Raw genomic sequence first — 72,089 nt, forward strand, 5'->3', positions numbered from 1 at the left:
AAATAACCTCCCCCACCAACCTCCCAAAACCCACTCTCTGAAGGGTGGGGCCACTAATAAAGCCTTAAGATACTCACTCCTTCATATCCACAGGGAACACACCTTGACCTCTTGTTCGGACTTCACACTGAAATAGCTTGGCTACCGCCAAGCATTTTGTGCCAATATGAATTTAACCCGAGTCACAGTCAGCATCCCCTCAGAAACACACAGGCAGCTGTGGTGGGAAGAAATAACTGAACCCTAAATTAAAGACAGTAGCAGCAGAGTCAAGGTCCTAAAATGGCTTCCTGGAATGAGCACACGAAACTCTAACTAGATAGTAGCATCAGTTTTGTTTAGAACAAGTTAGAGAGCACCACCAAGGGGGTTCCCCCAGATATGTCCTGGCAGTGGGGGACAGGGGGAGTGCTAATGGTGAACTGGACCCAGACCACAACAGTCACAATGGGAAATCAGCACAGAAGCCCACCAGGCTTAGGGAGTGAAAGTAACCCTGAAGGCTCAAAAGTACTAACCAGGCAAGGCCCAGGTATGCGGGGGGGTCCAGGACTACAATCTCCAAGCTGCATGGTGGCAGAGGCACTGGGCTGTCCCTCCCCAACTCCCCCGGGCTCCATAGCCTGGCTGTCACCCCGACAAGCTCCTGTCGGGTGCCATCTTAGCGCACCAACAACCCTGGTCCAGAGACTCCCAACTGAATTCCCAAATGGATTAGTACCCTATAGCGATGTCTCTGGAACCCAATCATTTACAATGTAGGAGTCCAAGCAGGGTAAGGACTGGGATGTGGGGATACTGGGGACATTGGTAGTGGAAAATGTGCACTGGTGGAGGATGGGTATTCGAACATTATACAGCTGAATCTCAAACATGAAAGCTTTGTAACTATTTCACGGTGATTCAATAAAATTTTTTTTAAAAAGTATTAACCAGCTATACAACCTCTCAGATAAGAATTTTAGAAAAGAAATGTTAGGAATGTTTAGTAAGCTCAAAGAATAATACAGGTGTTGGCACGGTGGCCGCCACCTCAGAGCCTATTGGATAGCTAGTTATGAGCTGGTGGTGACAGGGCAACTGCGGCCTCATGGGATGGGGGGCAGTACCGGCACGTCCTTCCCGCCCTGCCGAGACCATGAGTTGCCCTCCACGAGCGGCTCTCCAGCAAGGGCATGGCCCCAGAGGCACACAAACCAATCTTGGAACTATGCAGCTTTGGCAGAAATCTCTCCAGACTCAATTAGTAAAATATCAGAAATCCAAAATCGCGCGGCCTATGCTCTTCATAACCAGCAATAGAAAACAAATTATTTCTTGATGCCTTTTCAGCAGGTCTAATTGTTAGGGGAAAATTCCAAATAATAATGGTGCAAATGACTAAAATCAAAGTAGAGAGAAAGTTCAGTAGAAATCATCTGCCTCACAGGCAGGGAGAGAGGTGGGATGGGTGGTTCACTGGGATTCTTGGATATGCACTGGTAAAGAGAAGGGTGCTTCATCATTGTATGACTGAGACTTAAACCTGAAGCTTTGTAACTGTTCTTATGGTGATTCAATAAATAAATGAAAAAAAAAAGAATAATACAGGTGTCAATAAAGGACAAGAGAATATGAGAGCAAAACGAGAAAATTAATCAGAAGTGGTAGAATTTGATAGGGAGAAAGAATTTGTGTGAAATGAAAAATTCAATGCAAGACTTTGGCAACAGAGTAACAGCAGCCAAGGATAAAAATCAATGAGCTCCATCCAATATGAGATGCAGGATAACTTCTTAAAAACAACAATAGAAAGAAGTCTCAAGATAAATAAATAATAGATGAGAGAACTTTGGGATAAATTCAAGAAGAACAAAATAAAAATCACTGGAATCCCCATGAAATAATAAGGCAAGCTCAATGAAAAATCATTAGTCAAGTTAAGTTTCCAGAATTAAGGAACTTGCACCTACATTCAAGATGCCTAAAGGGCACCAGGCAAAAGAAACCCAAATAAAAATATTCCAAGATACATAATAATCAGAATAATGAAAGCGAAAGAATGATGAAGGGTATAGAATGTTGAAAGCAGCAAGATCAAAGAAGGAAATTAAACAGAAAGGAGTATCCCTAAGGTTCACAGCAGATTAAACAAGTGACACCCTATAGGTGTGAAGAAAATGATGGGATTGTTCGGGAGGGAAACTGGACACTGGTGAAGGGAATCAGGCACTGGTGATGGGATTGGTGTCAGAACACTGTATGCCTGAAAATCAATCACAAATAATTTTTTATATCAAAGTGCCTTAAAAATTAGTTTAAAAAAACAAACTACATACATACATGTATGTTCCTTGACATAATAACCAAATTTATGAGAATTTACTCTGAGAGTGTACTTTAAATAATGGAAACACGTGTTTATTCATTATGGCATTTGTAACGGGAAAATACCATAACAAACTAAACCCAAGCAGGGCAAACTATGTACCTATACAAGGAATGAAAGGTAACAATTGAGAGAAAGGAGAGAGAAGTGAGAAAAGAAGAGAGAGTGCACTGTGAAGTTATTCTGGACCCCCCAAGTGGAAAACTTGTATGTCGAACCACCAAAAGTCACATGAAAATATACTCAAATTCACTACTGTCAAATTCAAATGTAAATCATGAGACAATGCTTCGACTAACACCAAAGAATAGCCAAGATAAATACCAGGAGGTTTACTCCATGGCTTGGAGGCCAGCCGCACAATCTAGGGGTAAAGGCAGCTCAGATAGAGAAGGGAGCACCAAAAAAGGGTGCTGGGAGGATCCTCCCAGGATGGGAGATGCATGCTGAAAGTAGACTATAGACCGAACATGATTCCCACTCAATGCCTCTTTTGCAAACCACAGCACCCAAAAGGAGAGAACAAAAGGGAGTGCCCTGCCACAGAGGCAGGGTGGGATGGGGGGATGGGGGGTGGGAGGGATACTGGGATCAGTGGTGGTGGAGGATGGGCACTGGTGGAGGGATGGGTACTTGATCATTGTATAACTGAAACCCAAGCACAAAAATTTGTAAGTCTACAACTGTACCTCATGGTGTTTCACTAATAAAAATTCAAAAACAAAATAGGCATCAACAAATGTCAGTGAAGATGCTGAGGGACTCTCCTTCCTTTTTGGTGGGAATGCCGATTGGTCCAGCCTTTTTTGAAAACAATATTTTATTTCCATTTTTAAAGGAGATGTGTGTAGATTTTAGTGTATAAATCATGTATTGATAAAATTGTTCTTTTTAAAAAACCATGTAGAGTAGTGACCAGCTTTCCCAGTTTGCTGATTCCTTTGTCCAGTTTTACTAGTTCCATTCCAAGAAACTTAGCCCTTAAACAAAGTGGGACACTTGATATACATGCTACTTCTTGTATAAGAAAATTTGTATAATAAAATATATTTTATTACTTAGAAAGAAGACACAAAGGGGACAACTTATCAAAATCCTATGAAGGTGGAAACCCACAGTGTTGGGACAGGGAGCAGGGCAGAAAGAGTAAGTTAGTGACACCTCCAAGTATACTTTTTGGTATAGTTCTTTCAGCAGCATTTTAAATCAAAAGAATGGGAAATGTCTGGCACGGAGAGGGAAGACAAGTCTGAAAAATAAGTAAAACAAGTGACATAATTTATTTCAAATAATTTCAGTGGAAAAAACAAGAATCAAGTAATTAACACAAAATCTAATTATATATCTTCCATTTGGGGTGGAGTATAGATAAGAAGCAGGACTTGACAGACTGTATACAATTTTGTAGTCTTTTGGGTGTATTCTTTACATTGGTGAGGAGGAAGCAATTCCAGAACTACTTTTAAGATGTAAAAGAGAAAGAAACAAAGAAACAAAAGAGAGAAAGAGGTGGGGAGAGGAGAAAGAGACAGAGACAGAGACAGAAAGTGAGACAAAGAGAGAAGTGCCTTTTACAGAGGAAGGTAGGGGTGGGTGGATCGGAAGAAAAACTGGAGACACTGGTGGTGGGAAAGGTACAGTGATGAAGGGATGAGTATTGGAACAATTTATGACTAAACCCAATCATGGACAGCCTTGTAACTGCATATCTCACTGGCTCAATTAAGAAAAAACAAAAGATATCGCATAGGGTTAACAAGTAAATAAAATCAATTTTCTTTTAGGGAGCCAGAATTCTAAGCACAGGATATACAAACATGGGATAGGGAAAACAAAGAGCCTCTGAGGATGGACTGAAATTCAAATTGGTGCGAACTCAATTTCTGAAATCAAACATGAGCCTATATAAAATCTGTATGTTGGTGTGCACAACATAAACTTATGTACATATGTATACGCACATTTCTTGGTGATGTGTGAATAAGCATAGAGATTTCAGGTCCTAGGACAGCTCTTAAGATAATTAATAAACAAAATAATGGCAGAGGGGGATAATACAGGCAAAGGAGTCAAACTGAAGGAGCTCTTGCTACCAAATAGAAAACAATCTAATTGAAGCATCAAATGAATGAATTAGAAACCACTGAAACATATAAAACCAGAAGTCCAAAATAATAGTAGAGGACCGGAGAGTTAGGGCAATGACCACACACTTGCCTTACACAGGGCTGACCTAGGTTCAGTCCCCAGCAGCCCATTAGTTCCCGGGCACTGCTAGGAGTGATAGCTGAGTAAGTCCTGAGCACTGCCAGATGTGCCCCACCATACTTCCCAAAATAAAAAGGTGTCTGAGATTACATATGAATGAATAGGGAAGTATAGATGCCAATGGATTGGCGGAATACAATTACAAATACAAATATAGACAGTCCCTACATTAGTAGAATGTTGATGCATGAAGAATAGATACATGAAGAAATGCTAAAGCTGGAAAAGAGTATCAAAGAATAAATTACAACATCAATGGACACTAAATTCTGGGAGCAAATGGTAATTTTTCATGAGTATATAATCTCCCACAGATTGCATATTCAGTGCAAAAAAAAAAAACCACCATTACTCTAGGGACTTGGGACTGGGTCCAGCAGTTATGGAGCAAGCCTAGCACGCAGCTGGCCTGGGTTCTATCATCCCCAGAGCACTTCCTGCTACGGCCCTTGAGGGGGTCCTGAACACCACTAAGTGTGGTCATGGAGACCTGCAGCCCTGACTGGGTGACTGGGTAATCCCTGGCCTGTGAGCCTGTGCACATTATAGCCTCTGGCCCTTATCCTAAACTAGACTGAGAATCACATGTGGGCCTGGGCCCTATACATTTGACAAAATTAACATCACCAGTGAGGAACAGCAATGAAAATGCATACCTTTGAGAACCTGATGACACAGAACCATCAATATTGTATTTTTCTAAGACTGTGTAACCTGGCTTAATATATTAAACCCCAATGACGAACACCCTATTTAAAAGGGAGACTCAAGACTTATTTCTCAGAAACATCATTTAAATACTACCAAAGATAAAAGGAAGTCATGTAAATGATGTAAAGACTTGAGAGGGCAAATCAGGTCTGAAGAGATAGGAACTACAGTGGGTAGGGCCTTGAGAGGGCTGACCCAGGTTCAATCCCTAGAACCCCAGAGATCCAAAGACCCCCCAGGAGTGATCCCTGAGTGCAGTGCCTGGAATAAGCCCCGAGAACCACCAGGCATGGCATGAAAAAGAGGGCAAATGAAACAAACGAAAATCAGAGCGTAAGATTTTTTTATACTTTGTACTATTCTTTTTTCTTTTAAGCCACCATCTCACCCTTTGTACTATTCTTATTCTTGCAAATATTCTGTAAGTTTGGACTCATTTCCATGGGGTTGCCAACCTCATGTTTTACCTAATAAAGCTTTATTAACATGAAATCACTTAGAACTATTATATCATTTTCAAACCCTTTAATAATGTTTAATTTAATAATGACTATTTTAATTATCTAAATGATAACCTTCAAATAAAAGTCTTTTAAAATTGAAAAAAACAATTGAGGGACAGAGAGAGAGCACAGTGTATTTGGGTACTCGTCTTGTAACCCCATGCCCCATGAGGACTGATACAAATGCAGGGCCAGGAGTAAGCCCTGAGTAACGCCAGGTATGACCCTCCTCTCACCCAAGTATTTGAGCTACTTTTTCTCATTTTCCTGTGCTATTAACAAGGAGACCTCTGTTCACTTGACTAAACAGTACTCTAAACAAGATGTGCTTTCACAGTATCAGAACTGTAGTGAGTGGAATCTGGAGTCAAGTGTTAGAAAAATATATTCAATGAACGCTTTATGTCCACGGTGGTGAACGGATTTTTTTTTAAATGAATTGTTGCTTTATTATCTGATAAACTGAAAATTAGCTCCTCTTAGAAGTTCTTTGGACATTATATCACGTAATTTTGTATACTAATATCACACATACACACTCTCACACACACACACCTATGCATTTTTCAAGTAAAGAAATGTTAAACAGATGTAAACTATTTATTGAATATTTGCCACCAAATATTGTTAAATACATTATCTTGCAGCATATCGCTTTCAAGTTAAAATGTCAGAAACAAACACCAATATTTACAATTCTTTTAAGGAATGTTATATAATGACACATTAAGGCGTAAATTCTTTTGGCTTATAATTCTTAAAAGAATGATAATAGCAAAAGTGATGCAAAATCTTGTGTGAGATTATGATTAAGCTACATTTTACAAAAATATGGTGTAAGATGGCAATAATCCCATTCCACATCCTGGATTAGACCCCTTCAGGAGGGACTGATAATTTATACAGTCAAACTTTAAAATTTACAGATAAAGGCAGTTCAATACTGCCACTGAGAAGTACATCTCTTAACATATACAACTCTCAGGCCACAGTTTTGAAGGTCTGAAGTATCAAGTTGGTTTGATGAATTAGTCGGTTGGCACTTATAAACACATTTATTGCCCTGTTTGGAAAAAAAAAATTAATTTCATTAAAAAATCATCCTTAAAGATATTTATATTTGATGTCATCTACCAATAGTATTGTAAATGAGATCAATTTAAAAAGAAAACACAAGTTAGTACTGACTATAATTTATATTCCATCTTGGAACTGAACAGTCCTGCATCATTTGAAACTATCTAGGAATTACTGCCCCCTAGTGGTTCTGGATGGCAGTAATGTATTGGAGGGAGGCTATGATAGGTGTTGCCTCAATAGTTTCTAGTTAGAATATAATCGTTGGTCAAAGAGGAATCAGAAGTGGTCTCCAGCAGTAATATCCCAGAAGCTTCCAAATAAAATCTGCTAGGGTATAGACTCAAAACCTGTGTATCAATAGGAATGGCACTTAAAACTGTTCTAAAAAGATTACAATTTCTCTTCTTTCTTCAAAGAGAAAGTGAAAACGCCAAATAACGTTTGGAATTGATCTACTTTGAAAAAAATTAATTCCAATCTTTGGGAGCTAACATATAAAAATATGTTCTTTAAAATTATTTTGTGCTGGAGCTGGAGAGACACACAGCTGACCCAGCTTTGATCTCTGGCACCAAGATGGTCTCCCAAGCTCCACCAGGAGTGATCCCTAAGTGCAGAGCCAGGAGTAAGCCCTGAGCAATACAGGGTATGGCCCCCAACAAAACAAAACAAAACAAAACAAAACAAAACAAAACAGAACAAAAAATACTTTGTACTGTACCACATTCTCCTGTTAGCCTATCTTCACTGGGACTGGATAATGCCCTAGTCTCACTGTATAGGCTCATTCAATCTCCTAGTAGCTTAGCTAAAGTTTCTATCTTCACCCTAGACAATTCTCAAAATAGAAGTGCCAGAAAAAATTAATTGAATCGAAGAAAATTCTGCACATATTGTAAAATGGCTTTAATATCAGTCTATTATTTTCAGTCTTGATGAAAAGGTAAAAAAACTCATAGTACCTTATTCATACACATTATTCACTATAAAAATTGTAAAGCTGCTACTGAACGGTAAAGAGTAACAGGAAGTGAAAAATCCACATATGGAACAATTTTAGATTAATAAAAACTAGGTTAGTTCTGACGACTTGTAGTTATGAAGTACTAATTCCACTAATAATATGCAACAAATTAGAATAAAAATGATTCCATTATGTAAGTTATTTTTCTCATGTGTTTTTGGTTATTTGGGCTTAACCAGGAAACCCAGACAAAATACAGATGTAAGTTTATTTTGAGAGCACACCTCCTAACATTTCCCCTAGAAAAATAGCTGTATAAAAACAAGACAAAAACCATTAGTGGAATTTATCTTCATATTTTTAATCAATGACATTTTTACCCACTGTACCTTTGAAAATTAACTGAACAATCTATTAGGTTTATTTCTATAAATCGTCACAGAAAAATTTTAATAATTTGACATGCATTTATGTATGTTACAACTCCAATGGTGCCTGGCAAGCTCCCCATGGCGTATTTGATATGCCAAAACCAGTAACAATGACAGGTGTCACTTCCCTGACCCTGAAAGAGCCTCCAATCACTGGGAAAGGCGAGTAAGGAGAGGCTGCTAAAATCTCAGGGCTGGGACAAATAGAGACATCACTGACGCCTGCTCAAGTAAATCGACAAACAACGGGATGACAGTGATACACAACTCCACTGATAGAGTAGAATCTTAAATAAGTTATTCAATTTACATGAAACAATTACTCAGATAATTTTTCTGACTGCAAGTAAGAAAATATTCCTGTCCACTAATTTTCTCGCTTTCTACCTGAGAAACAAAGAAACTTCTATGTGGTACAATGGCGCAAAAGATACGGCCTCCGTATAATTTTAAATACATTTCACATATGTAAAAAACACAAAGTTCTTGGTTTTCTGGAGAAAACCAGTTTTTAAATCAACTGTATGTAAGATTTAAAAATTCCTAAAGTATTTTAAATACAATTTAAATATTCTGTAAATATTTTAAAATAATGTAATTTACCTTTTCTTATTAGCTCCTGCTTTACAGAACAAAACCATGAAAGCTCCCTCCTTGTAGCACAATAAATCACACCCTTTGCAGCATTTTAAAAGCATCTAGAACATTTTCACAAAACATCTCACAACACAGGGGTGGGACCTTGGATCTGTGAACCTGAGTACTGAGCTGTCTGCCTGGCACAGCAAGGTCAAGTACCGCCTGAGCTCCCGGGGCCCTCTTGAATACTGCATGGGAGGACCCATCCACCAGAAACACCTAAACCCTGACCCAGCTTCAGGTAAACGGTCAGAATTTTGGAAGCCTGTTTCCAATTCTCAATTACATTTTGACAGAAAAACTAGATGTAAATCATGTAAATCAACTAGTGATAAGGCTGCTACTAAACTAACCCTGATAAAAGCTGTTAAGACTTTAACTGACCTCGAGTGATTCAAATGTGAAAAAGGGAGCAGAGATATTAGTACAGGGATACTAAAACTGGCCTTGCACCACCAGTGAGGAGGAGCCCCTGAACACTGACAGGTGTGCTCTCTCCCTAGCCCCTACCCCCCCCCCCCAAAAAAAAACTAATATGCAAACAGGACTGAGATCACTACTTTAATTTTATTGCAGCAGTTCTCAGTAAACCTGCAGTATCACCATCACCCAGAATCTTCTTAGAAATAACCGTCTGTGGGTCCAGACATAAATGATCAAGAACTCTTGGGGAGGCAGCCCCAAAGCAATCTGGACTTTAACAAGCCCTTCAAATAAATTCTGATTCTCCTCAAATTTGAGACCAACTGCACTTCAGGGGTTTGTAAAGTTATCCAGTTATAAATCCAGTCATAAATATCACTCATCAGGTCTCTATATGGCCTTTAAACTAAGAATGCTTTTACATTTTTAAGTGGCAAAACTACAGGGAAAAAAAAGGTAAATATCTCAAAACAGTCTACTCTCTCTGAGACCCGGAAGTTGATCTATAGGTGCATAAACACATTTCCATTCCTTCCCAACACCAGGTGCAGTCCCTATTTAAAACTAAATGACTTTCAAAGATTACCAGAAAAACAACAACAACAAAACCAAAAAAGACCAAAAAACAGTACTTTATGTGACAAGTGAAAGTCATATGAAATTTAAATTTTGGTTGTAAGGCTGCTTTTTCCTTACAAGAGTAGAGGTAAAGTGGGTCATAAAACCAACAAATCTAAAACATTTGTCATCCCTTTTCAGAAAGTCCACCAGCACCTGCTCTAGACTAATGTTACAGCTGGATTCTTAACCATTTGACGTTATTTATTATTTATTTTTTGGGGGGAGGGGTTGTGGATCGCACTTGGACTCACTTCTGGCTCTGTGCTCAGGTCAGCTGTGTGCAAAGCCAAGTGTCAAGCCCTGCACTATTTTTCTGGCCTCTAATTTGCTATTTTTAATAATCAATCTTAATTAGTCTCGAATGTGAATAATAATTTAACTTATACGACTATAGAATTTGAAAGTACATCAATCTTAAAGAGATAAGAAATGAGAGTACTTACTTGCCATCTTTAAAATAGGTTTTCAGCGTATCACTGAAACTTTTGGAGTACTTTACAAATTCTTTCTTTTGGTGTTCAAGTGCCTACAGATATAAAAAAAAAGAAAGAAAAATACTAAATAGCACAAAAACTAAAGTCAGGGACAGCAGATTACATAGCAGATAGAATAAACAGATAATAAGTTTTAGGAATATAGACATTAATTATATAATAGCAAATTCAAGGACAAACTTGTGAATAATGATATAAACATCTAGGGAAGCAGATAGAAGCAGAAGAATGCGTTCAAACTTACCCTGCGGTTCTGGTATTGATATTTCTTAAAGACATTATTCACTGTGTCAAGAAGTTCTTTTATTGCACTAGCTATATCCCTGTTGAAAAAGTAAAATAGGAATCTTCATAAAATGAGTCATATGTGAAATAAGTTTGAACATACATTACTAAGAATTACAAATTACACTATTAAAATTCCATATGAATACTCTATCATGCTGTGTCAGACATTTAACCAGGCGGATGAATTAGCACCTTCTGGAACCTGACTTTTCTTGCACTGCTTAAGCAAACATTCCATTACTAACATCAACTTTTCTATATCAGTAATATTTTTTTCCGAACTGCTTACTCAGATTTATAAGAATATACTTCTGCCTTTCACCTTTTCCAGTTAAAAGTTTTCTTTTCTCTGGCTAATATAGTTGAATTCAAGCTGTCACATTCCTCACTTTTGCTGCCTCACTTAATATTGTAATGATATGCATAAAACTTTGGTTTCCCATGCAACTTATTTTTGTATGTGCCAACATTTCAATTTACAAACCTGATAGGTGTGAAGTTTAAGAAAAATTAATTTTTCCTCAGAGTGGTTCTAATATTTTAAGATACCTTTAGCCTTTATCAAACAATAACATCTGCTCCTCTTCCAAACTCTCACTACTTCCTTGGGGGAAAATATTTAAATTTTTTAGACATCTATCCTAAATTTTTTAGGATATTCTCCTATTTCAACCTTTCTAGCATTTACTCTTTGGCTATATATGCAACACCTCCCTTCCCTGCTAAACAGACAGAAGGAATCAGTAATTCTGGACAGTATAGTGGGTAGGATGCTTGCCTTGCACGTGGCTGACTCAGTTGAATAGCCTGTACCACATATGGTCTTCCAACCCTGCCAGGATTAAGGCCTGAGCACGGCTGGGTGTGGCCCAAAACAAACAACAAAAAAAGATATTTCCTTGATATTTTTATATATCAAACATTGATACCAGGATGAAATATTAAAACATTCAAGTCAAAAAACAGGACAATAAATGTTACACAGATAATACCTGCCTACTAATTTTGAAAGTACTTTTTCAATTTATTTTTTGGCCATCGTTTAAAAAGAGCATCTGAAAGTGACACAACTGTTGCTTTCATTTATGAATCTAACCAAGTCAGCTCTTTCTGCAAACACTGGGCACAAGTATCTACCCTGACTTCATAAAACAGTGATAAAACAGTGTTGTAAGACATTCTATATTGTTATGAGGAAATGGTTCTAACAAATATTCACAATGCATGAAGTACTCACAAAACTCAACAGCAAAAACAATCCTATCAAAAACATTAAGAGCTGAACACACTTCCACAAAGGAGACATAAACGGCAGACAGGCACCATTGACAGAATACCTGAGAACATATATCTCAATAAAGAACTATGCTGCATCTACACAACGGAAACCTACGAAGCTATTAGGGAAAATGAAGTAATGGGATTTGACTAAAAATGGATGGACATGGAAAGGATCATCCTGAGTGACATGAGTCAGAAGGAGGACCAATACAGAAAGACTGCACTCATTTGTGGGATACACACACACACACACACACACACACACACACACACACAATGCTTGCCACAACTGTGTGGGGAGTAAAGGGCAGTTAGGACAGAGAAGGGACCAGTATGATAATTACAGCTAGAAATTATCACTTTGGACAAGAACTGAGCGTGGAAAACAGGTCAGGGGATATATATGATAATCTTTCAGTATCTGTATTGCAAAGTACAATGCCCCAAGATGGGTGAGGCAGGAAGGAAACTGGGGACACTGGTGGTGGGAATCATGCACGGGTGAAAGGATAGGTGCTGGAACATTACATGACAGAAACCCAATCATGAATAACTTGGTAACTGTGTATCTCACTGTGGTTCAGTAAAAGACAAGAAAAGAAATAAACAGTGTACTTGGTATACAGCAAATGTATTAAAAAGAAAAAACAATTCTTAACATATTAAAAAAATATATTTAGTCTCATGCAAGTATAAACTTATTCATCGTGGGCTACAGGCATGCTGATACAATGTTTCAACCCTTCCCTTCAATGTTCACCGACCTCCAGCAATACAGCCCCCTACCCCGGCCCCCTTTGGTTCCCACCCACCAGTCTGCTTCAATCTAGAGATGTTTACTGACTTTTTATTTCAAGTTCTCGCGCTGAGACTGAAGATACTCTGGCTGACAGGGTTTCATACAGAGCTCCTGACCACCTTCTAGCACCACCTCCTTCTCCTGCTGAACGCTTCCCTCCACCAGACTTGTTTTTCCCCTCCTATCCCTTCGCACACTCAAGTGGCATGTTTTCTAGTGAAAATAAGTTTTTACGTTTTTTCCACTGTCTTTGGGTATTCATTATTCCATCATTATGTTTCTTTCTTTCTTTTTTTTACTTAGATTTTTATGAGTGAAACAACATGAGGTACAGTTGTAGATTTACAAATTTTTGTGCTTGGGTTTCAGTTATACAGTGATCAAATACCCATCATTATGTTTCTTTTTATCCTGCATGAGAGATCAGTATATCTCTCCCTCTGAAAAACTTCACTCACTATGATACTCTCCAGGTCCCTCCATGTTAGCAACACATTGCATGACTTTTCTTTTCTTCTGGCTGAGTAGTATTCCACTGTGTTATGTGTATAGTGGTTTCTTTATCCACTCATCTATTTGAATACTTGGGTTATTTCCAGATTTGGGCAATTGTGGACATTGCTGCAAATATAGTGGTGAATATATCTTCTGTTTTGATTCTAGTATATGGTTTTTCTGTACCCCAATATATCACTGGGGTAGATTATAATAAGTAGAATTGCTGGGTCCACATCCATGCCAGTACTGATTATTCTTATTTGCTTCTCCCATTAGTGATGCGGAGCAATTTTTTAAATCTACTTTTGAACATATGTATTTCTTCTTTGAGGAAGTTTTTGTTCATTTCTTCTCCCCATTTTCTGATGGGGCTGGAGGTTTTTTCTTTTGTAAAGTTCTATCAGTGCTCTGATATTAACCCCTTATGAGTACTGAATAAATGATTACTCCTATTTGAAAGGCCGTCTTTTTGTCCTGGTCATCATTTCCTTTGAGGTGCAGAAGCTTCTTAATATGTCCCATTTGTTGATCTTCACTTCCACTTGCTTGGTCAGTGGTGCTTCAACCTTAAAGATGCCTACAGCTTCACTGTCATGGAGAGTTCTGCTGAAGTTTTTCTCTCTGTGCATTATGGATTCAGGTCTGATAGGAAGGTCCTTAAACTACTGAGTTAGCTTTTGTGTATGGCATTAGAAAGAGGTCTGACCTTCTTTTAAAATTTTTTTTCATGCAACTGATCAGTTTTTTCCCAACTACTTGTTGGAGAGGGTTTCCTTGCAGCACTTCATTTCTTTTTTTAATCAAATATCAACTGATCTGATACCTGAGGGTCCATCAGGATATGCAACTCCATTTCATCCAAGAGTCTGTCTTTAATCCAGTATCATGCTGTTTTAATTACTACAGCTTTGTAGTATAGTGTGATGTTGGAGAACATGCTGTCTTCCAATTTATTTTTCCCAAGGATTGCTTAACTCTTTGGGGAGGTACTGTTCCATGTGAATTTCAGGAGTGTTTAATGATCAATTTCTTAACACCATGGGTATCCTTCTAGGGACAGCACTAAATCTCGACAATGCTTTGGGAATGATCTATAATGCTTTTGAATGATCTTATTTAATCCGCCTAATCCATGAGTACAGGATGTTTCCATTTTCTTATGTCTCTTTTATTTCTTGAATGGTGTTTTGTAGTTTACTTTGTACAGGTTTTTCACATCTTTAGTAAAGCATATTTGACTTTCTGAGGCACAACTGTGAACAGGATTGTTTTTAAAATCTCCCTCTCTCTTATTATTTGCCCCAAGAAAAACCATGAACTTTTGCATACTAATTTGTAGTTTGCATATACAAGTCTACTGTTCCATGGAGCTCTCTGTTAGAGCCTTTAGGATTCCCTAAATATAATATGATGTCCTCCCCAAATAGTCAAAGCTAGACTTCTTCCTTTCCTATCTCGACGCACTGGTTATCTTCTTCTCGCCTAGTGCTTCCAGTCTATGCAGAATAGAAGTAGTGAGAGTTGCCAGCCTTGTCCTGTGCCTGATCTTAATGAGAAGGCTTTCAATTCTTTACCACTGAGATTAATTAATGTTTACTGTGGGTTTCTGGTAAATGGCTCTGCCCATATTGAGGTCTGTTGAGATTTTTTATCATGAATAGGTGCTGGATCTTGTCAAATGCTTTCCCTGCATCTATTTATATGACGTTCATAAGGTACACAGGCCTGTAATTCTCCCTTTTTTGGTGCTACCTGCTTTGGCATTCAGGTGATGTTCACTTAATAAAAACAAGTTTTAGTTTTTATGAAGTATTTTCATCATTTCTGATTACCTTCTATTTTCAAAGATCTGAGAAGAGAGCTGGTATGATTTTTATCCTCTTGACTTTGTGGTAATATGTTTTATGTCCCAGCATATGGTCTATCTTGGAGACGGTCCCATGTGCATGGGAGAGAATGTATTTGTTTTTTGTAATATGTAAAAACCCTCTCTTCCATTTTTTCCTTCAATGCTAAGTATCAAGTACTTTCGTACTGAGATTTAATGTAGCTGATCTACAGTTGAAAGAGCAGTGTTGAACTCTCCAACTACTACTGTGTTGCTATTAATGTCTTTTTTTTTTCTTTTTGGGTCACACCCGGCAACGCACAGGGGTTACTCCTGGCTCTGCACTCAAAAATTACTCCTGGCGGTAAACAGAGGACCATATGGGATGCTGGGAATCAAACCCGGGTCAGCCCCGTGCAAGGATAACGTCCACCCTACTGATCACTCCAGCCCCTATTAATGTCTTTTTATTCGCCATTAAGTATGTTGCAGGTCCCTCTTTAGGTCCGTTACTGTTTAGCAGTGTGAGCTGCTCCTGATGCACATATTCCTTCATCATTAAAAAATGACCTTTGCAGTCTCTATAAACCTATTTCAGTCTGAAGTCTATGTTGCCTGAACATAGTCTATGGCCACCTAGTCTATCTGAGGGAATTGTTTACTTGAGGAACTATCTTTCAAGCTTTGACTTTGAGTGTGCATTTGCTTGACTATTCAAATGTGCTTCTTGAAGGCAGAGAATGCTGGATTCTGTTTTCTAAACCACTCTGCCAATCTTTCTCCTAACTGGTACATTTAGCCACTGACAGAGATTATCATCAAGGAATTTTGTGGCACTTTCTGCAGTAGTTTGGTGCATTTGTGGGGATTCATCTTGTTTTAGAGGAGTTCCTTTATTTCTGCTTGTAAAGACAGTTTTGAGTCTATGAAGTTCCTACGTTGTTTTGTATCCATGAAGTTGTGTATTGTTCCTTCAAATGTGAATGAGAATCTGGCTGGATAAAATATTCTTGATGAGGTGTTCATTTCATGGAGTTTTTCTCACTACATCCCACCACTGTCATCAAGCCTAGAGGGTTTCATCTGATAAGTCTGCATAAAGCTTCACTACTTTGTATATAATTACCTTCTTTGATCATATTGCTTTCAGTATTCTAACTCTATCAATGGTTTTTGTCCATAGGGAGATGTGTTTTGGGAGATTCTTATTTAGATCTTGTTTAGCTGGATCTGTTGGGCCTCATGCATGTGTCCTTCTGCTTTGGCATTGCTCATCAATGAAGGCTTTCACTATTGTTTCTTCATCAGGTTGCCTTCCTGGCTCTAGGGAGCCCCAATGATACGTATGTTGTTCCTCTGGAATACATCCCACATTATTCTAGTTAGCTGTTGGTTTGAGCCTGTAGTTTTCTCGTTTCCATTCTCATATACTTGGTTGATTTTTTTTAATTGGCAATCTGTTCTATTATTTCTTTGAACTTATTAAAAATTCTATGCACTTACACTCTAAATTCCCTTTCAGAGAGATTACATATGGGATATTACTGATTGAGTCCTCAGGATTACAATCTTCAGTCTCTATCTGTGGTGGGGAGCTGCGCTATTTCACCGTGCTCCCATTTGCAGTCTAGGAGGTATATCTTTTCCATTTCATTGTCAGTGTCTGGGGCTACTCCACTGAAGGATGGAGATTATTTTGCAGCCAGTGCTGCCTTGCACACAGCTGACCGAGGCTCAAAGCCTGGGACTCCATATGTTTCCTGGCAGGAACTCCAGGGGTATGCACTGAAAACTGCCAGGTGCTGCCCCCAAACAAAAACAATTAAACAAAATGTTTAATAATCTGTATCTTCTGTCACTGTCCTCCCATTGTTCCTCGATTTGCTTAAGCGGGCCCAGTAACATTGTGAGACTTGTTACTGTGTTTGGCATACCGAATAAGTCTCAGGTAGCTTGCCAGGCTTTGCTGTGCGGGTGAGATACTCTTGGTAGCTTGCCGGGCTCTCCGAGAGGGGCAGAGGAATCGAACTCAGGTTGGCCATGTTGGCTGCATGCAAGGCAAACGCCCTACCCACTGTGCTATCGCTCCAGCCTAATCTGTATCATAATATGTCAATATCTCAGTGATAGAATAAATAATACAACAGACTGTTAATAATAATTAACAGATAATTTACAAAAAGCTGAATTTTTTTCTCAGAAATGTGTAACAAAACTGGCAAACTGCCCTATTAAAAAGGTGAAGAAATATATTTAATTGTCATTATTATTATTATATTGTGTGTTTATGTGTGTTATCTGTGTGTGGTTAAAGCCTAACACATTTTTAAGGCAAGAAAGTGCTTTAACACTTACCTAGCCTACAGTTACTCAATTTTGCTATGCTGAGTACACTCCAATTTCAGTTTAACTGACATTTTTCCATTGCCCCATAAATAAAAGCCAGAAAACTGTCCCTGATTATATGGACATGATTCCTCATGATTAAAACTAGGCTGTTAATAAAATGGATGTCCTTAGAGCTACAATAGGTTTAGCAAAGATGCCTAAGACTCCCTTGGAAGTAGAATAGTGATCCAGTAACAGGACATGGGCTCTGGGTTTGACATTTCTAACCCAGCTACAATCACACATTGTTCTCTCCATTATATTCTATCATTTTGAGAGAGATTTTACTTATCACACATCTCCCAAAGAGTGGCAATTTTTCCTTGAATCATCAGATCAATAACTCAATTTGCTTGCCTGTTGTAAGGGTGTTAGTTATTATATGGACAAAAAAGCTTTTAAAATGCTTAAAATGTAAGAACCATTGCTATCACATGACATAATACGAGTATGTACTACATTAACCTAAAAATCTGCCAAAAATACTTTTAATCTTCATAGAAATGGGGTATATATTAACAACAAACATATAATCACCAAAACAAGTCACACCATTTAAAAATTACAGAAACAAAAAGAACAAACTGCTGTGTTTGAGATCACTGGCTATCCTTTTATGGGGCAAACATATTTACTCTATACCAGATTAAAATTAAAATCCAGGGGGTGTGGTGCTGCCAGAAGGTCAACCTGTACCCACGTAGCAACTGTATCAACAGCTATCCGATGCCTTCAGGCTTCGTGATACCCCCAAATTGCTGTTGTGCCTCTGGTCGGACCCCAAGAACTCAGGACTAACTTTTCTGAGAAATTTAAAGGCCAAAAGTTAGATATGTGAGAGCCATGCCCACAAGCCACATCTGGCTCAGTTATAAATTAGCTCGGTAACTGGCCATAAATGACTCTCAAAAGAGATCAAAAGCCACAGTTAATCTTGGACTCGCACAAGGCTGAACAGACCAGGGTAAAACAAAGAGGGGCAGGTTAGCTTGGTGCCCACCCAATAGCCAGCCCCCAGTAGCCAGCCGCCTGCTTCCATAATCCAAAATCGCTGCCATGCCCCCAGCTGGATTCCACCACCTCAAGATGGACCTCACAGAAATAAAATTTGCTGAAAGTTCAGGAATGCAGGTTTTGTGACTGAAATCTCCAGATTTTCTCGGGGTCGGGTTAAGCTACCTCCTCTCATCTCCCTGTACTTCCGGAAGCCTTGGCATCCACACCCCAAAGCTGCCACCCAGTTAAAAAGCCACTCCAGTCTTACCTTCCTGATAAAAATACTGAACGTCCTGAACGAACATGATGACCTCTCAGTACCTGTACTGCAAGCCATAATGCACAAAAGGAAAAGGAGAGAAAGAAGAAAAGTTGCCTGCAATAGAGGCGGCTGGGGGTGAGTTATGGGCTACTGGGAGATGGTGGAAGGGAAACGGGGAACACTAGTGGTGGGAAATGTACACTGGTGGAGGGATGGGTGTTGGATCACTGTATGACTGAAACTCAATCTGAACAGCTTTGTAACGGTCTGCCTCATGGATATTCACTAAAATTTTAAAAAGATAAATTAAAATCCATAAACAGTTCACTGTCTTCCTCACATATTAAAAATAGTTCAAAAAGTTAGGGCTTTGCTATGAAGCTAACATCTTTACTTTTAGGGTTTGTTTCTTATGAGATTCTGTCAATGATGACCTACTTTCTGTTCTGGTTCTCTTTTACTGTCAAGACTTACTTTTTGATACCTTGGATGGATATTCAAAATAAAATAGCATTTTCCAAAAAGGTTTATTCATATTCTTCCTCAAAACCATTTAATAGGACGCAAACCATTTGACACAGTATTTTAAAATATGGGGAATTACCATATTATTCAGGAGAAATGAGTGCCATTACTCTATACTGCATTCCTACAGATTCATTAATGCATTAATTAATGCAGCCAGTTCCAGAGGAAACTAAGCTAAATAGTCCATAACAATTTTTGCCTGAACTTCATTTAAAAGGGTTGCACTGATAGTGTTACTACTACTACTGCTATTATTACCATCTTTCTTTTGTTTTCTGTTATTGGGCCTGGGGGAAATAATCAGACTTTTTATTCATTTACATACATGTCTGAAGCTCCCCTCATTCTTCAACACTCCCATCCCTGGTGGCTCTAGGATGCCACCCTTCTTGCGTACTGCTCACCAGCCAGACTACATGGATATGCTGAGAATTCTTTAACATATCTTCTCAAAACCTGGATGCTGACAACTTGATTAATATTAGAAAATGCAGCTGACACTAAGTGTATGTACATTCTTCACTCTAATGGCTGGTGTCATTTCTGAAATAGACTTTTCACCAGTGTTTAATGTACAAACCTCTATTTACTTTAACCTGACATTTACATGTTTCCATTATTTGTATTTTAATCACATTCCAATTTATTTAGGTTTTATTTCCTATTTCTAAACTATTCTGAAAAAAATGTTTTTATACTCAGAAAATAAGGGTACAGCTTAAAAGTTACTAACAAAACTGCAGCATCTAAAAATTTCAAATGTTAGCTCAAATTACTAATTTATTACTGATATACCAATATAAAAACCATAAAATAAAGGGTTCCTTTGAGGTATGTTTTAGAAACAAAACAGAACAAAATGTTGCTTACTTGATTGTCTGCAGGAATCTCACTCTGTCATTGATTTCATCTGGGATCTTACTGAGAATTTGTTTAAGTGCCCGTGCCTTTTCATTTAGGTCCTGGAATTCTGGCTCTGGTCGTTCAATCATATACTCTGATAAATACATAACAAAAAGTATCATAAAACATCCTATCCCAAATTCAAGGATTCCCAAAATCAACCAAAATGGTGAAGCTGGTAGGAAAAGTCAGGTCAGGAAAGACAAAGTTGCAGAATAGAATTAATTAGAATTCAATTTAATTCAGTAATATCAGGCCTCCCACTAAGAAAAATATCAGAAGATGAAAGAGTATAAATTTTCAACTTGGGATAAATACAGTTTGCCACAAAAATTTAAAAACAAGTGAAAATCAAAAAGGAAGAGTTAATCAAGTTTTTCAAACCATTTTAGATTTTTCAAAAACTTAAATATGAACAGAAGGATCTCTGTATTTGACAGTGGGGAAGAGAAGTTTAATACTTTTTACAGTGAATATGCAATAGTTCACGATATCAAAACCCAATCTATAAAAATCTTTGGCATGTGCTTGAAATATTACTTAAGAATACACAAAATTTGGTAATTATAAAACAAACACTGAGCTCAAAAACCAGCAATCTTGAAAAGGATTTTCACAGGGGCTTTGAAAAGACTGAATGAATTCACTGTAGACTTGGAAACAGTGTAACTTTACAACTGATCAGTATTAACAGACTGCAAATGCTCAAGGTTGGAATAATGATGATTTTCTTATGCCACAGAAACGAATAAAGTATGTATTTGGGGGAGCAGGAGAGATAGCACAGCATGTAGGGCACCTGACTTGCACACTGCTGACCTGGGCTCAATCCCTGGCACCACACATGGTCCTCGGTGCACTATAATGATTCTTGAGCAGAGAGCCAGGAGTAAGCCCCGAGAACCACCAGGGATTGCACAAAACCAAAACACAAACACTAAACTCTACTTTTGTATATTAACATGAAAGACATTATGTGCTTCTTTAAATTAGTGAGACAAAAATTTCTGAATTAAAAAAAAGTTTTTGTTTAAAAGAGCAAACATTAAAAACAGGAGAAACAATAGCTGTTATATTCTTCGGAGAACAGTACTTGGGAATTTAGGCTTAGTCAGGGGAAGCACTTAAGTTTTTTTTTTTTTCACTTTAGCATCATTTCAAAATAGTGGTTTTTTTTCACTCCTTTCAAATTTCTATTTGTAAATCAAGAGAAAATAACCACACTACTAGCTAATTTTCATGTGAAACTAGAACTCATCAAATATATTTATAGGAAAAAATTAAAAGATGAAATTTACTTAAAGCAATTTAAATCTGACAAATATAGAGAAAAGCCAAGAGCTATTTTTTATTTTAGGCAGAGTTTTCCCACAATGACCAAAAAAAAAAAAAAAACCAAAAACCCTAACAATGAAACAATAAGGATATTAAATAAGGAAAGATCCTTTTGTCAATATCTTTCAGTATCAATACTGCAAATCACAATGGCCAAAAGGCAGGAGAGGAGAGAGGAGAAGAGAGAGAGAGAGGAGAGGAGAGGAGAGAGGGAGAGGGAAAGGGAGAGAGAGGAAAAGAAAGAGAGGGAAGAGGAGGAAAAGGGGAAAGGGAGAGAGAGGGGAAGGGGGGGAAGGAAAGAAAGGGAGAGAGGGAAAGAGGGAGAGAGTGGGGAGAAAGGGAGGAAAAGGGAGAGGGAGGGAGGGAGGAGAGAGAGAGAGAGAGAGAGAGAGAGAGAGAGAGAGAGAGAGAGAGAGAGAAGTGAGAGGGGGGGAAAGTGCCTGCCAAGGAGGCAGGAATGGGGTAGGGATGATGATGGGAAGGAACCTGGGGACACTGGTGCTGGGAAATGGACACTGGTGGAGGGAAGGGTGTTGGAACACTGTATGACTGAAATCCAATCATGAACAGCTTTGTAAGGGCATATCTCCCAGTAGTTCAAAAAAAAAAGTTTCAAAAAAAGAAAATATTTTTCAACAACTATAAGAACCCTAAGTGACAGAAAAACAGATTGTTCAGGGATGCAAAATTTACATGCTCAAGGTCCTGAGTTCAATTCTCAGCCCTGCATTCAATCCCCAGTTCGATTTCCTGAGCACTACCAGAGAGGTCCTGTTAGCAAGCAGGACCTTATCTTTTGAATCTAAGCACTGAACCATTTAGGACAACTAAATATCACCGGGGGTGGGCCTCTATATTGCTTAGCCCACATCTTGCCCCAACAAAAAAATAAGAAAACCAAATGTTACTTCTGGTACCTTCCACGTCATCAGCTGCCATTCGAAGAAGGGATTCTGTGAAATTAACTTCTACACATTTTTTCTCTAAAATTTTCATAATAATATCCTGGGTGAGTCCTGGGTTTTCTTTTTCAGCCTAAAAAAAAGAAAAATCTCTTTTCAACTTTCCAAAAGTTAATGGGTTAGCATCTAGTGAGGATTTCTGAGATTGAGAAATTTATAATGGCAGAAATCTTTAAAAGAAGTTAGCATAAGGGCCAGAGATATGGCTCAATAGTAAAGCACATGTCAGAGTTCAATCCCTACAATGGAAAAAAAAAGTAATGGTGATGGCGTGCATCTATGTTTTGATAGTTTCTGTATCAGTAACTTTATAACTGTCATGACCGATTTCTCTTCTGCAATGAATCTAGTAACAAACATGGGAATAATAACTATAGATTTTGGAAACCCATCAATTACTCTTTCTTAGTTTAAATACCGAATGTTTAGCTTTTTTCCAATTAGCTAATATTTCAAATTGAGGATCAAGTAATAAATCACAAGTCATATCAACATTATTTTAGAGATTATTTGAATTTAAATTAACAAATTATCAAAACAAAGAAACACTGTCCTCCCTTTGTTCATCAATTTGATCGAGCGGACCCAGTAACTTCTCCATTTTGAGACTTGTTGTTACGGTGTTTGGCATACTGAATACGTCACGGGTAGCTTGCCAGGCTTTGCCGTGCAGGTGAGATACTCTTGGTAGCTTGCCGGGCTCTCCAAGAGGGGCAGAGGAATCGAACCCGGCTCAGCCAGGCTGGCTGCGTGCAAGGCAAATGCCCTACTGCTGTGCTATGGCTCCAGCCCAACAAATTATCAAGAAAAAAAAAAGTTTTCTTTGGGACACTTTCTTAAAGAATCACTTAATTTTTAGAAAATCCTCTTATTACCTCCTAGAGCTGTTTTCTTAAGGAATTTGCAATGGTTATGCTGCCTACACTCTCTAAGACAGTAAAATCTGATCATTTCCTAAAAGTACTGGTTTTATTGGTTAATTTTCAAATTCTAGCTTTCCCCAATAATTTTTATCCCACTTTACTATGTTTCCTAAAATTGTAATCCATGCTGTTTCTTTTTAAATGTCTACTAGCATTTAATCATCATGAAGATTTCCTTTCTTTTCTTGCCATAAAATTAAAGAACATCTAGAAGCAATTTCTGCCCTTAATCCTAAGAAATTCTGCTTCTTTCTAGTTCTTTCTTTTTCCATTTTTATACCTTGCTTCCCACTAGATTTCAAATATCAAAAACTTTAAGACTGTGGATTAAAAAATATTAAATATATACATTTATTTCACTCTAGGCCTTCCTTTACCTGCTGTCAAACGCTATTCAAAGAAAACATTTTCAGTTATGATTAATAATAAAGTGAATCCTACTGAATTCTGTTTCTTTATATATTTTGATATTTTCTTCCTTGAGTATATTTAAGACAGAACTTATTCCTTTTTTGATTTTTCTTTTTGTTTGGGGGCCACATCCAGCAATATTCAGGGTTTGCTCCTGCCTCAGAGCCCAGGAATAAGTTCTGGTGGGCTCAGGGAACCCTGAGTGGTGCTGGCGATGAAACCTGGGCGGGCCGTGTGCCCTACACACTCTACGATCATTGGGTTCCAAGATCGAAGTTTTTTTTCTAAAAAAAGAGTTATCTTTAAAAGTAATATAAATATGGTTACAACTGCTATCCATATTTACTTTATAAAATGCTGCAAATAACATACCGTACAGTTTAAATCAGTAGTTATTGACTAGTAATGATTTATTTTCCTTCACGAAGTAGCATTCTCTCTCTCTCTCTCCCCCCTCCCTCAACTCTCTGGTCTCTCTCTCTTCTTCTCCCCCACCATGTGTGCACATATACTTGTGTGTGTGTGTGTGTGTGTGTGTGTGTGTGTGTGTGTACACGTGTGCATTCTATAAAGCAAGGCAGCATTCACACTGAACTTTCAGAGAAACCAGTAGAAAAAAAAATGACCTCTGATTAGATTACAATAAGGTGCTGAAAGGAATGAATGATGAAAACCTGAAAACAATGTCCTCAGTATCAAGTTTACCTGAGGCCACAAACTGACAAAAGCTAGAACATCTAAGAAATCTCAAAAGGTCCCTAACTTTTTTCATTCAATGTACTTGTTGTCCCTTTAGAGTCACTAACAATGATGTTTATTAAGTAGTTAGGTTCAAACAATTTAAGTACTTACCTTCTAGCAACTTAGTAGTTCTAAAAATTAAACTAAAAGGAAAATATTTCCTCATTTTTAGATAACCATGATTAGTTATTAATGTCTGCAGCTCCTGAACAAGGCACAGATGTTCAAGTTAGGTTAGACTCTAGAACCTTCATTTCCTATCATACACTAATTATCTGTTACATCTGCTTTTATCACAGTAACAAACTAAAGGTCAACTTCGCAAAAACGTAGTCCAACATAAATAAAATATGTTGAAACGCAAAACTAACTTAGGCTAATAATTCATAAAAATGTAAAAAGATGTTAATTATCACTGCATTTCTTTAAAAAATTAAAATATCTCAAAGTAACCCTCCTTTGAGATACCTGATCTCAGAACATGGTATTGGTCAAGCAATATTTCCAATGAAGTTTTATTTAATGTCTCTATCAGCAATGACAATAAAATGCACTAGTCCTTAAACCAGAGACTCTTTCTGGTTTCCCCACAGAATATAACTAGTCTGTTACTTTCTGATATTTAATTTTCTTAATGTACTGAGCATGAGGAGTGAGGGGCTTTAGGTGAGAAACACACTCAACTGTGCTTAGGGCTTACTCCTGGCCGTGGGGTGAGGGATCACTCCTGGAAGTGCTCCGTATGTTTCCTGGGACCAAACCACAGTCAGATCTATGAAAGACAAGCACCTTAACATCTACCTCTCTCCTGCCCACAAAATCTTATATTATATATATATGTGTGTATATATATATATAATATGTATTATATAGGGCTGGAGCGATAGCACAGCGGTAGGGCATTTGCCTTGCACGCAGCCAACATGGCCGACCCGAGTTCGATTCCTCCGCCCCTCTGGGAGAGCCCGGCAAGCTACCGAGAGTATATCGCCCGCACGGCAGAGCCTGGGAAGCTACCCGTGACATATTTGATATGCCAAACACAGTAACAACAAAGTCTCACGATGGAGACGTTACTGGGCCCGCTCGAGAAAATCGATGAACAACGAGAGGACAGTGATATATTATATAAAGGCCTCTTTTAAATTCATCTGAAACTAACAAACCAAAAAAACTCCTAAGTCAATGCAAGACTAATAAAAATCAAGAAAATTTCATTAAAAAAAAGCTTAAGAAAACTCATTATTCTTTTATGAATGCTACTGAATACTAAGTATTGCCTCAGAAAGGACCTGTTAATGAAAATTTTGGAATTTCAATGGTGCAAGAAACTTGTATTCTTGGTGTCAAAAAAGCTGAAGAACTAAGCTTTGCCTTATTGGTACAATATTGTTGCAATGAGTACATTTTCCTTTTTGTTTGGCCACAAAGATGCTTCAAATTGTCCCTTCCATGTCTTAATAATGCTAAACATACTTATTTCACAATCTCATAAACAGTGAAAGACAAAAAAATATATAATGGCTGCTTAGATTTACCCAATGATTTGGAAGGATGTAATAAAGCTGATCTGAATGTATAAACAAGAAATATATTTCTGAATATTAAGCATACCAGAAATAGCTTTAATCCAACAAAATTTCTTGTGGTTAAGATATCTAATGACAGTATATATGCCACTTATCAGAAATATCAATAAACTAATGTTTATCATGCAAAGAGATTAAACTGGATGGGTTTGTAATTTAATCTTCAATAAAGATTAAATCTACAAGAAAAACTGGAAACCGATATGTAGAGTTCGACTGTTCAAAAGAAACATAATGCAAGCTACAAATAAAAATGAGCTTATGCAATTTCTAACGTTTTAATGACCAACAAAAAAGAGAAAGCTACCTGAAGAGTACATTTAAAATATACTCTTATCAAACAATATGAAACTTTTGAGTTCTTTTTTAGTCACGCCTTTTAACAGTTTATAAAATTGAGACCACTTTGTATATACTTTACAGGTGACAATAACTAACAATAATCTTGCCAGATTACTTACTGTATTTCAGAAACTCATTTTTATATATACTTATTAATATCGCAAGCTCCCCGTGGCGTATTCCATATGGCAAAAAGAGTAACAAGAAGTCTCACAACAGAGACGTTACAGGTGCCTGCTCAAGCAAATGGATGAACAACGGGAGGGCAGTGCTACAGTGCTACTTATTCGTACATTAAAAGGTATAAAAGAATATACAATAAAAGTCTCAATCACCTTAAGGCAGGGATAGGGAATCTTTTTATTACAAAGAGTCATTTGAATACAATAAATATTATTCTTATTGATACAAAATATTCGGGCGCATTACAACATAGCAGACAGAACTTGGGCAGCTATGACAAGACTGTGTATTTTTTCAGTTACATAACAAGTGATCACAAGTTTTCAGAACTTATACTGAGTGACAGCACAGTGGTAGGGCGTTTGCCTTGCGTGAGGCCAGCCTGGCTGAGCCAGGTTCGATTTCTCTGCCCCTCTTGGAGCCCGGCAAGCTACGGAGAGTATCTCATCTGCATGGCAAAGCCTGGCAAGCTCCCTGTGGCATATTCGATATGCCAAAAACAGTAACAAGTCTCACAATGGAGATGTTACTGGGCCCGCTCCAGCAACTCCATGAACAAAGGGAGGACAGTGCTACAATGCTATACTGAGGGCCAAATATTCCCTTATGAGTCTACTAAATCAACTGCCATCACTTTCCTATGATCTTTCCACAAAAATTCTCTAAATAAATGAATATATTTAAAGAAATAGTACCATTTCACAAGTGATTTTATACCTTGTTTCTCTCCCCAGATAACATTACCTGGTTCCTCTTAGTGCCAGGAAATGTTACCCTGCATGGATGCACGGTCCCTTTTGACTACTATTCAACATTTCCCAAACTTGCCAGTTTTCACAAGCACAGCATAAAATGTAGTACTGTAGCACTGTCATCTCACTGTTCTTTGATTTGCTCGAGCAGGCACCAGTAATGTCTCCATTGTGACACTTGTTACTGTTTTTTGGCATATCAAATACGCCACAGGGAGCTTGCCAGGCGCTGCTGTGTGGGCGGGATACTCATGGGAGTTTGTTGGACTCTCCGGGAGGGATGGAGGAATCGAACCCGGATGCAAGGCAAAAGCCCTACCCACTGTGCTATTGCTCCAGTCCATAAAATGTAAATATACTCATCAGTGCATATATCTACTGAAAGTATTTCTCATTTTCTCCAATATCTAATTTTACATTCTTTTCCTTGTACTACGTTTTCAAAGTATAGAAAGTATTTAATACTCTAAGGTACAACTCAATTTGAAACAGCCAACTCATAAGTGCTTAAAACACAAAACATGGGGCAAGTGATTATCAACGGAGCAGCACCATCTCCATACAATGAAAAATTTTATTCTCGGTGACTTAACTATGGGCTGGAGTGGTAACACAGCGGGTAGGGTGTTTGCCTTGCATGCGACCAAGATGGCCAACCCAGGTTCGATTCCTCCGCCCCTCTCGGAGAGCCTGGCAAGCTACCAGGAGTATCCCGTCCAGGCGCCAAAGCCTGACAAGCTCCCCGTGACGTAGTCAATATGCCAAACACAATAACAAGAAGTCTCATGATGGATACGTTACTGGGCCCGCTTGAGCAAATCGATGAACAACGGGAGGACTGTGACAGTGACAGTGACTTAACTATGTTAAAAAATAGCCTTTACTCCTACAGGTATAGATTTTTGTCTTATTTTCTACTTGAAAACATTGGTTATGTTTCATAATAAGATAAAATTTTCCATATTACAATTTCACAAAAGCGCTTTTAACAAATCAGGTAACAGTAAGAATTTGACAACATGCTTTAAAGTTAGAGAACACTCCAACACAGATTCTAAAGTAAATGATTCGAAGTTAAATAAAGCTAAGGAAAGAGTATTTATTCCAGCTTATTTTACAAGTTTTAAGCTTTACAGTGGACAATGAAATAGGCAGAGAATCGGTGAGAAGCTTTCACAGAAAGTAAATTTGTAGTTATCACATAATATATACCTATTTAAAGATAACATTCATTTTAATAATCAGAAGAGTATTTGTGCTTACCTTAATAAAAGCTGCTCTCAGCGTCTGAGCTGCAGACAGATTTACTCGTTCTAGCTGCAATAAAAATTTCAAATCCTTATTAAAATCTCTACTTGGGAAAAAGCACGTTTCTGATATTTTATCCTGTCATAACACCATTAATGTCATCATCACATAACAAAAACACTTCCAATTAGAAATCACAATTCTTAGAGTATCTGAAATTTCCATTAGAAACCAGAGCATTAAGGTATAGTTTTCTTTATTTAAAAAAATAAAAAATACATCCCTAGATTTACTTAAAATCAGATCAAAATGTAAAATCATGTAAGTTCTACAGAAAAAAAAATGAGTATATGAATTACTGAATATATATTCAAGATTAAGCTCCCACTGCATTGCTCTGGTGCAAATACATGGCAAACCAAGTTACATATGTGTGCTGAAAATAAAATTATTAACACATAAAAAAAACTTATTACTCAATTTTCTTTGTATTTATAACTTTAATCCTTTATAACTTCTTTTCAATACCTTAGTCGGGATTAAGCTGAGATTTATTAACTAGCAATAACATTGACAAAAGCTTTGATAGTAAATTGAAGACTGTAAAGCATCTAATCTTAGACATACTTATATGTCTTTTATTTGTATTGAAAAATAGCTAACAACTGAAATCAAATGCTTTTAAAATAAAATGTGTAAAGTCTACAAATCTGTCAGATAAATATCTTTACTAAACACTTCTGTAATTAACTTTTCAGTGAGTCATGAAGACATCAATTTTATAAAATTAACCCCATTCATTGAAGAGTCAACTGATAGGCTAAAAATAAAATGCTTCCTTTAAAATCAGTTCTCTAGTCTTCAAGGACTGCATGAGATTACTCAGTAAACAGCTGCATGCACCTTTAATATAGTATAATATTAAATATTCAAAGACACTGTGATAACTTAATTTTTTTCCAAGAGAGAGAGAGGTGTCTGCCATTGAGGGAGGCTGGGTTGAGGGTTGGCTTGAAGGGGTGGGAGAAAAACTGGGGACACTGACGCTGGGAAATTACACTAGTGGAGGGATGGGTGGTGGAAACACAATCATGAACAATTTTGTAATGCTGATTCAGTTGATTCAGTTTTTAAAAAGTTATACTGATTATTAAAAGAAAAAATTAAGTTATTACAGTGTCTTTTTTATGTATCACACAAATATATTTAGTCATTCTATATCTGTCCCTCTGACTCATTTCACTCTCCAAGTCTATCCATCTATAGGCAAACTTCATGACTTCACTTTTCCTAATAGCTGCGTAATATTCCATCGTGTAGATGTGCCACAGTTTCTTTATCCAGTTGTCTGTTCTCATGCACTCATGTTATTTCCAGATTCTAACTACTGTGAATAATTCTGCAGTGAACATACAGGTGCAGAAAGTGTTTCCTGCTATGTGTTTTTGAGCCCACAGGGTATATTCCCCGGAGTTGTACTGCTGAGTCAAACTGGAGCTCAGTTTCTAGTTTTATGAGCAATGTCCATATTGTTTTCCAAAATGCTGGATCAGTCGGCATTCCCATCAGCAATGAATGAGGGTCCTTTTCTCCCTATAGCCATGCCAGCACTGGTTATTTTTGTTCATTTGGGTGAACGCCAGTCTGTGGCATGAGATATCTCACTGTTGTTTTGACTTGCATCTCCCTAATGATTAGTGATGTAGAGCACTTTATCATGTAATAACAAGATCTTAAGAAATTTTTATACAAGTATTTTGCCAAAATCTTATGAACATATGATTTATCTGTCACATAGATATGTGAGCGTGTGTGTATAAAATCCCTCGAGGAAATAAGTTTTCCTTTTTAAAAAAAGTCACACAGACATGACATAAATATAAAAGAAACTAAATCTACCAGGATAAATGATTTACCTCTAAAAATAAGCAATAAACTATCTAATTTTGAACTATTGTTCTACAAATCTTGTAAGATGTAACATTGCCCTGGTAGGTAAAGATACAAGGGTCCTAGGTGGGGAAATATAGCAAAGCAGCCACTATGTAAGTTTATAAATGAAATACTTTCTTCTCATAGTTATCTCAGTTACAGTTAAGTCTTCTTAAGATTAAAGTTAACAATAATAATACAGATCTTGGGGGGTGGGGGGGTAGGGAGATGGGAAATATATGGTGCTGGGATCGGAAGCAGGTCAGCCATACTCGAACCAAGCATCTTACCCACTGTGCTATCTCGGGACCCTTGAACTTAAGTTCTCGTAATGGGAAGGCGGCACAGATAGCACGAGTGTTTCCTCCTAACAGAAATCCATTTCCTTATCTGGGTTAACACCCCACTCTGACCTCTTTCAACAAGTCAAAGTTCTGAGTCAAATGTGTTTGTCAATTTCAGCATTATTAACTCATCCTGTACTGCCTTGACTGATATGTGAAAAATTAAGGTAAGAGGCAGAAAAACTCAATGAAGAATAAAATTAGCTAACAGTCATTAAAATCTCTAGATTTCTAGATTGTTTACACACGTGTACTTTAAAAAAAGAAAGGGAAATGTTTGACATAATAAAGTAAACCAATCCTGTAAACAGAAAAGACCCTCTGCAGAACTCTGCTGGAGGTCATTTTTGAAACAATATTTATCTATTTATCTTGTAATAAACTCAACTGGGTTTCATTACTCATACGATAGCTTGAATGACCAGGCTTTATTAGTCAAAAGGTCACAAACACACATTTTGAGCAGTTCTTAATCTCATCAATGTTCTCCTCTAACTTGTTATTGGATATCTTTATAATTTCACATTATATTTTAATATTTTAAAGATATTCCCTATTTTTAAAATGTTTCCTTTTAAGGCATGTCTCTTGTGATACTCAATTTTATAATAAACCCATGTTTACCCTTCTGGTTCCAATCATGACTGCATCATATTTTAGTAATATTCTAGTAACAGGTATCACTGACCAAGCAACCATCTGGATTTTTGTAGACATACATATTTTTTTTAATTTAAGTCAGCACTGTTTTGTTATTTGAAAAATTTTATAGAAAGCTTCAAATCCACACAACAAATCTGTCATTATTTCTATTTTACAAGAAATAAACTTTGTTTGCCTAATTTTCCCCCAATTTAACTACTACAACACAGACAAAATTCACACTGGATCTGTATGAGTTCTATTAATTGTGCACGAATCACTCCCAGTGTTCATCCCTTCCTAGACTGAAATCTATTCTATTAACTCAACTTCTGCAACTACTTAAGAACCAAATTCTTGACTTTTAGCCATGTGTAAGTGTTAGACGCACAAAAAAACCAGATTATAAGACCTAGTGTCCCTATCAGATCACTTTAAGGAAGCAGCTGCTTGAAAACAATTTGAGCTACAGAAGAAACGGAAGTTTTTATGAAGAAGAGATCTGAACAGGCCCTTTAAAAGTTTGGCAGTTCTCCCATTTCTTTGACCTCTTCATGATTAGCATACAGGGGTGAAATGATTTTATAGAGGTTAAAACAGGGAAGATTTCTCATTTTGTTTCTAATACCTTTACTATTGAGTCCAGAAATCTGTTAAGTTTGGGAGAAATCATCTGTTTGGAAATCAAATGCAGAATCATATCTAAAAGTCATGCAAAGATCTCCTTAGTAGTAAGTGAGAATTCAAAATACACTGTATTTTGAACCTGAAGAGGAAATGTTCTGTTACACTAAGAGACGAGGACAAGAGGATTGATGGCATGCAAAGCAACTGTCTCAAGCCCTGTATCTCTCCAAAACTGGAAGCATTTTAATGCACTCTCTGGATCATTTATAAAAATATTTTTTAAACTTAACATCTAATTACATCCTACAGAACACACCTCTATTATATACTCCCTCCAAAGTTTAAGTACATTCCTATACTAGACTGTTTAGCCACTTAAACCCAAACTTTTAAAAGGAGCGGAGGAGAGGAACTAGTGCAGTGGCTGGGTACATGTGCGCAGGTATGGAAACCACTTTCTATCGCTGGATCAGCATGGTCTGGTGTGGCCCTTGTGGTAAATGGCACCTCAGGGCCCAAGCAGAGCCATGTCTTGATTATATTTTTTAATTGGCAAAAAGAGATAGGGTAGGTAAGCAAAGTTGGAGAAGTATTCTAGGATTTCATGTGCTTACTGGAAAAAACCTGAGAATTGCATATCTCAAGAAAAGGCGGAAATAGCTGCTCTTGATACCTATTAAAGAGATGGATACTAAAACTTATTAAGAAGTACACTTTCTGATAAATGAATAAACAAGCATGTAAGTTTGATAGTCTAAAATCCTATTTGTTGCAAGCTTGTTATTTTTGTACTGAACGACAAACCACATGTATATACAATACATGCATATTCAGAAATTATGCTGTACCTTAAAATAATTCATCTTAAAGGTCATAAAAAAAGAAGTCATGTGTCATTTTTTTTCTGGTATGAAGTACTGAACTACATCTCACTTTTTCTCAACAAAAAATTATACAATGCATGAGAACCTGATATAAAACTTAGCTTGATTTTTCTAGTAACGCGTTCCATAATGCAACCAGGAGACCTATTTCGCAGTACATTTACAACACATATAACATACTTGGTCTCTGAACACTGCAGCAGCTGATTAACAACAAGTCTACACCTTCTCAGCTGTCTTAGCATAGCTTCACTAAGTATAGCAAGCACAAATCCCAGAATTCCTTCAATAACATTGCCTCCTGAACTAGAAAAGCAGCACTAAGACTTCTATAGGTATAAGGATGCCCTATAATACAACATTCTGTTTTACAAGGTTATTTGTAGACTCCATAATTACTATGATGGCAAGAATGCTTATAAGATTTTAAACTCAAAATACACTGTAAATAAAATTTAATCACCTAGCTTCAAGTAAAATGTCCATTCCTAGAGTAAAATGTCCATTCCTAGAGTAAATGTCCATTCCTATTTTCTCTAAGGTTCATTTGATAACCATTTTTTTAAACCAACAAAGCAAAGAAAAAACTGAGTTGAACTAAAGATTCCCAAAATAGATTTACAGAAAAATTCATATTTCAATTATATGAATAGTAATGTTTGATATCTTTTAGATATTACATTACTGTGAGAAAAGTCAGGCAACAATGCTAGCATTTTATTCTTTCTAACCAAACAGATCAGTACCTAAAGATTTAGCCAGATATGGGGCCTACCTACAACTATTGAGACAGTCTTTCCTTTGAAATTTGATTTTGCTGTGGACTAAACAAAATCCAGCAACACCATTTGTCTTCAGGTAGTGGCATGAGAACAATATTCTGAAGGCTGGAAGAACTTTGGAGAAGGAAGTCTCTGCTTAAGCCATTCTGCATGTTGGGTGTCTGACATCTCCTGAGAAAATCACCTCAAGATTCCCTTCCTCTGGGGAAAGAATTAACATCTCAGTATTTTGGTAATCCAAGACCAAGGGTTTTTCATTGTTTGATGCTGTCTTTTCCCTCTGCATTATACAGATGAGTAAAATCATTTCAAATCTTGGACTGCTATCTTGGCCTCTTATACAAACTCTTATGAGGGCAGTCTGGCTACCACAACCAGATCAGGCTGATAGTCCATTAGCCTATTCCCATCAACATGCCCCCCAAACACAAAAATAACGGTGAACACAAGAATCAATACAGCTCCAATCTTAAGAGTCTCAGAAAGTACAGGCCAAAGAACAAATCCCCTGAATCAGTGCTAGAGACCCCACACAAGTCACATAGGAGCATCAAAGAGGAAGGTAATATAACTGAAGGGGGAAAAAGGAGAGCACCATCTGCTGAGCTCCCCCACAGTAGTGAGAGGGAGACACTGACAGTGAACCGCAAGGAGCCACTTCCAGACTACCAGTGCATCATGCGGAAACTTTGCAGATCCCCACATGAGGAATGGATGAAGAGAACAGCCCTAAAGCCTCAACAAGGAATATCAGCACATAGTCTCTCTGATAAAAAATTCAGAGACAGAATGATGATGTTTAACAAGCTCAAAGAAAACACTGGAACAGACATCTAATAAAATATAGGAGGATATGAAAGAGTGGAATGAACAGGAAGAAATGAGTGCAGGAATAAGAAAAGTAAGTACAAACCGAAGCGTCACTAATAAAACATTTGGTAGATGAAATGAAAAACTCGGTGGGTGTCCCCAACAGCAGAATGACAACAGCCGATGACAGAATCAGTGAGTTTGATGATGAGGTACAGAAAGCATTCCGGAAGCAACAGAAGATGGAAAAAGAACTCAAAATATCTCAAGTGCAAGTAGAGTAAGAGACCTAAGGGACGAATTCAAGAGGAACAACAAACCAAACACTACACATTTAAAAGGAAAGGGTTTTCTTTCATTTTCTTTACTCTATTCCTAAACAAGCTCTAGTTTGCATCTCTTGCAAAGAGAAAACTTGGCCAAGTTGGCCTAGTGTGCATGCTTTCCATGTGGAAGGTCAGTTCTACCCCTGAAATCCTGTGGACAGCACAGGTCAGAACCCCCAAGCAGCTCAGACTCTCTAAGCACCACTGAGAGTGTCCCCCAAACAAATAAGAACAAATCAAAACACAACAAAAGAAAATCTATACTATTGTTTTTTCTGAATACTTCTTTTAAAAGATTTTTTTAAAAGCCTGACACCACGTTAGATCAGTATACTCAATATGAAAATAAGGACCTATGAATTTGACATACAGTATATCTCTTAGACTGTCACATTCAACAGTTTCATTTTATAACTTCACTTTTAAAAATTAGCTCTTTAAAAAAACTATGCATCATCTGGCAGTAAGTTGTAACTGAGGGCCACTGACCTAAAGACTTGTCTCACTTGGAAAGAATTACTATTTTTACTTTCCGAGAAACTGACCAGTCCATTCACATTCATTTATTTTTCTTTCAAGTAAATTTTTTTATATGTGAATAAACTGAAAAGATATATCAGTGTTACTCTCAATATCTCATTTTACCAGAATAGTACAAACTCTCTTAAATTTAGATTAACATTTAGATTAAAATAAACCCATTTTTAGATTAAAATTAAAAGTTTAGATTAAAATAAACCCATTTTTCCATGAGCAAAAAAGGGCAAAATTGCTAGAACAAGTTTTCTCGTTCCTTTTCATTAACTGATTAAAAAAAAAAACAAAAAACAAACTAAGGCTCTGCTATGTGAAGTGTCATTCTTTCAAGTAAATACATGAAATACTTAAAAAAAAAAAAAAGGGAGTATGGTGCTGGTAACAGGTCAATCTGTACCTGTGAGGCAAGTGCATCAGCAGCCTGATGGTGCCTTCAGATTTCTAGATACCCCAAAATGCTGCTGTGCCTTTGGCCAGACCCCAATAACTTGGGGCCAAGTTTACCAAGAAAGTAAGCGGTCAAAAGTTAGGTATGTGGGAGACACACCCATTAACCACCTCCAGCTGAGCTACACTCTGGTTCCTGATCAAACTGCTTAATGGCCATGATCCCAGGACTCAGAAAATCTCAGAACCCAGTAGCTTTTGGCAGAAATGTGTCCAGTCCCCGCAGTAGGTTACCAGTGCCGGGCCACCCCAGGGGGGAAAGGGTGCTGTCCCTCTACCTGCTCCCTCTTGGCGGCTCACTGGCCGCCATCCTCCAGAGGTCATTGGACAGTCAGGTTTGGACCCACAATGACAAGACACACACCAGGCCTCACAGGATTGGGGTGGAGCTGGCCCTTTCCTCCCCGCCCCAACAAGACCCCGAGTCACCGCCCACGAATGGCCTCTCTGGCTCCTGATCAAGCTGCTTAACGGCCATCAGTCCAGAGACTCAGGAACAGATCTCGGAACCCAGCAGGTTTTAGCAGAAATCCCTCCAGATTTAATTGCTAAAATTTCGGAATTCCAAAATCATGTGGCCACTACTGCGGCCACACGGCATCATAGGTGATTCATAATCAGCAACAGAAAACAAATTGTCTATGGTTGCCTTTTCGGCTGATCTGAGTGTTGGGGTAAAATCCCAAATAATAATGGTGGGTCTGGTGTTGAAATATTGAATGTAATCAAAGTAGAGAGAGAGTAATGTGGAAATTATCTGCCACACAGATAGGGGGAGGGTGTGAGATGGGGGGTATACTGGGGTTTCTGGTGGTCGAAAATGGGCACTGGTGAAGGGACAGGTGTTTCATCATTATATAACCAAGACTTAAACCCAAAAGCTTTGTAACTGCTCTCACAGTGATTCAATAAATAAATTTATAAAAAGGAAAAAGTAAAAGTAAGGTGGAGTTCTTGTATAATTCAATCAACCTAATCAACGGCTGAATAAACAGAAATACTCCTACATTTAAAAAAAATGAAACAAAACAAAACTTGTTCCAAAATCTAACTGAATTAAATACATATAGGCTTGAGCCTGAGTGGAAGTATCAAATGGTTCTTAAAGAACTTAATAAAGTCAAGTAAAAATCATCAAAATAGATTAGTCAACTGTTTATAAACAGATAACCCAGTAAAAGAACAGTTAATTTCTTTGCTTAAGAATATGTTCTCTGTAACTTGAAAAGTATATATATGGTAATGCTATTTTTTTCTTCACCTTTACATACCCTAGGACAATACTCAGTAAACACATGGTTGGTATTTAGTAAATATTTACTAAATAGACTGAAGCACTTCTTAAAATAATTATGGTCTTGCAATGAATGAGAAAACTCAGCTAGAAGTTAGTACCCCAGGAGCCTGCTTCCTTTTTTCCCCTTCCAGACTGCAATGCTCAGAACACAAGGAATAAAATATCTGCCCCCACATGCTGAAATGATCTTCATAACAGAAAAAAAGTAGAAGGTTGATGGAACAGTAAATAGGAAAATTTAGCCATATTAATACTAGTGTTACTACTTACATCCAAAATGTCTATATAAAAAAAAATGTACCTATGTGATAGTTCGAGGTTTTGTTTTTTTTTTTTTGCTTTTTGGGTCACACCTGGAGATGCTCAGTGGGGGTTACTCCTGGCTGTGCACTCAGGAATGACTCCTGGTGGTGCCCGGGGGAACATATGGGATGCTGGGAATCGAACCTGGGTCGGCCGCGTGCAAGGCAAACGCCCTACCCGCTGTGCTATCACTCCAGCCCGGAGTTTTTTTTTTTTTTAATGGTCACCAAACAAACACTATTTAGTAAAATGCGAAATTACAAAATAGTACCAAAAAATGGCAACTAAGTCTGTGGTTTTAAAGCTGGAAAGAGGGTCAGAGCAATAGTACAATGGGTAAAGCACTTGCCTTGCATAGTTTGATCCCCAGCACTCCAATATTGTTTCTGAAGCCCACCAGGAATGATCCCTAAGCACAGAGCCATAAGTAAGTCCTGAGCACTGCCTGGTGTGGCCCCCAAATCAAAAAATAAATAAATATAAAGAAAAAGTTGAAAAGGAGTTCTTATGTTCTAATGTCCCAAAAACTAAAACCAGAAAATATATATAAATACTAGTAAACAACAAGAAATGGTTTCGAAACATGGAATCTTATTCTTTATCAGTAAAATTTTACAAAAAAAAAGAGAGAGAAATCACTGAGAATGGTAAGGTCTTCCAGGTTACATTAGCAAGAATGAGATATCAATAGATTTATAATTAACTTATAACCAAACTAGCAAAAAGCAGCAATAATGATCCCTCATAAGTAGACAAAAAATCTGAAGCTACTGAATTTCTGTTTCTGGTTAATTTCAGAAAAACAAATTCATATTCATGACCGCAGTGCACATCATCATGACTATGTGATACAGCTTAGAATTGTCAGTATCTAAGCACAAAATATACTAATAACAATATGCACTAGAAAATTCAAAGAATAAAAGTCCTCTCCAGATATCAAGCAGTGAATCTTCCATCTAATGTCAGCAAAAATATTGTCACTGATGACTGTGTATTTTATGCCTATGAATTTTTATGCCTATCAAGAATGTGCTTATTCCTGACTTTTCAACTACCTAAATCATATTTCTCACTTTCAGATCTAGTACGTATTTCTTACCTTGAGGCCTGTCATGAGCCCTAAAAGACCACATGTCATATTACTCAACACATTACTTTGGGAAAAGGGGAGGTGGTGGTGGGATGAATCCAAGTTCTCATACATGTATAGCATGTGAATGACCAATGAGACACATGTCCAGTCACCACACTACTCTTTTTTTACCCTTACCCCACCTACCATTACTTTTCATTTCCATAATTACTTATACGCTTTTCTTTTTTTCAATGGTTCTCTCTCTTCCCATGAGAGTGAAATCTCCAGGTTTCATATATATTTTCCCCCCACTGTTTTATACCTGCCCTAGCAAAATACTGAACACAGAGAGGGACTTCATTTATATGTATATCTTTTATATGAACAATCAAAGCGAATAAATGAAGCAGGTATCAAAAAATAGCAGAGGCCGAGGGATAGTAGAGTGAGTAAGGCATTTGCCTTGCATGCAACTGACACAGGTTTGATCACCAGCATCCCAACTGGTCCCCAGAGCACCACCAGGAGGGATTTCTGAGTGCATGAGCCAGGAGTAACCTCTGAGCATCGCCAGGTGAGAACCAAAAAGCCCCCCCACCCAAAAGAAAAAGCAGATACCACACAGGAAATGTTTACCTCCTTACCTCATTAAATACAGGATACATGACTGCATAGAGAGGCATAGAAACCATGGAAGTGGTCTCAGCTTCATTCTTCATCTCTTCCATTGTCATCCTCATTCAAAAGCCAACTACAGTAGAAAAAGTAGTGCTAAAATGTAGAGGAATCTTCATTCACTACAGTATTTCTTCTCTTTTTGGTTATAAAAAAAAATACGGCAAAAGACATATACTGACCTGGTTAAAATGGGGGGGGGGGGGGGGGAAGAAACAACAACTGATTATTTTAAAAGAAAAATCCAAATGCTATTCATTTTCTACTTTGATTCCCCCTTTTATGACGAAATTGTTAAATATATTTTATGAAAGTAATGAGTATGACACATCCATTTTTTCTATCATACTAAAAAACTGTACTTTGTTGTATTCTTAAATTTTGTTATATATACATATTATTTTTGGCTGGAGTGACAGCACAGCAGGTAGGGCGTTTGCCTTGCACGTGGCTGACCTGAGTTCAATTCCTCTGTCCCTCTTGGAGAGCCCGGGAAGCTACAGAGAGTATCCTGCCCGCACGGCAGAGCCTGGCAAGCTCCTCATGGTATATTCGATATGCCAAAAACAGTAACAAGTCTCACAATGGAGACGTTACTGGTGCCCACTTGAGCAACTCGATGAACAATGGGAGGACTTCATATTATTTTTATTAAGATACCATGATTTACAAAGTTGTTCATAACAGAGTTGTTTCAGGCATACAGGGTTGTCTGTCAACACCAATCCCACCACCAATATCCTCTTTCCTCCTGCAGTGTCCCCAGGTTCCCTGCCACCCCCCAGCTTTGGCATGCACGTAACAAACTTCCTTCACATTACTTGCTCCACAAAACTTAAAGAAATGGCATTTTCTAACAGCCAATCTCATTAGGTATTACTTCATGAAGCTCAGATTCACAAACCCACTCATCTTGAAACTAAGAGATCTATGCACCATGGAATAACAAAGCAATCCTATCATGTATGATTTAGAGAAAATTATCAGCAATAGGTATAATTTCAGCATCTGTATGCAACAAAATCGGTTTACCTTGGAATTAAAATATAAAGAATCCCAGAATAAAACAAACTTTTCATTGAGAGGCTGAGAAAATGCAGTATTTCTAGGAGAAACCAAATTGTATTAATTGCCTTTCATTAATGATGAAATTTTAAGTTTTGAATTTCTACCAGTTGTAGAGCATTTTCATGTTAAAAAAATACATGAGTTTAGTCCCCATGGTGACTTATTTATTTTAGTAAGCACCATTCTAATTTTACAGATTAAAAACTATGCTACGGGGCAGGGGAGACAACAGAAAAACTTTTGTACTTGTTCTGTACTGCTGGAGACCTACACCCCAGATCTGCACAGGATTTCCCAAGCACTGAACTGGAAGCAGTACCACTGGGTATAATCAAAAGTCAACAACTTTACCCCCACCGTGAAAAATTATGCTGAGACAGTAAGTAACTTGTGTAAGATCTCACAAGTTGATGTCACTCCAGCACTCAGAATTAAATGAATGAACCACATTACACAAAAAAAGTTTAAAATGAAATGAAAAACATTAGCTCATTTATCTAAAAAAAATCCTGAAATAGTTATTCATTCATTGAATAAACATACGTACATATAGCATCTACCAAGTGGGAGGGCACTAAACAGAATAAATGAGATAAAATAAAAATCCAAAAAATTTATCTGGACCAAATTGTGAAAAACCTAAGCAGTTGAAAAGAATAAACTCTCAGTCTTTGGGTACACAAAGCTTCAAAAAATCTTAGAGGACCTATCCCATCTGAGAGCTACTTCTATATCCTTCCATACCCCTGACAATCAAATCAGCTACTAAAATCAATTAGTACAATTTCTGGAAGTTAGGTTATCATTTTTCTAAGGTGCAATATTCTCTAACATGAAGACACATCACAGAACAAAACATTTTTAAAAATGAAAGGAGCAACCAAATCCTAAGTTTGAGTCTACAGGGCAGAAAGAAAATCATTAACTTAATGAAATCCTCTGATTTGAAATAAGTCAACTATTTAGTCACAGCATAGACAGAACAGAGGAAAAGAGGATCAAGAAGGGAAACCTTCAGAGATATGGTGTAAGAGTAAAAACAGGTGAATAAATATCAACTGTAGTTCTGTGATTTCTATTTAGCTGCTTACCTAACAGTCATTTTCTAATCTACTTTTTCCGTTTAGATAAAAACTGTGAACAGTTTTTCGTATGAACGTGGAACAAAGAAAGAGAGCTAAAATGCAATGGTGTGTTTTAAATGCTCAATCTAAACGACGGCTGTCAATATCAGCAGAGAGTACAGACGGTACTGAATTAAGGGAAAACAGCAGTGAGAAACTAATATTAAGGATCAACAACATAAACTTACTTTAAGAGCTATCACACTTGATCAACAGTCTTAAAAGCTCTAGAATTTTGCAATAACTTAAAAACTGATTTCTTATTGAGGTCAAAATAACACCCAAAGAATAGTGTGATTTATCAAATAAGGGGATCTGGGGCAAGAAACTTAAACTTTTACCAACCTGAGATCAATAGTTAAGGCATCTGCCTTGCATGCAGTCAACTGGGGTTTAACCCCCAACATCCCAGCACTTCCAGGAGTGTTTCCTGAGTGCAGAGCCAGAAGTAACCCCTGATCACCAGCTTAATGTGGCCCATCCTCTGCCCAACCTCGAAAAAAAAAGATGAGGTAAAATGGGCTGGGGAGATTGCTCAAAGGCCTGAAACACATGCCTTGATGTTGAGGATCCCAAGTTCGGCTCCAGAACTGAATGGGTCCCTGATTCAGCCAAAAGTCAGCCCAGTGTGCCCGAGAACTCTCAGAGATGCATGGAGGACTGAGCCGCACCACAGCGCTAGGCTGGAGCATGGGCCTGACCTGTCCAAACCAGGTCTCATTTCTTGAGTTCCGGCAGCTGAGATGCCCCTGAGAACTTCCGGCACTATCTGGCAAGCCCCAAATAAAAATGATTTTTAAAAGGAACAATATTAAAAGCATACCATAGCCTAACTGGGTCTTCATGTTTTTATTGTTTTGGACTAATGTGCCTGTCCTTACATATATACAGACAAACTATGGTAAAGGGGCTAGAGCGATAGCACAGCGGTAGGACGTTTGCCTTGCACGCAGCCAACATGGCCGACCCGAGTTCGATTCCTCTGCCCCTCTCGGAGAGCCCGGCAAGCTGCCGAGAGTATCTTGCCCACATGGCAGAGCCTGGCAAGCTCCGCGTGACGTATTCGATATGCCAAACACAGTAACAACAAAGTCTCCAATGGAGATGTTACTGGGCCCGCTCGAGCAAATCGACGAACAACGGGAGGGCCTTACTTACCTTACTTATGGTAAAGGAAGCAGTAAAGCCGTTATACACATTTTCAGATTCCTGCTTTATATCTAGCTATGCTAATAAAGCTATCCAAATACTTTTTAATTTTAATTGGGGGTGGGGTGTTGGGCCTCACCCTGCTGTGCTCAGGACTTGCACAAGGTTCTGTGTTGATGGATCACTCTTGGTGTGCTCAAGAGATCATAAATTTTTTAAAAAAATAAACAGATGGGCAGCATTTTATAAGCAGCATTTAACACATCAGGAAAAAAATCCCCAAATTTCCCTTAAGCTATTTATAATTCATGGAGTTAGAGCAACAATATAGCACATAAGGTGCCTCTCTTGCAAGCAGCCAACCTGGGTTCATTTCCACATACTGCATATGTACCCCCGGCAATGCCAGGAGTGGTGTGGTCCAAAAACAAGTCCACCTCCCATTATCTAATTTTAAAAATGTGTTTGTATTTTTAATATGTATATATTTTTTCTTTTTGTTTTTTCTCCTTAGAACTATATTTAGTAGTTGAACACTTATCTGAAATAAAAACACTACAGCAGTACTATGAGCTAAACAGGTGGAGGTAGAAATTCAATTTGCAATATTTTAACAGCAATCCTATGGAAAATGCTGCAAAGAATCAATTTAGGAGTTCAGGTATGTGGAATCCATGACTGAAATTGGAGAAGGAATAGGCCTCCTCCCTGCATCTCCCAAGTTTACCAGTACTTTGGCAGTCACACCCACAAACTGTCCCTGGCGCCATATAGTCTCATCAATGGGCCATGATACAGAGACTCAGAAATAAAGCGCCCAGAAAAGGGCATCAGGCCTCATCCTTGAATTAATCTGCTCTATAATCGTATTCTAAATTTTAGAATTCCTGGACCTTTCATACTCTACACCACCGTTGCACCAAGAGTAGCACACAACATTTAACTGGCTTTAATAAACAGGTCAGCAATCCCTTATACAAGGGTTTAATGGCTCCCAGAAAAAATACAACAATCTTCACTCACTTTCCTCTTATGGTGTTGAGAAGGTGCAACGGTGGTGGGATTGGTATTGAATATTAAATGTAATGAATTATTATGAGCAACTTTATAAAAATAAACTAAAATTTTAGAGATAAAAAGAATCAATTAATAATTTTCAGAATACATTAAAAAACTGAGGTCAGTATTGTTTCATTAATGCTTTCATTACTGTCACTGTCCTCCCGTTATTCATCGATTGGCTCGAGCGGGGCCAGTAACGTCTCCATTGTGACACTTGTTGTTACTGTGTTTGGCATATCGAATACTCTCGGTAGCTTGCCGGGCTCTCCGAGAGGGGCGGAGGAGTCGAACTCGGGTCGGCCATGTTGGCTGCTTGCAAAATCTAGAATTCCAAGAAGGGTTCTTAGAATAATAAACTGTCCTGCTAATTTCAAGTTAATATATACTTAGCAATTCCTTCCACGTGTTTCTTCTGAAATACTTAAATGACTGACAGGGCTGGAGAGAGAGTAGAGCGAGCAAGGTACTTGGCTTACACATGGATTTGATCCCTGGTACCCCATATGGTCCCATGATCCCCTCCAGGAGTGATCCCTGAGCACCAAGTCAGTAGTAAACCCAGAGCACCACCAGGTATGATCCAAAAACCAAAAACCAAAATAACTAAATGAAAACAAAACCACCTGAACTAGTTCAATGAACAACTGTAATTAAAGCAACAAACGCCTGCTCTGAACCTAAGAACCAGGGCTGCAGCCAGGTCTGTTCACTAAGATTCTTTTCTACCTGGATGGTGTTAGGCAAAATATTAATAGAGCTTTAGTACTCAAGGGGGTATCAGTTTTTATAGTATTGCCAATTGCAGACTTCTGACTCCAAATTCCAAATCAGTTAAAGTCTTAAAATGCCACCTCATTCACCTCTATGTTATGTTTATAACTGAAATGAAAGTCCAAAATATTCCTGGACTGACAATTGCTAGCGAATAAATGAAATTTTAACGTGGGATTGGTGGCAACACAGCAAAAAAAAAAATCTAGTTTCCCACTTCAAATGTGCTTTGGAAGAAAAGTCTTCACATTAAAAATAATTTTAGTTTCTAACAGTTTGCACCTACAGAATTCTGCACTTGATCTTAGCCAAAAGGCCGAGAAGTGATTGCACCTAGAGAATTCTGAAGAACAAAAATGAGAAATAAAGACGCTATTCAGACAAAGGATATTTTTCAAAAAATTTTTCTTCAAAAATATTTTGATACGTGAATATCAACAAAAAGCAGTGCATTAAAATGCATACACTAACCCTTATTTTCTTGAATATTCAAAATAACACATTAGTTTTGACTATTTCACAGTGCTTGAAACAATTATTGCTTGATTCAAGGAGGTTCCAAAAACAGGTTCTTAGTCATTCCACTGCCAAGTTCCTAGTCCTAGAAGTTTTTGCTCTGCCCTGCCCAACCACCCAATATTAGTCTTATACGTACAAAAGAACTACATTCCTGGCTTAGAATAAGCATTTCCTAAAACAGTCTCACTATATCTGGTCCAAGAGAGAGAATTAGAGTCAAGGCTACTTAAAACAAAAGGGATGGAAAAGTAAAATCCTTTGTACTACTATAGGCAGCTCCTGGGCAGAAAAAGAAGATTCCCAAGTAAACATTAGAACAAGTGCAGGCAGTTCCATTTGCATTGTTCTATACAGTCATTCATAGCCAGTGCTTAATCCCCCTAAACTGATCCTAAATTCTTATCCTTCAATTTCCTCCCACAAAGAGGGCAACATTTTAACTTTAAAAAGTTCACTCAGGCCAGAGCAATACTAAAGAAGTTAGGTAGGGCACCTGCCTTACACATGGCTTACCCGGGTTCGATCCCCAGAACCCCATATGGTATCCTAAGCCACAAAAAAAGGGATCCCTCCGGAATGGGTGACCCCAGACCATGCCCCCCCCCAAATTTCCGGCAACTCGGCAGCCACACCCACTAGCTACCTCTGGCTGACTCCAGATAATCTCATCAACAGCCACAATGCAGAGACTCTCTCTCTTTGATGAGACCACAACACTGCCACAGCCAGTCTGTTTCATATGGGCTCCCGAGGGCAGTGGGGGTGGCGCCCCTCCCTGCCCCAAGGGGCCCAGAAAATCTCCAGAAATCAACCTCCGCCATGCTCAAGGCCACTCTCTGCACGCTTGGGCTGAGCATTACACACAGTAAACTTATTCCCTGGACAGCGTGGCCAAGACATCACATACTCCAAGTGTAGCACACCACATTTGATGGGTTTAAAGTAAAAGGCAACCAATCTTAGAGGGCAGCACATTTTTTCAGATATTTAGATTTTATATGTGTGTGTGTGTGTGTGTGTGTGAGCACACAAGGACCCTTAACAACATATTAGCAATCTCTTACAGAATAGCTTAATGGCCCCTGGGTGAAATACGGCAATCTTCACACACTCTCTAAGGAAAGTATTTTTTGGAGCATTTTCAGCGGTTTATTCATAACAAACAATACAAAATAAATTATTTCAGTTCCGCCTTGGGGCAAGGGTTGGGGTTCTGAATGGAAACATCCAAATATAGTGGTGGGAAGGTGTTATGGTGGTGGGATTGGTGCTCAAATATTAAATAGAATCAAATATTGTTAACTACTTTATAAAACTATAATAAAACTAAAAGAAAACAAAATCCCTGAACACAGATCCAGGAATAAACCTTAAGCACTACTAGGTATCCTCACATACAAAAAATAGATCATCCATTCTTGTAGCTATCTGGACCACAGAGACAGGACCAGTCTTCTTACACGCGGCAAATTGTTCCATCCCAGCACAGAATGTACTGTCAGAAGTGAACAAGTGAGCACTGAGCACAGACAGAGCACAGAGTGAGGAGTAAGCACTGAGCACAGCCAGGTGAGCACAGTCGGGTGTCCTCCCCCACCACCCGCAAAAAAAAAAAAAAACCCAACCCAAAAAACAAACTAAAAATCAAGCCAAAACATCGAACCAGCTAGCAAAATTTACAAGTTACTGTTAACTTTAGAATCAACACAGCAGAAACAAAGTGCAAAGACAATTCACACATAGGTTAAGCAAAACAAAACATGTTTTTAAAAGAACACAGAAATCCAACCAGTCCATTAACAAAGCCTGGACTCAATGACTCAGTTTTCACTTCTTTTAACTATCTCACAATCTACTAAAGTAAGCTAAAAGAATAATGACTATAGCAAAATTTCAATAAAAATTCACACAAAAACAAACAAAATTTTAATAGAACAGATTTTAAAGGTAAAACCTTCCTTTCTTTAGGGTTGTCTTGATGTCTTTAATCTCAAAACACAACTGGCACAAATCTGCAAAGTTCCAAACATACCAAAAACATGAAACTTCTTATTCTTAACCTTGCTTTGACACATGAACCATACACAAAGTTACCCAGCTTTTAGTTAAAAATCAAAACTCCAGGGGACAGTACACAGAAGGGCTTGGGAGTATCCAAATGTTGATACCTATGCCATCACAATCATTCCAAAGCCTATCAAAGCCACGTATGCCCCAGACTATTCTGTCAGAATCTCAAAAAAGAAAAAAAAAGGGAGGGTCCAGGAAATTGTGTTATTAGCAGATAGTCTAGATGGTTCTTAAAGACCAGACTAGAAACCACTTGTATGGAAACAGTTGCCTAAATCAGAAAAACTGAGTAACACCTGTTTCATGAACATATCTAATGCTAAGTTGACTACACCTACACACTTGAGACAGAGGTTTATGATCCTGACTTTGAGAAGCTTCACTTATTCATTGCCCTTGTTTCTCCATCAGAAACACTGTATTCATAATATCAAATAGACAATTTATGTGGAGATAAGAGAGAAAAGAAGAATTAAGGTATAAAAAAGAACGGTCTCAAATTCTAGAACTGCCACTGTCATCATTTCCCTAGTGCAGTCACTTCACTTTTATCTTCTTTAGGGAGTGCAAAAACAGCACTGCAGTCAGAATAGAAGATGCATTCTGAAATAAAATCACAGACCTTATATTAAATGACTTTAACTATGCACTGCATTTTTGCATGTTTAAAATAACCATCAAAAGAAAAGTAACACTTTCACGGTGAGTTATTATTTTATTGAAAAATCTAACCAATTCAATCAAATTTATAAAGGCATCTCCTCTATTAAAATTTCCAGGTATTGCATACCACAAATTAGTATCAGAACTCCATCAGGGCCTGCAAGATAGTACAGCAGGTAAGACACTTGTCTTGCAAGCAGCACACCCCAAATTAATCCCCTGCACTATATATGGTCTCTGGAGCCCTGTCAGGGGTGATCGTACACGTATACACACACACACACACACACACACGCACACTCTTTCTCCCTCCCTTTTTCTAACTCTCTCGCTCTCTCTCTCTTTCTCTCTCTCTCATCTCTGTAACATGACTGACCAAACAAGCATTGGCTAAGTTAGTAATTAATAAGAGAACTTAATAAAAACCACCTGAAAGTTTCTATTTGAATGAAAATAAGGCTGTTTCAATTAGACTGAGACAATAGCACTGTTAATATAAAGATGAGTAACAAGTGCTATCATGATTCTAGAACCTGCATTTCCTGGTTTCAATTCTGGAGTTACCACTTAGTACCTATGAGACTGGGGCCAGTTATCTACCTTCTCTGAGCTGGGTTTCTCATCTATGAAAAGGAAATAATAGTATTTATCTTAACAGAGTTGTGGAAATTAAGAAAGTTATTACAAACAGTCCTTAAAATAGTACAGGACACACTAATTATTCACTTGTTAGCTATAAAAATTAAGCACATTTTAGTTCAGGATAGAAGATCAGACCTCTTTCTAAAAGTCAAGTCGCTCTAATTTGTGATTTTTTTTAGTAAGACATTATATAAAATTCTGTATGAGAGAAATGAAACGTAATAATCCGTTTCTTCATCCAGTAAATGTACTAAATGTACACAAGGTACCCGTCACATAAGAGCATCTCTTTGCATAATTTAGATTTTTCTAATAAGTCTAGTACCTCCACATCTCATCAGTAAATTTACTTGAACTTGTTTTACACAATTATGCATCTGAAAAATTTAAGACCCTAAAATGACCAAACAGCCCACAGTTAGAGCAATCTTCAGATTTCACAACTGAGAAAGGAAGTCCACGGAAAATCACCCAAAGAGATAAAACAGGATGGCAATAAGTACTTTAGCTACTACAGGCTACAGAAAGATATATTAGTTTGCCAAACATAACTATTTCTAGAGCTAATCTGCTTCGTTCTTTATGCCATCTATGTAAGCCACAATCCTCAAACTCCACAGTGTTCAAGGACAGAAGCTATCGGAAAGACCTGGAGCTACATGCCTTCCCATCCTCCACCCACACCCATAGACCATCACCAGAAAAAAAAAGTTATACGTATCATCATCTAAAGCAAATTACTTAATCTGGGAGTGCTTAAAAGAAACTGGCTGTCAAGCACACTTGAAAACTATGTGACAAGCCTGTGTACAATTTTTAAAGCCAGAGAGATACCACAAGGGTTAAAACACTTGCCTCTCCTGAGGCTTGATCTGGATTCAAATTCCCAGGCGCCAAATATGGTTACAGAGAGGCATCAGAGATCCATCCTGAGCAGAGCCAAGAATAGCTCCTGAGAACTGCCAGGTGTGACTCAAAAAATTTTTAAAATAATAAAATTTTAAAAGTTTTTTAAATGCACATAGATTAACTTAAAAGAAAGCTGTGGTACAGAACAGGGCTGCATAGCAAAGTAAAAATTAAGTTGCAAAGACCTCAGATAATTCATGAAACGTAAACCATATAGGATAATAAAGTTCACATAGTATTTAACTTAGTGGCTTTTAATAGTCTAAAGTCCTCTATGGCAGGCAATGTTTTTTTGTTTTTTTTTTTTAACCCAACAGAACAAGAACTTCTCTCCGAAATAGCCACAAGGCACTCAAATGTTGATAAAATTATTAGCACCAGATAACAAACTGACACTGGCTCAATTTTACTAACATGTACTAATGAGAAAAAGATTTTATCTTGATCAGGGAATTTCCCTTTACCTTTTGCTGTCTAATCACTTCAAATACAAATGTCATTAGCAGAGAAACAATAGTCTTTTATTTTGTACACAGACAAGGAAATATCGTATATAACCTCCAACTGAAAACAGTGAGCACACCAAAATTAAGAATTCTTGATTTTTGACAAGAATGCCAATTCTATTATAAAGGCTCTGACAATGCATTTCTATTTATGAAAAAGATTACAACAGTATTCAAAATCCTCTAGAATCAAATCAATAGGGCCTTACAACAATCATAATACAAGAAGATTTTGTAGCCTAGAGGCAAATCTGATACATTTACCATTTCTACTGTCTGTAGAAACCTTATACATCAATCAGCAAGGGGATAACAACTTAGGCTACTGACATTTTTTAGCTCCAATCATAATTCTAATTCATACTATTCATTTGTGTGTGTGGCGGGGGGCGGGGGAGGGAATAGGTTGCACGGCACATAAGGCAAAGGAGATCGTATCTCTGTATCTCTGTCCTATGGAGGCCCATTCAGTTCATTGTTAATGGTGGTTAGTTGAATGAGGAAAGACAAGTTTCAGTCCTAAGCGCCAAATTGTATGTTAGAGGCACTATTTTTATCCCTTCCTATCACCTGTGACCCAAAATTATCAAACAAACTGACACAAGTGAAAGTAATATATTAAAAAAGGCTTCATGCCTACACTTACCCGTTCCCTCCCACTTCTATCCACTAATTTATAAATGCCCCAAAGAGAAAGTTTATTATTTTCTCTATTTCCTAGTACTCTGCAGTCAATGCCAGCAAAATTGTTAGAGATGTGGTGATGAAAAGTCAGATACAGTTTAACTCCTTAAAGGTGTAGTCTTGCAGGAAAAAGTTGTAGGACACAGATCAAGCTGCCAGAATGCACACATAACCCCAGGGAACATAACTGCACCACTTCATACATACAATTACTCCATATACGTTCAAGAGACATACCTAGCATTGCATTTGAAGGAGGGAAATGGGGGGGGAATAACTGTTGACACATGTCAGTGATCATAATTCTAGTTGATGAACATAAGCTCTAGAGATAGAAATAGGACTATCTCCCTGCCACTCTTTGAACCACAGTGCTTTTCAAAATGAGTAGCTAGCCACACTGCTTATTATAATATATATGCTTCTTTTACAACATGGTTTCTGAATAACTCAAATATTTTACCTGATACTAGAAAGAAAAGCAATGATATTAAAATACTAGGGGGGGGAAAAGGCTTTATTGCTGTTAAGCTACAATGTCATAAACTTGCAAGGGGTGTTTTTTCTTCAGTGGTTTTTGTTTTCACTTCAATGTTTTTAGTATTTTGAATCCTCAAGAATATCATTTAATTCCTTTGAGTAAATTTGAACTTAATTTCACCTACCACAGTGACCTTAAACACGTAAAATACAACTTTCTGTAACTGCAACTCTAAACACAGCTATCCTCCAATGGAGGCCAATCAATAACCACCTTTTTACTGCAATGACTGAAAAGAAGGACTCTGAAGCCAGCCAGCCTTGGTTGTGACCTTGAGGGAGTACTAGTTAATAACACATTATTTTAGTTTCTTCGTAAATTTGGGCTAATAGTATTCATACCTCGCAGTTGTTATGAGGATTATATAAGATCATATCATGATTACTTGATGCCTGGCATCCAAGTCACTGCTCAATAAATGTTTCTTATATTATATTCTAGCTCATTACAAAGATTTAAGTCAATGACTTAATACTTAGTAAATATTTAATAAATGAATAGACAAAAGTACTACCACTGTAGTCTATATGTACTTCCGGTAAGGGATTGACCTGAGTAAGACTAATGACTACCATATGGATTCCATTGCTATTACCTAATAATTCATATCCTTGCTAATAAAACTCTGCCTTTCGCTTTCGTTCATTTTGTTTGTAACCTGGTAGCAACCTTTGATTCTAAGTAACTACAGAAGGGTGAGATCAAGACTAAGAAGAGTCATATCACTTGGGGCTGGAGGCATTCAAAGAAATGGATTTTTTATATCAAAAAAGAATGACTGTGAAAAATAAGATTATAATACTAAATTAATCCCAAGATGCAATTAATTTAGTGGCTAAACCAGAAAAACTGACTTTTTTACCTTCATGAAGAAAAACTACACTATTACTTTCATGTAAATAAATTATTTCTAACTGCTGCAATGCTGCAATAAATGTGTTTTCATGTACTATGTTGTAGTGCTCCTAAAACTGTAGCACTGTCCTCCTGTTGGTCATCGATTTGCTCAAGCAGGCCCAGTAATGTCTCTATTGAGACCATTGTTACTGTGTTTGGCATATGGAATACATCACGGGTAGCTTGCCAGGCTTTGCCGTGCGGGCCAGATACTCTCAGTAGCTTGCCGATCTCTCTGAGAGGGGCAGAGGAATAGAACCTGGCTCAGCCAGGCCGGCCGGGTGCAAGGCAAACGCCCTACCGCTGCGCTATGGCTCCAAAGTCTGTAATTTTCTACATTTCAAATGTCACACAATCACACAAAACTGCTAATCTTCACAGGTAAAGAGAAAAATTATCAGAATAAAGTTTAAAATTATTAGCAACATTAGGAGCGATAGCACAGCGGTAGGGCGTTTGCCTTACAAGCGGCCAAAATGGCTGACCTGAGTTCAGTGAACACATGAGTTCGATTCCTCCGCCCCTCTCAGAGTATCTCGCCCGCACGGCAGAGCCTGGCAAGCTACCTGTGACGTATTCGGTATGCCGAACACAATAACAACAAGTCTCATGATGGAGACGTTACTGCGCCCGCTCGAGCAAATCGATGAACAACGGGAGGGCCGTGACCGAGACTCACTACATTACTAACTCCTTGGCTCTTGGTTCAGGGATCACTCCTGGTGGTGCCTGGACACCACAGTGGGTGCCAGGGATCAAACTGGGGTCAGCTATGCATGTTTCAAGAACTGTAAACGTAACTGTACGTGTCAAGAACCTTAACTGTCTCTGACTCATAAACGAGATTTTTTATTCAAACATCAGGATTGACCTTAAAAAATTTTAGGACTGATCGAAGACAAACTTAACAATAAAAACTAAACACATTATCAAATTTTAAAGTCAAATATCAGCAATTTTTGAAAATATCTGTGGGAGAGGGAATTGGTAAATTTATGAAAGTGTATAATGCTACAGTAACTAAGAACTATTAAATTTATTCTATATTATTACCATAAAAAGTGAAGAATTAAACGACTTGTTTTCAGAAGCGAATTCTAGTACAGTTTACTCCTGAAATTAAACTTATTGTACATTTTAGAAACTCTTTTAATACCTGACAGCCAGTGAAATAATACAGAAATTTCAAAAATGTCTCAAAACATAAGTTCCTTAGAAAAAAGACACAACTCAATTTTTGAAAGTCACTTTGGAGCTACCTACTGCAACAACCCCCAAATAGGAAGGGTGCTTGCCTTGCATGTGGCCAATTGGGGTTCGGTCCCCAGAACTATGAGATCCCATGAGCTTCCCAGGAATGATTCCTGATTGCACAGTCAGGAGTAAGCCTTGAAAAGACTGGTCTGGCCCAAAAACAAACAAAAAATAATGTCAATGTGTCTAAAAGAAAGGGAAATTAAAAAGCAAATTTGAAAGAAAAAGACCATATGCCTTGCATCAGAAGAAATAATTAGAAAAGTAAAAAAGTAAAAGGGGAAAAAATGAATTTGGGGGAAAGCTCCAGATTAAAATCTTCCATAGCATTTACTCCCTATAGACATCAGCAATTTAATCTCTTAACTTTGAGACCTCAGTTATAAAAGTTTAAATACTACTTAAAATGTTATACGCATTTTGAAGACAAAATGAGACATCAGGGAAAAACAGTCTATTTAAAAGTGAGCTTCCCCCCCCCCCCCACCATGCCCCTATGTCTGTACTTTATTACAGTGAATGCTGCTTTCAAAAAAACAGCAAAACAGTATAGGGTCTCCAAACGGCTGTTACACAAATTATGCTGTAACCGAAAATGATTCTTTGTCACATATGAAGAGTGAACTTTGCTGATTTTAGGGACCTCCATAAAATAAACATCATTCTGCAATTTATGTTAAACTTCTGACAACTCCTTTAGCTAAGGATGCATGTTTTATAACTTTCTGTAGTTTAGTACCTAGCTGAATGCTGTATGTGAATACACTAATTCATTCGATCATGTATTCATCTGTTCAGCAAATTATTTGTTGAACATTGGTTTTGTATCAAATACTGTGTAAGTAGTAAGACAGAGCACTTGACAAATAATATAAGCTTATAGTCTACAGGAGTATCAAGTAAGGAGAGAAATAATTAAGGTTTCAGGTCAGGAAGATAGGACAGCAGGTAGGGTGCTTGCCTTGCACAGGGCAAAACTAAGTTCAGTCCCTGGCACCACAAGCAGCTCCTTGAGTGCTGCCTTAAATGATTCCTGAGCACACTTGAGTGTGGCCCACTTCCTATCCCACCAAAACAAACAAAAAGAACCAAGTTCCTACTGTGATCGAACTACAAAGCAGTACAGAGTATGGTAATGATACTGGACTAACTTTCTTAGTTTTGAAAAAGAAAGGGCCAAAGATGGTCAGGAAAGGTTCCCAGTAGAAATATCTACACTGAAACTTGAAAACAGTATGGGCACTGGCCAGATTGGAAAGGGGAGGAGGAGTATACCAGACAGGGAAACTGAACACCAAATCAAAGGCCAACTCCTCAGAAAGTTTATGTTATCTAGTAACTAAAAGGCACTTTAATGAGCAGGGTTAGAGGGAAGGAAAGAGGACCAGATAGGATTAAAATAATTAGTTGCTGACATTAGACAAAAGGACACTATAGTTCTTAAATATGTAAGTCATTTTTTTTCATGTAAAATAACCTAAGGAAGTTACTATTCCACAATACTAGAGAGCTGCAGTCAGAAAAGGTCAATTACGCTGCGCTCCTTTAGTTACTCTATGCATGAGCCTTCATTTCATTATCCCGATCACCTCTTCATTGTCTTTGTAAGCGGGCATAAAACAGTAATACACAGTCCTGCATGTGACTAAAAGAGAATAAACCAAAGAAATGAAGAGAAATTAGGGGTGGAATCAAAAACTGAGGTCCCAAAATAACAAATGCTGACAGGCAAATCAGATTCACTTCAGATATTGCCAAGTTTCCCTAACTTTTAGTTTACAAAGTCCCATCTACAACCTCACGCTAAAAAGTTGGAATTCCTATCACACCCCAACAAAAGGCAAATGCCTACACAGTCATCTAGAAAAAAAAATATATTTACTACCACTGACTCAGGCTCAGTTTATGATCAACTTAAGCTACTACACCCTTCTAATACAGCAATAAAGTCAGTCATTTCCACATAATTTTCGAATTGTTGGCTTGGTTTCCTTCCTAGCACACTCCATTAACCAGGTGCTACATTGATCCTGATTTTATTTCTTGGGTACTGGTCTTCAATCTTAGAAGACAGATTAATTTTGACAAGCCCTTAATCGTAGGGAAATCTAATACCTGCGATCCGATAAGGTGTTTTTTTTAATTCAAAAGTTAAAACCAAAATGGACAGGAGGGATGGCTCAACAGGCTGCAGCAAGCACACTCAGGCATGCAAGAGTGCCACTTTGGATTCCTGTCACAGCAGGGCTCCCCAAGCACTCAGCCTGAGCAACCCCTTCGCACCCCAAAACAAAACAAAAAAGTCAAACAAGCTGATGGTATTAATTGCAGAGGGAACTAAAAAGGCAGCCTATTTCAACTGTCACCTGACCCAAAACCATGACCTTATGCAAGGTTTTAGTTAATTACCTATGGTACAGAGTAAGACTAGATGGAACACACTACTTTATGGTCTCTATAAAATATAAACAAACTTAATTCTTCCATTATTTAGGTAAAAGCAGGAGTTAACCACCATGTGATGTAAAGAAGCCTGAGGTACTGACACATAGAAATGAAAGTAAAACCAAAGAAAAAAAGGTTACCCCCTAAAATCAAAGTATCTTCGCGTATAGTCATGAGAACAATCAACTCTCCAGTTTGATTTTTAAACGTGTAAAAAAAAAAAGTTTCGTCAAGGAACTCCAATCTCACTGTTCAGGTTTTCAACATATGAGCCAAGGCAGCTGTATGGCAATAAAGGACACTGTAATCCTAAGAACGGGAAACTGCTGACATTCTCAGACCCCGTTTTCCTCATCTGAAAATGGTAGCGGTGTCCCATGGAACATTCCCCCAATAAAAAGGGGGAAACATGCAACACTGAAACGGAACCTTAAAATTTCCCAAAGGGCATGAAGTGGCAACTCCCGCCACCCAGTTGGGCGAATGCACGCCCCAACTCCGAGCTACTGGTTCGGAGCGGGACACTGCACGGAGCGAGGAGCTCGCCGGGCTCCTCGAGCGTGACCTTGGGCTCCTCATCCCGCCCCCCCCCCCCCCCCCCCCGCTTCCTCCTCAGCATCCCCGACGGGGACGTTCTCGGAGGACAGTGGCAGGGGCAGCGGCAAAGGTGACGTTTCCGTGGCGAGCCCACGGCCCCCTCCGCGGAGGGGCCCCGGCAGGAAACGCACCCGGAGCCGGTGCGGATCCCGCCCCCCGGAGCCCCCCTCGGAGGCCGTGCGGTGCCCGCGCCGACCCCGGGCGCCACCTCCCCCTGCGACCGCGGGAGACGCAGCCCGGTCCCGCCCCAGCCGCACCTCGGGGCGCCCCCGCCCTCCGCGACCTCGCCCTCCCGGGCCCCCGGCTACCCGGGCCGCCGCGGCCGGCCGCACTCGCACCCGCCGGGCGCGCTCGCGCGGGGGCCGCCGCCGCCGCCGCCGCCGAGGGCCCCGCTCCGAGCCCGTCCGGAACTGCTGCCAGGAGCGAGCCCGCGGGGCGCAGCCCGGCCCCGCGGGGACCCCGGACCGCCTCCGCTCGGGGCGGGGCCCGGAGGCTGGGAGAGGACCCCCGTACCTGCCCGGCAACTGAGCACTGACTTCACTTCCCACCTTTGGGGTCCTCTTCAACTACCGGATCAATTCACTCCGGCGACGCCGGAAGGACCCGAGAGGAACCAGGCGTTGTCCGGAATCCTGCCCGGCCGGAGCCGCGCAAGGGCCTATGGGGACTCGTAGTCCGAGGCGCCGTCGGCCTCCGCGGTTCTCGCGGAGGCGGAGACTACATTTCCCAGCAGGCCGCGGGGCAGAGCCCGGCGCCCCGGGTGGGGACGCGTCCAGCCAATCGGGGCAGAGTTTCCTGGCTGGACGGGCGGAGGTGAGCTGCCGGGAGCGGGGGCTCGAGCGCGGAGGAAGGGCGGGGTCCGCTCACCTGCGCCAATCAGGGCGCCGGCTCGGCTGCCCCGGCGCGCGATCACCTGGGAGGGGGGACGGGAAGGCGGGGGCGAGAAAGGGGGCGGCCGGGAGTGGAAACTCGGGCGCCCGGAGTGCGAACTAGGCTCCGGCCGCGGGGAGCACTCAGGTGTTCAGAGAGGGCGCCGATGTAGGAACGGAGCGTGCTCGGAGAAGGAGCTTCCTGTGAACGCGCTGGCGGCCAGACCGCGGGAGGGGACCGACTGGGCTCCCTTTGCTTGCGGCAGTGCGTGTGTGGGGTCACGGGACGAGGGCCGGCGGGGGTCCTCGCGAAGGGAAGACGGGGAGCAGCTGCAGAAGTAGGAGGAGGAGTGGCGGCCGGGGGGCGGAGCCGCGGCCAGGGAGGCGGGCCTCGGGGGCGGAGCCGCGGTTGGGGGCGGGGCCTCGGCCGGGGAGGCGGGGCTGGGCTCGGCGCTGGCGGAGGCCCCGCCCCGGCCGAGCTTCCCGGGAGAGCAGCGGGAGCCGCGCGGGCAGAGTCCGCCGAGCCCCAGCCGCAGCCTCGCCCGGGCGCTGTGAGCGGGAGGTAAGCGCGGGCGCTCGCCGGGCACCTGCATGCCCGCGGGGAGCGCTGCCACTCGGATCCTTAGCCAGGGACAGCCAGAGGGTCGCCGCCCGGGTAGGGAGCGCTGGCAAACGCTGCTAGGTGAGCGATGAGCATGTTCGGACCTCCGGGAGGACGCAAAGCGGCTGGGCGGCGGGAAGGGCGCGGCTGCTGCTGCTGCTGCCGCTGCTGCTGCTGCTGCTCCTGCCGCTGCTGCTGCTGCTGCTGCTGCTGGCTTGAGTTGTGACATTCAGCGGTTCGGTTCGGGAGAGAGCTTGGAAGGGAAGGAGCCCGGGCCGGTTGAGGACGCGGTGGGTGATTAGCTGGGGAGGTGGCGTCGCGGAGAATCGAATGCAAATTTGTCATTGATAACAGAATTTCTTCACAACTCTGCGAAATAACTTTGCATTGCTCTTGAGTATTTAACGTTGCTTAATTCGGTCGTGCTGCTGCTGACCCGCTTTTCGGGGTGCTGGTGGTGCCGCCGCAGGTTCCTAGGATTGGAATCTGTTATGCAGGCGAGAATAAGCAAGAAACCTGAGCCTCCCAGCAGACTTAACTTTTGCCAGCAATGGTGTAAAAAAAAAAAATGTTTTAATCGGTGGATTCTTAGCTGTCATTCCAGTGACTCTAGAATTGTGAAACAAAGACGCGAACTCCGCTTTCGGTGCGAACATATGGTGTGTACCTCGTCGCCCATCCTTGTTCTCTCGTTTCTGTCCGGTGATGCACGTTTTTAAAAACAAGTACGCAAAAAGCTGTCTGTCGGTCTTTCCTCTCTTTTTCTGACTACGTGCTAACTAGCCACACGGTAGTTATGTGTTATGGGGGGATCAGGCTTAAAAACACATATAATAGTATCGTAATAGTAATCGTAAAAATGATACTTTATTCCCTGGGTTAACCGTGTGTGATCTCTTTGAATGTAATTAAATGGGGATGAAAATATGTTTTGATGCTTAGTATGGAAAAAAGTCGTACCTGCCTTTGTGTGACTATGACAAATGATTGCATTTTTTTTTCAGAAGTATGTGAAAAGCTGTTTGTTTAGTTCATGTTCCTTTTTGTTACAGATGTTTCCCGGATTGCATGGCTTTCAATCATAGTAGCATATTGCAGCACATTTTGCTCCGAAACCTTTCTTGTGACTGTTGAATATTTAAGTTTTCAGTGTATCTGAATTTTTCTGGATTTTTTTAAATTTTTAAAATAGGGCCAATAAAGTGGAGCAACCGCCTTCTGTTTTCATTTTTTCAAACTGCCTTGATTTACTTTTGATTTTTGGATTTTATTTCTGTAATGATCACAAAAAAATACTATATAAAGAAATGGATGGAAGAAATTTTCTTTCAGCTTGAAGTTCAGTCCTAGGGATAAGCCTGGCTTATCAATATTTATATCTCCTCTTCCAGTGTAACACTTCTTCCTACGCTCACACACCAAATACATGTATCATATGTTTTTTATATATATACTACGTATGTATATGTTGTGTGTATATATGTATGTATATAAACGTATGTGCATATATGTATTTAATTTATAGTGTATATGTTATATATACACATCTCGGATCTTAGAAAAACAGCTGCCTTTTTATTGTCCCCAAGCAGATCAGGTAAGTATTAGAAACTGCACAGAGCATAGAAGGGGAAAAAGTAATAGTAACCACTAAACTTAACCGTGGTAAGGATCCTATTTCCTTTGCTCCATCCCTGGTGAGTCTATTAATTCACATAGGTGATATGACCTTGTGAATATGATGTAGGGGAGAAAATAAGTACTAATATTTAATGAAACTTGAAAAAACATTTTTTTTTTTTTGGTGGGGAGATCTTTGTTATTTGTATATAAGTGGATTGCCCTGAATCATAGTCTTAGATGGTCTCTCAGAATCTAATACTGGAATTAAAAATGTTGCTGTCACTGAAGTAATTCTCCCAGGTAATAATAATAATAATAATAATAATAATGTAATTAAGTTATTTGAGAGTCTGTACTAAAAGAGCTTTTGAAAGAGTACGGTTGGGAATAATCAGTATATAATCAAGTAAATGAGATAAAGAAGAAATACTGCAATAGTTGAAATTCAGATATACTTTAAATTTCAATTATATGTATGTAGGTCATATACTCTAAGGTGTCTTATAAATAATCTTAATTATGAATGAGTTTTTTGGCATCGAAGCGCTGAATTTTCCCCTGTTTCTAAGATGCTTTTGCTGCTGCTTTTTTTTTAGAAAAACCACGTCAGTGAAAGAAATTGGGTGTCTGTATTAGTTGAGAAGACTGTGTCTTTATGACCAGTAAAATTATTAGCAATGTATGGTACTGAGGAATCCATTACCCTGAACTCCTGTTACATTTTTAAATTGGTGTTTACGTTATACCTTAGGTAATCTGTTGATTTCTCGACTGTATGTTATGGGTATTTAAGAAGTTTTCTTGTATGGCAGTTTTTCATTTTATGTGAAACATTACCAAGGCCAAAATAATTTTTTTTCTGCTCTTGATTTTTATTAATTGTGTGTGGCTGTCAGAGAGTGCAGTGAAACAGGAAAACCAGACTGCAGATTGTCTGGAATGGGAGCTACTCTGAGGATGTTCTTGATCTGCAAAAAACTTCCATAATGTCAGATTACAATGTATTTGTGATTTATTTATTTTAAATTCTGATCTTGAGTTGAGAAAAAATAAGTGAGTAGCGTGGATTTCTCTTTCTAACAGGACAGCTCATTGATGCATGCAGTACAAACAAGCAAGACTTAAATGTTTGAAATGAAATGGTTTTGGTGCCTTGTGAGGTTGGGATTATTAGGGATTATTCAGAGGGAACAGATGTGAAAAAAAAAACTTAAGGAAACATCAAGAGGGAAAAGGTACTTGATCTTTTCAGTTAGATACTATTAATTGATTCAGTGGTCTTTCCTACTACCATTGCTATCTGAAGTGGGAAATAGTACATATCATTAATTGGAATGAGACTGACATTAAATACTATATTTTGAGTAATCATGGGTTATTGAAAGAAACAGAAAGAAACATGCATGTATACATTTACTTCCATACATTTACTTCTAGGTGAGCTTGGTATTATTTGGACATCATATTAAAAAGAAAAACATAAAATGTTTGTCTATGAAGTAGTGTGCACAGATAAAGCTTTGTTTGCTTTTTTCTTTCTTTTTTAATTTTTAACTTTATGGTTTGGGGGCCGAACCCAACAGTGCTGAAGGCTCTCTTCTGACATTACGCCCAGAGAACACTCCTGGCTGAGCCCAGGGAGCTTATGCAGTGACAGGGATTGAACCTGGGTCAGTTGCATGCAAGGCAAGTTCCCTACCTACGTTACTATTTCTCTGGCCCATTTCTGTCTTACCTACTAATGGTTTTGGAGTTTAGTCTTTAAATTTTGATGTGTTTTAAGTCACTAAATTATTAGTTACTGGGAACCATACACATTTTTTTTATTCTGCTCATTCCTGTGGTTTATTTTTATTTTTATTTTCTGGTTTTGGGGTCACACCTTACTGTGTCCAGGCCTTACTCTTGGCTCTGTGCTCAGAAGGCACTCCTGGCATTGTTCAGGGGATTGAATCAGGATTGCTGCATTCAAGGTAAGTGTATTTCTGCACCTGCTGTATTTTCCTCCCCTCTCCTGTTCATTCTGATCATCTTTTATCATGCTCAGCATAAATAAGGTGCTGTATAAGTATTTGCTGAATTATAACTATTGGCAAATACTTCTTTAACGTATGCATTGAGACATATTCACTGTGAAGTACAGTAGTCAAACAATAATTATTATATGTTAACCTTTCTTAGAATGTCATTTTGATGATTAGCTTTCACAAAACCAGCACGTGTTTTTAATTAGACTCAGATTACGTGGGCTGCAAACGTATAAGTGCATGCCAGTATTTCTAAATTCATCCCAGTAATAAGAGATACGGGTGAGGAGAAAAGGACACATCCATGATGCCCAGAGTTGCGTTTTACCACCAGAGAATGCTTTGGCTCACCACTATTTCACCTTAAATAAAAGCTTATCTCTAAGCATGATTCATTCTGTAAAACATGAATTTTCCTCCTGTACTTTAAATTATATCATCGCAAGAAGAAATAAAAGTGGTTATGTTTAAGCACATGTGAAACTGGGCACATGTGGTTTCCTTCTGGATACAAATTAATATGATTAGTATTAACACTAAGAATTCATGGGAACAGAGTGCCAGTACAGGACATAAGTCACTTGCCTTAGACGCAGCTCAGTCTCTTGGATCTCTAGTTGCATCCTCACCACCGCATACGGTTCCCAGAGCATCACCTGGGTTCACTCCTGAACACCAGCAGTGTAGTCTAAGCAAAGCCTGAAAAATTCAAGTGTGAGGAAGTGGAGAGATAGTATAAAGTGATGGTCCCCAGATTCATGCCTGAAGTCCCCTCCTTCCGTGTCCTCCCACCCCCTTTCCCTCGCCCAGTGTCCCCGAAATGGCCTGGGGAATCCGAAGCACTGTTCCCAAGGGCCTTCCCATTGTTTTGGCCAAGAATTGCTGGGAGGATCTCCTGGGTATTGCTTAGGAGACATGAGAGAAAAATTAAGAATTACAGTGTGGCTTATTTCTTTGTAAGATCTAGAAAATTCTCATAATAGATAGCTGCTTTGCAATCATTTTATTAACATTTAGATGCCTTTGTTTGCTTTTCCCCCGTACTTTTGCTATTCCACATAGGTTGTCATTGGTGTAGACTGAACTCCCCTTTTCTTGTCCCTTTGACGTTGCTGTTCTTAGCATCATGCCACACTTAGCTGAGTTCTTCATTCTCTTCCTCACCAATACTTGCTATGTTCTGAGTTTCCTTTGAGTTTACTTTGAGAGTCTTATATGTAGTCTGTCTCTGGCAACAGTTTGTCCACATTTTTACAACCTCTAATAAAGCATGGCTTTATATTTTTATAACAAGTATAACTGAAAAAATATTTTCCTTAGACATCTGTGCCAGCTAGCACCAGTTCGGTCTTCTGCCCACAACATTTGCTTATATTAGATCAACTAGTTGCTGAATTTCTGAAGAGAGCAAACATTGCTGTTAAGTACAGCTTGCATTTGAGTGTATTTTTATGTAAATTTATTAATTGGATATTTATTGGAATATGTGCGGTCTTTCCTTGCCTCTAGGACTTTGTTGACTGGAAGATGTACTTTTAAGTAACACTGCCACCCATACTTAAGCACACTTTCTAGGACATTTTTCTCTTGACACACACACGCGCAAAAGAAATTTATGGAAAACAAAACTATAACATGAGACTTTATCTTAAGTAGAATATAACAGTCTTGACTGTTTTGTTTTCAGTGAAAGGTTGCATCCAGAGTTCTTAATCAAGCGATTAAATATAGATTATACAGATTGCTGTCACTTTCGAGAAAACGCTGAGAAGGGATGAGTTTTGAGCTTGGGGATTAGCAGTGCTCACTGCTAACATATGTACAGCTGAACTGCCTCACTGCTAGTCTGCTGCCTCCTGCTGCTCACTGCTTAGAGACCTCCTTCTGTTCCTTTGGAAAGGGAGCCTTCCTAACTCCTCCCTACTTACAATGTAGTGTGTAAAGACAAGATGGAACTTACTTTGACTTTGTAACACCACTTTTATAAGTATTTTTTTCACATGGATTACAAACCAGATTTTCCGATAACCATAACTGAAATATCATAGTGATTATTTCTTCAGCAACATTTAGCAATGCATTGAGTAACTATCATTTCAAGTCTGTCCCCCATTTAGAAATTTGGGTTTTAAATTGACCCAAAACAGCTCATTGGAACACTTTCTATATGTTCCCCACACTAGATTGCTTCTGTCATTTTCTTAATAATTTATAAAAACAAATAAGTATTTTGACTTTTTTTATCCAGTATAATTTAAAGATTTATTGGTTTTCCAAATGTTAGTAGTGTACCATCAATACTGAGTTATAGTGTATAATTTTATTCACTTGAATTAAGTAAGTTATTGAAGCATTTGATTGTTGTATACATTACAAAGCATTTTTAAATCATTGAGGCAAAAACGTTCTGGAGTACATTTTGCCTTCTAGTTAGGAAACCTCTGCAAAATATTCTTCGTTGGGGCTGGAATGATAGCATAGCGGGTAGGGCATTTGCCTTGCATGCGGGCCAACCCAGGTTGAATCCCAGCATCCCATATAGTCCCCTGAGCACCGCCAGGAGTAATTCCTGAGTGCAGAGCCAGGAGTAACCCCTGAGCATCGCCGGGTGTGACCCAAAAAGAAAAAACAAATCCTTAATTGCTTACAGATAATTTCTTTATAGCTAAAATGATTATATTTTATGAATCACTTGACATATAATGCTGCAAAATGCCAGAACTCTCACAGCTACCAAATGATATCTATGTTTTTGTTTTTTGGCAAACTCAACATTTTTAAAATTTTGAGGTCTTATGTATAAGTTTCGTTAATTAAAACTGTCTGAAAAGTAATTTTCTTTCAAGATTTCTAATTTTTTTTTAAATTTCTATGGTTAAAAATTATGAACACCTTATAATACCTGTTTGAGTATAATAACAGATTAACACTATAGCACTGTCCTCCCATTATTCATCAATTTGCTCGAGCAGGCTCCAGTAACATCTCCGTTGTGAGATTTGTTACTGTTTTTTGGCATATCTAATACGTCCTGGAGAGCTTAAAGACAGGTGGGGATACTCTTGGTAGCTTGCCGGCTCTCTGAGAGGGATGGAGCAATCGAATCCGGGTCAGCCTCGTGCAAGGCAAACTCCCTACCTGCTGTGCTATCACTCCAGCCCAATAGATTAGCTAATAATATAATAATAATATGTAATTAAACATTTTGGAAGAGCAAGACATCTTATTATTTAAGGTTATTTCTGAAGCAAATTTTTACTTTCATTGTGACCCAAATGTAATTTACAGTGTAAAAACATTTTTACATAAATGATGGCATAAAGTAATAGGGATCCATATACCCAGGACGAAATGTCTGCAGGAAAGTCCTTACATTCCGAGAGTATCCAGGGTACTTTCTGTACTGAAGGGCTCAGTGTTGTCCAGGTGCTCGCCTCATTTCTTCTCATCAGAATTTCACATTCCAGTTTCAGGCAGAAAGAATGAAAAATTGCTATGCCTTTTGAGTCTTTATTTTTAAGGAATAAAGAAGCTTTCCCAAAGTTTTAGCCCTCTAGCAAATGCCCATTGTTGAGTTACTGACTAAATTAACATTAAGGGATCTGAAACAAAGGAATTTCGGCCTGTTCTAAATGAAGTATGGAAACAGGATTTTGAGAATGATTTGGGGTAACCAGGCAATAGTTTCAGCCATAGTCAGGTAATTAAAATCATTGTATTTTGAGTTAATTCCTTACTATCTGTTCTGTCTTAATATCTTTGTTTTTCCTAAATTTTTAGAAAACTAACTTTAAACCAAGCTTCACTTCGGTAACTACCAAATTTCAACTTTCTGGTCAATGACATTCCTCAAGGATTGTTGGTTTCTCTGCTTAAAAAGGCTGCCTATCCTGTTTCATTTACTTTTCCTGAATATCATGTATGTAACATATTTAATACATTTTCCTATAGCTATTAGCACTTAAAGGAATATAAATTATGAATCATCTTTCAATCGCAAAACATCAAAGAAGCTCTGGATGAACTATGATTAAATATGGAAATAATAAAATGAATGCTTACACATTAGATTTGTTTTGTTTTGTTTTGCTTTTTTGGGTCATACCCGGCGATGTACAGGGGTTACTCCTGGCTCATGCACTCAGGAATTACTCCTGGTGGTGCTCAGGGGACCATATGGGATGCTGGGAATCAAACCCGGGTCAGCCGTGTGCAAGGGAAACACCCTACCCATTGTCCTATCACGCCAGCCCTAGGATTATTTTTAAAAGTATTTCTTTATTGCCTAAAAAAGAAAAATAGGGCATCAATTTCATAGAAGGGAACTCACTAAAAAATTTTAATCTTGGGAAATAGTGATATTACTCATTCCTTTGTGAAAAATAAAATTGACATTATGAGACTGTTATCTAAATATTTTTTCAGTCTCATAATGATGAATTATTTTTTCCTACTCTTGGGCACTTAGGTTGCTTTAATGATTTTTTTTTTATAAATTTGTTTATTGAAGCACCGTGAGAGCAGTTACAAAGCTTTGGGGTTTAAGTTTCGGTTGTACAATGATGAAACACCAGTGCGCATTTTCCATCACCAAAAACCCCAGTATACTCCCCATCCCACACACACACATAATGATGAATTTTTGATTTAAGGCTGTGATAAATTTTGATTCCCTTGTGGTAGTAAAATCTGAGGAGAAACTGGAAACTCTGAAAATGGAAACAAGTGCATATTTTTTTCTATATAAAAAAAAATCTCACGATCAAGGATATTTAAGGGTTCAGGGATGTCACTCAGGATAGAGTACTTGCCATGTATGTATGATACCTCAGGTTTAATTTCCCAAAATAAAATAAAAGTACTTATTTAACAGATTCTTGGTTACACTCATTTGTCCATACCAACACCTTTATTATCCAATTTTTATTAACCTTGGGTGAATGGTTTTATTGGAACAAAACTCTCCGGATACAATCACAGTAATTTTTTTTTAAAACTACTTCTGCAATTCGTAAAATTAAATTGGGTACTATAGAGAAACACAATAAGTTCTATGAAATCGCTCCTTGACATATTTTGTCAGTATTTTAACAAAGAAGACACTGTGAGACACAATTACATAAAAACTGTATAATTTAGTATTATGGCATTATGATGATTATGGTAGCGGTCCAAAAATAAGACACTAGGGAAAATTATGAGTTAGGGAAACCTAGATCAGGAACAATACGCTATATCCTGCAGGCATACGATGTGTTTTGGTATGTTAAATGTTACTGGAATATAGCTATGCCTGTTCATTTGGATATTATTGATACTTCGTTGTATAATAGCAGAATCGGGTCAATGCAACAAAGATCTTATGGCCCACAGGTCTAAAATGTTTCTTACTGATCCTTTTAAAAGTATTTAACTAATGGTTGTTTGTGTGACTCTGTGTTCAGAGAAACTGGGCTCAAATTTGATTTTAATATGTCACTTAAGTCAGATTGTTGGTGTTGACTGAATGAGATTTCACCTTACATAATACTCGGCATACAGTAGATGCACATTACTTTAAACTGGAAAATACTGGAAGAAATTTTTAAGCATTGAACAAACTTATTGTATAGGGATAATGATATTAATATATCAACCAATCCGTATGATTGCATGCAAAAGTATCCCATGGTCCTGAACACCGTGATGGAATGGTTCTAGGAATTGTCAGGTGTAGCCTAAAATTAAACACATGAATTTTTAAACGCTTATTTGCAAAAATTAACAAAACTAATCCATAAAGTTGAGTGCAAATGCAAAGGAAAATGTATGTATCTGTGGAATAGGAGTAGGAGCCCATTCATCAATCTGCATATTTATAGTAAACTGGTCTACAAATGACTACTCCTTAATAATTACTACTGGAAATCCACATGTGAAAGAATTAAATTGAACTCTGCCTCACACCAAAAGTAAAACCCTAAATGGATCATAGGCCTAAATGAAAGAAATAAGCCTATTAAGTTCATAGATGAAAATGTAAGCTTAGACTATTATCACTCTGCTTTAGTAAATATGACAACAAGGCACAAGTAAGTAAAATATATTCTAGCTGCTCATTTAAAAAAAAAGCATCAAGAAAAGCAAGCCAAAGAATGGAAGAAAATGAAAATGTTTGCAAATCAAATAGGTAAGATACTTAGTACATAAAGAATTCTTACAACGCAGAAGTAAAAAAGAAAATCCCATTGAAAATAGGTGTGAGGGGTGAACAGGGAGATAGTTCAAAGATATAGCGCTCCTGCCTGTCCATGTGTGCACGTCCCTGGGTTAAACCCGGGAACTGAGGAGGACAGTACTGGTGGCCCCAGGAGAGTGGTTTTGATGCTATTGTGGCTCTAATGCCCCCAGTTCTGCAGGCCTCAAGCAGTACTCTATTCCTGGAACTGTCCCGGAACACTCAGGCCCAACACCAGCAGACCATGTATCTCTAAAAGGAACCCCTGGATCCCCCACCCAGCATACCCCTCAAGCCCCACCCCCCAAAAAAATATAAAATAGATTTGAGCAGACAATCCTTTCTCCAGGCATGGTATATAATTCTGCATTTGCACAATAAACTTGTGGAAGCTACATGTCATTAGTTAATAAAAGCAACCTCAACTACAATAAGATATTATTCACACCCATGTGAAGGCTTAAATTTTAAAAGACAAGAATAAGTATTAGATTGTGAAGAAAACTGACCCCTTATATTCTTTATGGTATTGTAAGATGGAGCAACTATGCTGAAAAATAGTGTGGCTATTCCTCAAAAATTGATGAGCAATGGGAGAACAGTGAACAGTTACAGTGACTACCCTTAGAGTTAGTAGTATGTGGCCAAGCAAACACACTAGGCATAGATACTTAATAGAATTGGAAAAAATAGTTTTGTGCAAAGACTTAAAAATATCAAAAATTATTAGTAAAAACATGGAGAAAAGTCCAACTCTCATCAGTGCAAAATGGGTAAACAAAATATATCATTTGAGAGATTTACTGAGACATGATCAAAAGAAGATAGAAATGCTGATACACTATTACATGGATAACATGTTGAAAATATACTAAACCAAGCACACACAAGACCACATTTTACATAGAATAGGTAACCACATAATGATAGAGTCTTAGTACCAAGCAATATGGGAAATGGGAAGTGACTGATGATAGATTTCTTTTTTGGCGTATTAGAATGATATAAAGTTATTGGTTACTGTTGCACAGCGATGAACAAATTAAAATCATTAAATCAAATAAATGTTTCATGTATGCAAGGCATTAATTTTGCCACTGAGCTGCATCCCTGGTACAAGAAATTGCTCGTTTGCATAAATGGGCCTTCTAGAACCATCAGGCATACAGAATCAAGACTGTGTGGCCCCACGCCCATGCACTGTGGTAGAGGCCCAGAATAAATAAGGATAACTGAAGAGACTGCCTAACCTGGTGTACATGATTTGCATGCTGGAGTCTCGAGTCTGAGTTATAGCACCACATGGTCCCCTGGGCTCTACTGGGAGGGGGGCCCCCAAGCTGGGAGTGGCACCTGAGCACACTCCGTGTGTCCTCATAGCTAAAGTGAAATAGCAATAAGTAAATAAGTAGTAGATGCTATTTTGCTCCAAAACAATAAAGATGTTAAAAATAACTGAACAGTTATTTCAAAATGAAATGTCTTTCGGTAGAATAAGATTATGTTCTTATTTGAATGCCAAGTATCATTTAGAAAACAAAAAGAAGCTTATATAAGAATGCATATTTAGACCTGGAGAGATAATTCAAGTATAGATCACATGTTTACCATGTTCATGGCCTTGATGTTGATTCTCGGCACCCTGTGCCTCCAGCTGTGATACCTGCTGCTGGGCACAGGACTCCAGCACACCACAAGTCACTGTAATGGTGCCTGGTCCCCTGAGCTCTGCTGGATGTGACCTCCATTAAAAGGAAAAAAAAGGCATATTCAGTATTTTATAAGTCTTACTGCCAGTATATTTTTGCCTGCGCTTTCAGGGAAAATAGAGTATTTAAGAACAAAGAAGCATAGTAAAAGTAAAAGAATAAACAAGTTAGATCATGCTAAATTAGTTACAAAGCCAGGTGAGAGAGATTGTACAGGGTTCTAGGCGTTTGCCTTTCATGTGGCCAACCCTGATTCCATCCCCTGTCCTGTCTGTGCTACCCTGAACACCACCAGAAGTGAGTGAGCTCTGAGCACAGAAAAAGGAATAAACCCTGAGCAAGACCAGATGCCCCAAATCCGAAAAGGGGGAGGAGGAGGGAAAACTTAAGAAAAATCATTTTAATTCAACATAAAAAGATAGCAAAGCAATGACCATTAAAATGTAGGATGGCTGTTTTTGTGAAGCTTGATAAATGTCAATAAAAATTCAAGGAAAACTAACTTGGTCAATAGGATTATTTATTCTGGTAAGAATGTAATTCACAGAGAAGTTTTAATAGCCAGGAACCTGTTGTTCTGATCACATGATATTAAAATACATAAAACAAAGATGCAAAACAAAGTCTGGTCTCAAGGCTGAGGTCAAAGGAAATGAATAAATGAAGAATAAGAAAGGATGAAATTGACACAATGGACTAGAGAGAGCATTAATGAAACATATTCACAGATTTGAGATAAAAAAATGTAATCCTGTATTTGCTACAGTGCAAAAAATTATATAATAGGTAAGTGTATAAGTGTACTTACTATATATGAATATTCTTTTTCCACAATCGCTATTACTCTCTAATGTTTTATATTGAGCTATATAGTTGGGGTTATTTAAATTGCAGGAATTTCAATTTAAGGAAGAATGGCTATAAAAGTTGAGTGAGAGAATGAATTATTGTAGATATTAAAAAGCAATTGTATGTCCTTATGTCCTTAAAAATTGTTTAAAAAGTTTCTTAATATGTCTGTACAACAAAAACTGAGTTTATACTATTTTAAATATAGTTACTGTTTCAAATCAGCTGAAGATAGTAGATAGTTCATAGAGACCAGAGATAATATAGTGGTTGGGGGCACCTGGCATATGTATCAGACGTCAGTTCACCCCACCACCATAAGATTTCCCAGTTATTACCAGGTGCAATGCCATAGCTCTCTAGTATTGCCAGGTGCAGCCTGTAGGACCCCAAGCATCACTAAGTGCAGTCCTAGACCCCTGAGCACTGCCAGTTGTGCCCCTCTGAGCATTACTGGGCTGGCCTGGGTTTTCAGCACAGTAAGTCCCAAGCAGCACTGCAAGCGAACCCAGTTACTGGAGAATTACCAGGTGAGATCCCCAGGCCTCCTGAGCATCACTTGTGAGACCAAAATAAAATTAAAACACTAAAATCAATAATAAATCAGTGGATCATTGAAATCTGGTTCTGGAGGTCTTCGGCTGCCTGGGCTCTGCATGGGGCAAGGGGGGAAACTCAACCCGCCCCCCTCCAAGGGGTCCCAGTGAGGACAGCCAGACGCGGGGGCAGGAGATTCTGCATATATTTATAAATATATTAAATGACTATATGTTAAATAGGTTTTCTCTTTTATGACGAATTCATAAATTCTAGGAGATGTATTTGAGCAGCACAATTTAATAGGAATAACGATGTCTGCAGATAGGAACTAATGAAAAAGAAACAGAAACATTGAATTATGAATTTTCAATCATGCTCTACAATGTTTCAATATTCCTGGTACTAGTTTGCATATCTGTGGAGACTCTTATTAGTGTGTGAAGAGAAAGTAATTGTTTTGAGACTAGACTTTAACTATAACCAGTGTTTATATCAACCTATATATGTAATATCCTCCCTATTATAATAGTTCTGTGAGAGAATTACTATTTAAATTTCCATTGCACAGATGAAGCAAGCATAGAAAGTAACATAGGTAACCCTGATAATGACACTCTCTACCAGTTTTGGATTGTTTCTTCCTAAATACTTTTGTGTTCATTACTTCAGAAGTGACTGAATCCCCTGTGTATTTCTCTAGAATGGCCTGTAGTTACATGTGTTTGTGTCCTATGCCTTACATTCTGCAACTCTGAAGACTCCTGCGATGCATATACTTACTGCTGAGCTAGCCCCAGTCTTGAAGTTCTCCTTCATTTTAAAAAAGTTGAGACATTTATAATTACACATCTGGCCCCTTTCGAAGAGGAGCTGGGGTAATATATGTATATATATATATATATATACACACATATATACATATATATGTATATATATTTAATTTTGACTTCAGACAAAGCTGGAATATGTACAGCAATAGTACAAAACACTGCTTAATATCAGCTATATCAAACTGACAATTCAACGGACTAGAGCAATAGTACAGTGGGTAGAGAATTTACCTTGCACATAGCCTATCCAGGTTTAATCTCTGCCACTCAAGACAATCAGGAGTGATTCCTGAGCACAACAGAGTGTGGCCCCAAAACAAAATTTAAAAAAGTGAAAAAAGATACATATTTTTAAATAGTCTCTATAAGATTAAATTTAATTATAGAACTATGTATTAATTTTCCTTCAGTGTTTTCTGCCCTTAGAAAGGAGTGGGACATCAGATGTTTTTCCTATGGTATATAAAAAATTTGAGATGT

General features: G+C 38.5%; 1 protein-coding gene and 1 pseudogene across 5 annotated transcripts; both read right to left on the reverse strand.

Annotated features, from left to right (window-relative positions):
- Window positions 1-6,431: 6,431 nt before the first annotated feature.
- PDCD10 (programmed cell death 10) lies at window positions 6,432-57,005 on the reverse strand. Of its 5 annotated transcripts, none has more exons than XM_056110641.1 (8): window positions 56,858-57,005; window positions 39,413-39,625; window positions 28,775-28,828; window positions 22,526-22,643; window positions 20,241-20,367; window positions 10,747-10,825; window positions 10,452-10,534; window positions 6,432-6,913 (listed from the first exon to the last, which is right to left on the reverse strand). In XM_056110641.1, exons 2-8 carry the CDS (start codon window positions 39,506-39,508, stop codon window positions 6,832-6,834), a joined length of 639 nt encoding a protein of 212 aa, XP_055966616.1. In that variant the 5' UTR covers window positions 39,509-39,625; window positions 56,858-57,005; the 3' UTR covers window positions 6,432-6,831. The 5 variants fall into 5 exon arrangements, with proteins under 5 accessions (XP_055966616.1, XP_055966617.1, XP_055966619.1 ...); XM_056110642.1 differs by having other exon boundaries at window positions 56,893-56,989; XM_056110644.1 differs by having other exon boundaries at window positions 39,413-39,519; window positions 56,858-56,983.
- LOC130020211 (uncharacterized) lies at window positions 44,774-44,945 on the reverse strand (annotated as a pseudogene).
- Window positions 57,006-72,089: the final 15,084 nt, after the last annotated feature.

The sequence above is a fragment of the Sorex fumeus genome, unplaced genomic scaffold (assembly GCF_029834395.1).
Source record: "Sorex fumeus unplaced genomic scaffold, SorFum_2.1 ptg000010l, whole genome shotgun sequence".
NCBI classification, from domain to species: Eukaryota; Metazoa; Chordata; class Mammalia; order Eulipotyphla; family Soricidae; genus Sorex; species Sorex fumeus.

What these genes read in the sequence shown, in the direction of transcription:
- PDCD10 (XM_056110641.1), bottom strand. Translation starts at nt 39,508, where the DNA reads ATGAGGATGACAATGGAAGAGATGAAGAATGAAGCTGAGACCACTTCC. An exon ending in GGCAGCTGATGACGTGGAAG is followed by an intron (nt 20,368 to 22,525) that starts GTACCAGAAGTA and finishes TGTATTTATCAG; the next exon opens with AGTATATGATTGAACGACCA. An exon ending in ATCAATACCAGAACCGCAGG is followed by an intron (nt 10,535 to 10,746) that starts GTAAGTTTGAAC and finishes TTATATCTGTAG; the next exon opens with GCACTTGAACACCAAAAGAA.